We start from the raw sequence: 72,089 nt of genomic DNA, 5'->3' as shown, positions 1-72,089 counted from the left end.
TGGCCTTTCATCGTTTCTTACTTTCCGGTCCAGAATTCCAGCTGCCGGCATTCTCCCTTTTTGTGTAATCATTGTAAAATAAGGGGGAAAAGGTATAAGTATTGTGCCATAATGTGTAATAACAACCCATAATGCAATAAATATCAATATAAAAGCATGATGCAAAATGGACGTATCAACTCCCCCAAGCTTAGACCTCGCTTGTCCTCAAGCGAAAGCCGAAATCGAAAAATATGTCCACATGTTTAGAGATAGAGGTGTCATTAAAATAAAATACGGACATGAGGGCATCATGATCATCTTTAGAACAGTATCATATATTGCCATATAATTTCTCATGCTAAAGAAACAATTCATTCACAAGGTAAAGTATAAATCAAAAACTTCACTGAAAACTAACCAACTATGATCTGAGTCATTGAAGCAATTGCAATTTATCATAACATCGGAAAGAGTCAATTTAAGAGCTTTTGTATAGCAAGTTCACATACTCAACCATCTTTTAGTCTTTCACAATTGCTAACACTCCCGCGATACTTATGGGTTCAAAGCCTCAGTCAGACACAGAGAATGATAGGGGCTTATAGTTTCGCCTCCCAACCTTTTACCTCAAGGGTAATGCCAATAATAATACTTTATGATAACCTACATCCGAGTGGATATATATATCTGGATCTTTCTCCAACACATAGTGCTTGCCAAAAAGAAAACGTGTAAAAAGGAAAGGTGAATATCACCATGACTCTTGTATAAGGGTAGAAGATAAAAGTAAAAGATAGGCCCTTCGCGGAGGGAAGCAGAGGTTTTCATGCACTTTTATGGTTGCATGCACAAAATCTTAATGCAAAAGAACGTCACTTTATATTGCCTCTTGTGATAAAGAACTTTATTATGTAGTCCGTCGCTTTTATTTCTTCCATATCACAAGTTCGTACAAAGCTTATTTTCTCCACACTAAAAGATCATACATATTTAGAGAGCAATTTTTATTGCTTGAACTAATGAAAACTTGCTTGAAGGATCTTACTCAATCCATAGGTAGGTATGGTGGACTCTCATGGAAAAACGGGTTTAAGGGATATTTGGATGCAAAGTAGTATTTCTACTTGGTGCAAAGGATTTGGCTAGCATAAGAGGGAAAAGTAAGCTCAACATGTTGGAGGATCCATGACAATATAACTTCTATTCGGATATAAGAAAACATAACCCATTATGTTGTCTTCCTTGTCCAACAGCAACTTTTTTGGCATTTCATATTTTAATGAGTGCTCACAATTACAAAAGATGTCCAAGATAGTACATTTATATGTGAAACCTCTCTTTGTTTATTACTTCCTATTGATTGCAACAATGACCAAAACTATGTTTGTCAATTCTCAACAACTTTTATTCATCATACTCTTTATATGTGAAGTCATCACTCTCCATAAGATCATTATATGATCTTTTTATTTGTTTTTATTCTTCTCTTATTTTATTCCCTCAAGATCATAGCAAGAAAGCAAAGCCCTCAACTCAAAACTACTCTTTATTATATATAACTCACGGGCTCGATTACATAGATAGATCTCAAAACAAAACCCAAAGCTAGATCATACTAAAATTTTATTTTACTAGATCAAGATATAACCAAAAGGATCAAACTAAGAAAAACGATAAAAGTAAAGGTGTGATGGTGATACGATACCGGGGCATCTCCCCCAAGCTTGGCAGTTGCCAAGGGGAGTGCCCATACCCATGTAATTAGGTCTCTTTCTTTGGAGGTGGTGATGATGGAGTTGATGATGTATCCATCAGCTTATTTAAGGCACCTTTCAGGACTTGCAGTTCTTGGAGCACACGTTGGAGCATATTCGCATTCTTCTGGATCTCCTCCAAAATATGCTTATTTTCAGGCCACCAAGAACCTTTTCCTGCATTGCTTTCACTTGGACGGGATATGTCCCAATTGGAGGGTATATGCGTACGAGGGGTGTTCTCCACTCCGTAATTATGAAACAAACTATGAAAGTTGTTCCGATGTAACCTGTGTAAGGGCCTCCTAGGGGGGAGCCCTTCTCGCACCTCTTGGCCTTCATGGTTGTTTGTAGTTTGTAGTGCTTGATGGGGATTTGGGATAGCGGAGATGCCTGCCAGAGTACCTCTCTCCGAAGCCGGAGGCTGTTCCTGAAGCGAATCTCCTTCATCCTCCTCCATCGTGGCCCCCTCGACATCCTCCCTTCTAAGTTCCATCTGCATCAACCAAGAATCGCCTTCTGCGTTGTTGGAGGAGGACGACGACATGATGCCTGGCCTTGAAAACTCTGACAGAAAACAACTCAAAACAAAAACATGGGATATTGCCGTGGTACTGTGGTCAAAACCGTCGGGAGATTATATAATGATTTTTTACCGACCAAAAGAAGTATTGTGCAAGAAAACAGAGTCCGGAGGGCACACGAGGTGGCCAAAAGGCACAAGGGCACGCCCCCTGCCTTGCCGCTTCCTCGTGCACTCTTCGGACTACTTTTAATTTTCCTACTTTTCTAAATATTCCAAAATGGAGAAAAATTGCCGTTAGAACAGTTTTGGAGTCGGTTTACTTACCGTACCACATACCTATTCCTTTTCGGAGTCTGAGATGTTCTGGAAAGTATCCCTTATGTACTCCTCTGGTGTTATGGTATTAATAATATTTGTCTCAACATTATGGGAGTACCTGAAATATAATGTTTGATTCTTTGATCGTTTACCACCTTCGGGTTAGTGCCTTCGGTGTTGTTGATCTTGATGGCACCGGAACGATAAAACACCTCGATAATGTAAGGACCTTCCCATTTAGAGAGAAGCTTTCCTACAAAAAATCTTAAACGAGAGTTGTATAGCAAGACATGATCACCTACATTAAACTCACGCTTTTGTATCCTTTTGTCATGCCATCTTTTAACTTTTTCTTTAAACAACTTGGCATTCTCATAGGCTTGGGTTCTCCATTCATGAAGCGAGCTTATGTCAAATAACTTCTTCTCACCGGCAAGTTTGAATCATAGTTGAGCTCTTTGATTGCCCAATAAGCATTATGTTCTAGTTCAAGAGGTAAATGACATGCTTTTCCACAAACTATTTTATATGGAGACATACCCATAGGGTTTTTATAAGCCGTTCTATAAGCCCATAATGCATCATCAAGTTGCTTAGACCAATTCTTTTTAGATCTATTAACAGTATTTTGCAAAATCAATTTAATCTCTCTATTGCTCAGTTCTACTTGACCACTAGACTGAGGGTGATATGGAGATGCAATTCTATGTTTGACATCATATTTAGCAAGCAATTTACGGAAAGCACCATGAATAAAGTATGAACCGCCATCAGTCATTAAATATCTAGGGACTCCAAACCTCGGAAAAATAACTTCTTTAATCACAAGACAAGACAAACTTACGAGCATCCTTGAAGAGAGTAGGGCAATAAAAAGTAGATTTTAATACCTTGTGTGCACTTCTATCTCCAGCATGGTGTCCTCAGTAGGTGTCGGATTCCGGGCTCCATAGACCCAAGAAAAGGTTCGAACTCTGGGGCGTGTGCGAAGAACTCAACCTCTCTAGCCAACCAATTTGTCACCCCCACAGCCTAGCTCGATGAACAAACAAGAAGATGGACACGACAGTTTACCCAGGTTCGGGCCACCTTGCGGTGTAAGACCCTACTCCAGCTTTGCGGTGGATTTTCCTCATGAGGGGCTGAGGATGAACTAGTTCAAGGGAAGCACAACCTCGCGAGGTTTGCTCTAGTGTGGATGTGAGCTGAAGGGATTCGACTGTTCGACCGACCCCTTGCTATGGTGGTGGCTAGCCTATATTTATAGTGGCCATGGTCCTCTTCCCCCAAAGCGTAGGCAGGAAGGGATCCCACAGTGGCCAATTCGAGCGGGGACAAGTAGTACATCTTATCCTGACAAAAGGTGGTCTTCTCCTACAAAGCTCCTGGTCGTGACGCTGCGGTGGGCTCGGCGATGACATACGTCCTGCGGTCCTGGCGGTCTTGGTCTTGTTGCACGGGAATGGAAACCTTTGGGCCATTCCTCGGGACCCCATGCGTGTGCTTGCCTCCTTAGCACCAAAGAGGAAACCTGCTGCTCTGCGCCCGTTGGCGCCCACCTGGCCTTGGTCATCATGGCTTGCATCATTGCAACCTCATGAGCTTGAGCACCTGCATAGAAATCTCCGCTCCTCAGGAGGTCTTGATGTCGCCCGCCTCGCGAGGCTTGGCCCCTCGCGAGGGTCTTGTCTTGTTGGTGCTGTAGATGGGCCGTACTAGGCCGTTGATGGAGCCACGCCGTGGCCCGAGGCAGGCATGTCTGGGTACCCTGGTTCCCAGAACACCGACAGTAGCCCCGGGCTCAAGGCGCGCTCGGACTTGGCTTCGAGGCGAAGCCAAAGGGCAAGGGCGAAACGCCGTGGGTCCCAATAGCCTGCGGACCGGGTCAACGCGTGGCGCTTGATGGGACGTGGGCGTCTCCACTTCCCCACGCTGCCTCCACAACTGCCCCAGTCTGGCAAAAGACTGGCGCCCGCCTCCGAGCCTTCATTGCCTTCTCCTCGCCTTGCCCCAGATCCCCTTTTCCTCCTGCCAAGAGCACCTCCAGATCTGCCGATTTTCTCCTTCCAAGTTCTTTGCTGATGGCATCCGGGAAGGCGAAGTAGGCCGCGCAGGCCGCGAGCACCTCCTCCTCTCCTGCGCTGGCCGTCGGTGCATCCTCCATCACCAAGAGGAAGCACTTCACCCCCGCACTCTCGCTGACGGCAAGCAACGACAACGAGGGGAGGGAGACGGTGCTCCTGGCCGGCTCCACCGACCCTTGGACCTTGGCGGGGACGTTCTATCCCTTCTTCCTCCACAGTGTCTTTGCGGGGCTCGCCCGCCTTTCTCCAAGTTCTTTACTGCCATCCTCGACCACTACCAGGTTCATGCTCTGCATCTCCATCCCAAATCCATCCTTCTCCTGTCGACTTCACCTTCCACTGCGAGGCGTTCATGGGCGTGATGCCCTCCGTTGCGCTACTCCGCCACTTCTTCATCCTCCAGATGCATGACCCGACTCAGCGCTCTGGTTGTGTCTCCTTCGTCGCGGCCCACAGCGGAAATGCGCTCATGAGGGTCGGGAAGAACGTGGAGAATTACCAGTGCAAGTGGGTCTTCATGGACGCCAGGGTCCTCCACGCGCGGTTGGAGCCGCCGACCGAGCTGCCGAAGAAGCTTGACCGGTGGGGTCATGAGAAGCTCACCAACCCCCGGGCGATGCCGGTCCTGAAGAAGATGACGGCGGACATGGAGTCCGGGGCGCTGACGGGGGCCATGCTTGTTAAGGAGTTCCTGACGCAGCGCCTGGCCACGCTCCAGGCACACTCGCGCCCCATGTGGGACTTCAAGGGCGCGAAGGACGACATCTGGCTGTGCCCAGGGAGCTTGATAGGAGAAGAGTTGGGCTTGGCCGTGCTCACCCTACTTGAGAAGGATCTGGGCAGCCTCCTGGCGCCCTACATCCCATTGTACCATCGTGGCGATGGGGGGGAGCTGGTCGCCGCCATGCCCGTCTTCAACGAGTTGGGACTCGTGCCGTCTGCGCTCCCCAACTCCCCGGTGGTAGTGTCTTCTGGCGATGACGCCGAGGAGAAAGGGGAGGAGGACTCGGAGGCGACCGTGGACGACGCGGCGACCTCTCTTCCATCACAGCGCGAGATTCTCAGCGACCTCTCCGATGGCGACAATGCCGCTGAGCCCCCGGTCGAGGAGTCTCCGCGCTCCACCGGGGTTGTCACGAGGTCCGGGGCCACCCCCTCGCGGAGGTCAAACCTACGAACCCGAAGAAGGGCGAGGCGGCACTCCTTCCTCGAGGTGACGCCTCCGCCTCGCCGTCCGTCACGGCTGCGCCGAGGCCAGCCGCCGTGCACCTCGCCGATCCTCAAGGCGCGACGAAGCCTGCGCTCAGGAAGTTTGGTGGCGCCGCAGCCCTGGCCAGAAAAAGGGCGTACATCACCGCTGACGAGTAAGTATCTTACCTTGTTTTCGTTTGCTGTCCTTGATGCCGTGCCGACAATGCTCGGGGACGATGTCGCACCGAGGAGGTGGAGGAGGCGTGCCGTGGGCCACCTAGCCCACCTGGGACGGGTGAGGCAGCGAGCGGGGCGGTGCAGGGGCCTCTCCAGCAGCGCTGACGAGCTCGGCGATGTGGTCGAGCCAATCTTTGTAGAGGTCATCGGTCGGGCGATAGCACAGAAGCTCGCACGTCATGAGCTGCGCAGCCTGCACATTCGCCGGCCCGCGACAAGCATGAGAAGACGACGCAGTGGCTGGGGTAAGCGACAGAGTTGCGGTGCGACCATCACGCTGCACGGAAGGTGGCATCGACGAGTCCTGCTGCTCGTGGGCCGCGGGACTGGTGGCGGCATTGGCCGCAGGAGAAGGGGAGTGGCAAGGGGCGTCGTTGCCTGGGGGCACCGTTTGAGTGACACGAGCGGCGAGAGCTATCCGGCGCTAGGCATGAACACGGCGCGCACCAGCCATCGGAACGATGGACCGGGAGCGGGGCGAATGGTGCAGAAGAGGCATCGACATGCCCCTACCTCGCGCGCCAAATGTCAGATTCCGGGCTCCGCAGACCCAAGAAAAGGTTCGAACTCTAGGGCGTGTGCAAAGAACTCAACCTCTCCAGCCAACCAATTCCGCACCCCCATGGCCTAGCTCGACGAACAAACAAGAAGATGGACATGGCAGTTTACCCAGGTTCAGGCCACCTTGCGGTATAAGACCCTACTCCCACTTTGTGGTGGATTTGCCTCACGAGGGGCTGAGGATGAACTAGTACAAGGGAAGAACAATCTCGCGAGGTTTACTCTAGTGTGGATGTGAGCTGAAGGGATTCGACTGTTCAACTGACCCCTTTCTATGGTGGTGGCTAGCCTATATTTATAGCGGCCTTGGTCCTCTTCCCCCAAAACGTAGGCGGGAAGGGATCCCACAGTGGCCAATTCGAACGGGGACAAGTAGTACATCTTATCCTGACAAAAGGTGGTCTTCTCCTGCAAAGCTACTGGTCGTGACGCTGCGGTGGGCTAGGCGATGACATCCATCCTGCTATCCTGGCGGTCTTGGTCTTGTTGCACGGGAATGGAAACCTTTAGGCGATTCCTCGGGACCCCGCGCCTGCGCTTGCCTCCTTAGCACCAAAGAGGAAACCTGCTGCTCTGCGCCCGCAGGCGCCCGCCTGGCCTTGGTCGTCATGGCTTGCATCACCACAACCTCATGAGGTTGAGCACTTGCAAAGAATCTCCGCTCCTCTGGAGGCAGCCTGGGGAGGCCGCTCCCTCCGGAGGTCTTGATGCCGCCTACGTTGCGAGGCTAGGCCCCTCGCGAGGGTCTTGTATTGTTGGTGCTGTAGATGGGCCGTGCCAGGATGTTGATGGAGCCATGACGTGGGCCCCAGGCACGCAAGTCAGGGTACCCTGTGAGGGAGTCCTGGACTAAGGGGTCCTCAGGCGTTCGATCTCTTCGATATGGGCCGGACTAATGGGCTGTCAAGATACAAGGAAGAAGACCACTTGTCGTGTCCGGTTGGGACTCCCGTATAAGTGAACTGCAAGTTTAGGTGTCCGGGTATATTATTTCCTTTCTGTGTAACCGACTTTGTACAACCCTAGGCCCCTCCGGTATCTATATAAACCGGAGGGTTTATACCGAAGGCAAGATCATAACATTGACAGGCTAGCCAAGTTAGGGTTTAGCCACTACGATCTCGAGGTAGATCAACTCTTATAACCCCTATACTCATTGAATATAATCAAGCAGGAGTAGGGTTTTACCTCCATTAAGAGGGCCCGAACCTGGGTAAATACTGTGTCCCTTCGATTATCATTATCATCAATCCGCAGACATACAGCTTGGGCCCCCCTACCCGAGATCTGCCGGTTTTGACAGCGACATTGGTGCTTTCATTAAGAGCTCCGATGTGTTGTCAATAGAAGGATCGATGGCTCGCCTCTTCATCAACGATGATGCTGTATCTAGGGAAACTTTTCTCCCAGGACAGGTCTTTGTGTTTGGTGGCTTCGTGCTTCGTGCCAACTCGACCGGCCACCTTGAGAAGGTCGACAGTTATGCCCCCGGCCACCAGATCAGGTTTGGAAATCTGAACTATGTCGCCAATATCCGAGGAGGTCTAATCTTCGAGGGGTTCGCAACCTCGAGTGACGCCCCCTACCATCACGAAGGAAGCTCTTCGGATCCGCTCTTAGATCCCCTCCAGGGGCCGACACTCGCGCCCGCCTTGGCCTTAGATCCGGAGCATGTCGTATCGTCCGAAGACGGGAGGATCAGCCCCACGGGACTCTTTTCTATCATGGAACTTCCGACCGGAGACCCATACGCGATCTTGGAATCGCCTCTGGACGACGCCTCCGAACTATCGACGTCTACGTCGATTGGGCCTGACCAGGTGTCTATCACCAAACTCAGCTCTACAGATTCACAGACTCCTACCAAGCTATCCCCCTTGGACGAAGCATTCGGCTTAATGTGGTGTCTCGCCATCACGGAAGCTTTACCTCCGAACTACGCCTAGCATGAGCTGGGGGCTGAGAGCGGGGAATTTTATGACCCGCCCACCACCCACTTAATAGCCACCGTCGAGGATTTAACCGACATGCTAGACTACGCGTTCGAAGACATCGACGGCATGGACGACGATGCCGACGCGGAATCAAGCCAAGTCCCACCTATCACAGGGCGTTGGACAGCCACTTATACCTATAACGTATACGTGGTGGACACTCCTGATGAAAAGGACGACGAGGATAATCAGAACCCCAATAAGGACAAGCCCGTCGACGAACCACCAAAGCGCCGGTGCCAGCGGCGCCGCTCACGATCACGTCGGGTAAGGGACAGCAACACCGGCACTGGAGACAATGAGACTCCGGATAATGCCGAGGACCTCGAACACCCCGTTGAGCCCACGTCCGAACAGGATGAGAGGGAGGAGGGCCAGTATAGCCCCGAACATGCTGATCATGAAGATTCGGAAGACAACAACTATATGCCAGCCTCCGAAGAAGATGTTAGCCTTGGTGACGAAGATTTTATCGTCCCAGAGGAACCTCTTGAACAAGAACGCTTCAAGCAACAGCTAATCACCACTGCGTGGAGCCTGAAAAAGAAGCAGCAGTAGCTCAAAGCTGAACAGGATACGCTCAATGAAAGGTGGACCAAGGTCCTCGCCTCCGAGGAGTACGACCCCGAGCGACCTGTAAAAAGTTACCCCAAGCGCAAGCTGCTGCCAGAATTCGACGATGAAGCCCTTGAGCCAATACCGTCAAAATACAATCAGGCAGATCAACCAGACCGACCACCACGTGGACGGGATAAAGCGGCACATCAAGCCGAACACCAGCCCGCACCCCCTCGCCGAAGAGGCAAGGAAACAGCAGCTGCGAGCTATCCATATGACTTGCATCAGGACCTGGCCAATAAAGCCGGTCAGACAAGATCGATCTATGGATCAAGAGGCCATGCCCTGGCACGAGATTGATACGTCTCCAACGTATCTACAATTTTTGATTGTTCCATGCTATTATATTATCCATCTTGGATGTTTTATATGCATTTATATGCTGTTTTATATGATTTTTGGGACTAAACTATTAACATAGAGCCCAGTGCCAGTTTTTGTTTTTTCCTTGTTTTTGAGTTTTACAGAAAAGGAATACCGAACGGAGTGCAATTGACGTGCCAATTTTTGATGATTTTTTATGGACCAAAAGAAGCCCCCGGAGTAAAAGAGTTGAGCCAGAAGAGTCCCGAGCCATCCACGAGGGTGGAGGGTGTGCCCTACCCCCTGGGCGCGCCCCCTATCTCGTGGATGACTCGGAGACCCCCTGACGTGAGACCGACGCAAAAAATTCCTATAAATACAGAAACCCCCAAAAGAAACCTAGATTGGGAGTTCCGCTGCCGCAAGCCTCTGTAGCCACCAAAAACCAATCGGGACCCTGTTCCGGCACCCTGCCGGAGGGGGGAATCATCACCGGTGGCCATCTTCGTCATCCCAGCGCTCTCCGTGACGAGGAGGGAGTAGTTCACCCTCGGGGCTGAGGTTATGTACCAGTAGCTATGTGTTTGATCTCTCTTTCTCGTGTTCTTCATGTGGCACAATCTTGATGTACCGCGAGCTTTGCAATTATAGTTGGATCATATGATGTTTCTCCCCCTCTACCTTCTTGTAATGGATTGAGTTTTCCCTTTGAAGTTATCTTATCGAATTGAGTCTTTAAGGATTTCAGAACACTTAATGTATGTCTTGCATGTGCTTATCTGTGGTGACAGTGGGATATTCACGTGATCCACTTGACGTATGTTTTGGTGATCAACTTGCGGGTTCCGTGACCTTGGGAATCTATGCATGGGGGTTGGCACACGTTTTCGTCTTGAATCTCCGGTAGAAACTTTGGGGCACTCTTTGAAGTTCTTTGTGTTGGTTGAATAGATGAATCTGAGATTGTGTGATGCATATCGTATAATCATACCCACGGATACTTTTGGTGACACTGGAGTATCTAGGTGACATTAGGGTTTTGGTTGATTTGTGTCTTAAGGTGTTATTTTAGTATGAACTCTAGGGCTGTTTGTGACACTTATAGGAATAGCCCAATGGATTGATCGGAAAGAATAACTTTGAGGAGGTTTCGTACCCTACAATAATCTCTTCATTTGTTCTCCGCTATTAGTTACTTTGGAGTGACTCTTTGTTGCATGTTGAGGGATTGTTATATGATCTAATTATGTTATCATTGTTGAGAGAACTTGCACTAGTGGTATGAACCCTAGGCCTTGTTTCGAAGCATTGCAATACCGTTTCTGCTCACTTTTATCGCTTGCTACCTTGCAGTTTTTATATTTTCAGATTACAAATACCCATATCTACCATCCATATTGCACTTGTATCACCATCTCTTCGCCGAACTAGTGCACCTATACAATTTACCATTGTATTGGGTGTGTTGGGGACACAAGAGACTCTTTGTTATTTGGTTGCAGGGTTCCTTGAGAGAGACCATCTTCATCCTACACCTCCCATGGATTGATAAACCTTAGGTCATCCACTTGAGGGAAATTTTCTACTGTCCTACAAACCTCTGCACTTGGAGGCCCAACAACGTCTACAAGAAGAAGGTTGTGTAGTGGACATCAGAGATCACGGCTATGAAGCCCGGCGTGATGAACATTACAATATTCGGGATCAGCACCGAACTCAGATGTCATCCGATCTCCACCGTGATGTCGCACGGTATAGGGGTGCCGCACACCCCATGTGCTTCACCGATGAGGTAATGCAACACCAGTTTTCGGAAGGGTTCAAACCCGTAAACATCGAGCAGTACGATGGTACGACGGATCCGGCCGTCTAGATTGAGGATTTTCTTCTCCACATTCATATGGCTCGTGGAGATGATCTTCACACCATTAAATATCTTCCTCTAAAGCTGAAAGGACCAACACGACACTGGCTGAACAGCCTCCTAGAGAACTCCATTGGAAGCTGGGAAGATTTAGAGGACGCTTTTTGGGCCAACTTCTAGGGCACTTATGTCCAGCCACCGGATGCTGATGACCTCAGTCACATAATCCAGCAACCTGGCGAATTAGCTCGCAAGCTTTGGAATCGATTCCTAACTAAAAAGAACCAAATCGTGGACTATCCGGACGCCGAAGCCTTAGCGGCCTTCAAACATAGCATCCGTGACGAATGGCTTGCCCGACACATTGGGCAGGAAAAGCCGAAGACCATGGCAGCTTTAACTACACTCATGAACCGTTTCTGTGCGGGTGAAGATAGCTGGTTGGCTCGTAGAAGCAATAGCTCTAGCGACCCTGGCACTTCTGAGGCCAGGGACGGCAATGGTAAACCACGCCGCAATAAAAACAAATGTCAAAGCAATAACGACGATGCAGATGACACGGCAGTCAATGCCGGATTCAGTGGTTCTAAACCTAGTCAACGGGAGAAACCTTTTAAAGGCAACAGGGACGGTCCATCCAACTTGGACAAAATCCTTGAGAGGCCCTGTCAGATTCATGGCACACCCGATAAGCCTGCAAACCACACCAACAGAAACTGTTGGGTTTTCAAACAGGCCGATAAGATAAACACCAAACACAAGGGAAAGGGACCTCCAAGTGAGGACGATGATGAGCCCCGACAGCCAAACACCGGGGGCCAAAAGCAGTTTCCCCCCGAAGTGAAAACAGTGAACATGATCTATGTCACTCACATTCCCAAAAGGGAGCGCAAGCGCGCACTAAGGGACGTCTACACCGTAGAGCCTGTCGCCCCAAAATTCAATCCATGGGCAGCCTGTCCGATCACCTTTGACCGCAGGGACCACCCAACCAGTATCCGTCACGGGAGTTTGGCCGCCCTGGTACTCGATCCAATCATCGACAGATACCATCTCACTAGAGTCCTTATGGACGGCGGCAGCAGTCTGAACTTGATTTATCAAGACACTGTCTGCAAGATGGGCATCGACCCATCAAGAATCAAGCCTAGTAACACCACCTTTAAAGGAGTAATACCCGGCGTGGAGCCCGTTGTACGGGCTCATTAACACTGGAGGTAGTATTCGGCTCCCCAGACAATTTTCAAAGTGAAGAACTGATCTTCGACTTCGTCCCCTTTCGCAGTGGTTATCACGAACTACTCGGGCGAACTGCTTTCGCTCGCTTTAATGCAGTCCCGCACTATGCTTATTTGAAGCATAAAATGCCCGGACCTCGTGGCGTGATCACAGTCAATGGAAACATGGAGCGCTCCCTTCGTACTGAAGAGCACACCGCGGCCCTTGCAGCCGAGGTGTACGGTGGCCTTATCACACTACAAAAAAATACACTTTCGTGATGATACGTGTTTGTCACAGTAGGTCACATTTTCTGTCATGCATGTACATCCATGACAAATTTATGACAGAATCAAGATAGTCATACCTGTGCTGTCCTAGAAGTGTTCCATGACATTACCAAAATTATGATCACGGAAGTGTCCACTTCCATGACGATAAATCGCGCGTCACAGGAGTGCTTTCGTCAAGGGTGACCGACACGTGGCATCCACCGTAACGGAACACCGTTAAGCTATCGGGTCCGATTTTGGATCCGATAACCCGTTAACAGCCCGGACCAATGGGGATTTTCCACGTGTAAAACTCTGATTGGCTGACGGAAACACGTGTCAGCTCCGCGTTGGCACATGTGTCACTCATCCAATGGGCGAGATGCGCCTATGATATGTTGACACGTGGACCGGCCCAAAAGTGGCCCATAAAGTTTAAATGGGCCGGCCCAACTAAAGGCCCACAAGATTTTGCGGTCCATAATGGGCCGGCCCAGCAAAAGGCCCACGAGATTTTGTGTATCATAATGGGCCGGCCCAGCTAAAGGCCCATGAGATTTTGCGGGCCATAATGGGCCGACCCAGCTAAAGGCCCGCGAGATTTTGCGGACCATAATGGGCCGGCCCAGCTAAAGGCCCACGATATTTCACCGACCATAATGGGCCGGCCCAGCAGAAGGCCCAAAAGATTTTGATGACATTAGTAGGCCGACCCATTAACAGGCTGCCATGTTTTGGGCCAAATGCCGACCCATTTTTGATCCGGTCCATTAACAGGCTACCACGTTCCGGGCCTAATAAAGGCCCGTATGTGATCCGGCCCGTTAAAAGCCTACCATGTTGTGGGCCAAATTACGGCCCAGATTAGGTCTGGCGCTTTGAGAGGCTTTGGGCTAAATTATGGCCCATATCAGATTCGGCCCGTCAACTGGACGCTATCCTTTTGGGCCCACTTGATAAAGGCCCATTTAGTAATTCGGCCTGATGTTAGTTTCGGCCTGTTAAAGGTCCGTTTAACATTTCGGCCCTATATATATTTCGGCCTGTTAAAAGCCCGTCATATAGTTGCGCCTAACTACGGCCCCGTTTGCATCCGACCTGCTCACAGACGATAATCTGATTGGGCCAAACAAGGACCGAGACAATTTTGGCCTGTTATAAGCCCATGATTTGATTGGCACTATCATGGGCCGGGGTCTATTTCGGCCTGCTGCCGGCCCGTGAGCTGTTCGGCACGTTTCAGGCCCAACCTACTTTTCAGCCTCCTAAAAGCCCATTGAGTTTTCTTGGGAAAATAGGGCCGGCAGTTTACTCGGCCTATTAAAGGCCCGAATCTACTAGTAGGCCAGTTTACATTTAGGCCTGTTAACGGACCAAGATGACATGGCCCATGATGCGGATCATACATGGTGATTTGCATGACGGACCGATTATGTACCGTAATTTTACGGTTTGGCCGGTTTACTGCGAAGACAGGATATATATACAGTAAAATAACTGCAGCATCGTGAATAAAAAAATAACCTAGACTATACAATAAAGAAATTACGTCATATTACATCCAATAGGAATCAAAGTTCGCCACTATGATAATAAAGCACAAGCAGAAAGCAGATTACATACACTGGGCATCAAAGATCGCCACCAGTGCAATTAAACATGCCGAAAAAATAATCTACAAAACCGACAGCACTTCAATAGAGTTCAAGAAAGGTTAGCCCTACTCGGGAGCTGCAGCACAAGCAGCTGAGCAAGCTGGTGAGACTGCACTTGTTTGACACTTATATCCTCCTCACTCTGAAAGATAAACAAGCAGACAGATGACAGGTTTTGCACATTTAAGTATCAGTGCTGACAATTCATCACATTTCTTACTGACGAATAAAGTGACACAGTTTAAAATAGCATTAACACAATATGGTATTGTTCAGGTCAAGACATGGCAGGAAATGACATTGTGAAGGAGTTGGCAGCTTCACGACACCACTGGATTACAGATCAAGAACTCATAAGTATCAATGGTTAGTGTGCTGTCAATTTATCCCATTTCAGATTGGCGAAATAAGATCACTTGCTCTGTATAGTTTAATTTACATGGTATGAAGAAGGAACTTGCTTGTACAACTGAAAACTTAAATTGAGAAGGACAAACTTTTGTTTATGAACTTCTCCCTCCGTCCCATAATATAAGAACATTTTTACACTACATTAATGTCAAAAACCTTCTTATATTATGGGACAGAGGGAGTACATAATAAACTTTAAACATGCAATTTGATGCAAACACCAAAAATAAACAGCTGTTGCAGTCATGCCTAACCAAATATACACAACAAAGTTTGAAGGCTTGAGAAGGACAAACTTACATTATTGGTTAAGGCAGGCTCTATAAAGCCCTTGTCCATGCAGATGGGGGGGGGGGCAATTCAAGAAGTTTACCATAGAATCTTCTTCATAAGCATTGCCTTTATTCTACATTGTTAAGAGTAAATATAGATGTGACAATATAAGAAAAAATGGAGAATATTTAAGATAAGATGAAGAGTGATGCTACATAACCAAGTAGCTATAAATGTAGGTACAACGATATAGGCAAAAGGTATAGCCAAGAGCAATGCAGAGCTAAACTTCTTCTGTACCATCGGTGTTATCCAACCTTATGATAAGAGTAAATATAGATCTTATGTGTAGAAAATGGAGGGCAAAGGAAAATAAGCTGCAGAGTGATGGTACATGAACAACTACCTGTCAATATAAGTACACTGATAAAGGACAACATGTACTTACAAGAACAATGCAGAGCTAAAAAAATTCATTGGCACTGGATATATTCTACACTAATGTAACCATTCATACAGATCAGATAATTTGGAGCGAACAATTGATAAGCAAACTATCATGCATACTACTGTCACATAATAAACCAGGTATGTATGCAAGTACAGTGATACAGGACAACAGGTACTAACAAGAGCAAAGCAGCGGGCAGCATATTTGCGATATCCTGTCATTCTTTTCAAACCGGAATTCTTTTTCGAGCAGATTTCCTGCAAAGAAGATCCGTAAGGCACATGTGGAAAAGTAGAAGTTCAAATTGTCATGCGATATCATAGACAGTACCTCATCCTCGGAACAAGACCAGTGCATAACAAGGTTTTTCCATTCAATGTCTTCTAAATTTAGCACATGAGACTTCACCAGAAATTCGTTTATAGACTTGCCATCAAAGTGTGATTTCCTCAGGTAACACCAATACTGCTGCAATGCTTCCTTGAAAAGCGCAAGCAAGCTTTGCTCGTCATGACTATCCAGATTGACCCTCGCCTACTTACAACAATGTAATGTAAATCATTGATGTGTTTTATCAGCAGAAAACAGGAAAATAATCACCATGAATAATAGCACTTACACGTAAGTGGGACAGGAAGATGTGAAAATGGTGTTTGTCTTCACTATAATCTTCCCATGATGGGAATATATGCACATAGTCCCTAACAACATTGAAAGCATTGTCTTTTAAACTGGGAATAACTGGAATGGGGTTCCAATCTGTAGGAATTGGCCGTCTCTGCAGTTGGGATAGGTCTTCGGCCGGTGGACTTGCTGTACTTTTTGCTGGAGTGGGATTTTTCTGTGGTACGGCTGGTGCTATGGCAACTAAAATCGGCATACCTTTTGCTGGAGTGCAGGTCCTGTGTGGTGCAGCTAGTGGAGTGGCCAGTGAAGTATGGGTACATTCTGCTGGAGTTGGTCCTACATTTTGTGTCACTGGTTGTACAGCCAATATAAGTGGGCTGCTGTCTGATTTCTCCGGCACAACCACGTTTTTCAAGGACTTTGCTGGTGCTCCTTCAGGTTCGGCAATCACCCTCTTCCTTTCTGATGTCTGATGCACAAGAACAACATTTGAGTGAAAAAATATGGTATGATGACAGATGGAATATGTATTGATAATGGATGGGCATGGCATCTCGACATATATGATGAGTAAACTAAGCAGATGGCGGTGCAACAAAGTAGAAGAAATGCAAGACAACATATGCAAGATACGCGCAATCAATAAATCCTTGCCAAATTAGAACATGCACCTTGATGGGTGAACAGGACAGGCCATCTGCCTTTGACTCCTCGAGGTTAGAATAGTCATTAGGATCATATTCTGAACAAGAATCAACAAGTGGGGAGCGTATGAGTTTCATTGCATCCAGAATGGCACTAAATGCCTTGGTGCCAATTTTGTAAGTCATTGCGGTGTTTAGCTTCAAGAGTGGACTGCTGCTAGTGCGACACAAAGTAGCTACACAGATCATAGTGTAGATATAACGGGAAAACCGTAAGTATCAAAGTAAATTCAGCAAAGTTGAACTTGCTGGAATATATGTGCTAGTATTGCCGGTACTGCTAGAAAGGCTTCGGATACCAGCTCTCTTCAACTGAAGGTGCGGTACTGTTAATATCAGTGTAACTCTCAAAGGCGACACAGCTCCCCGCATTTCCTTGCTATTCTTATAGGATTCAAGTGGGCAGACCACTACAAATCCTATTCCCATGTTTACAAAATCCTACGAATCAAAGAGGCCCGAAGAGTTCAAAGTGTCCATACCAACTGACCGTATAGACCTCTACACTGCAAATGTCCATGCTCATCTTCACTACAAGGAAGATACTGTACTACTATCATACTTCCTCCGTTCCAAAATATAAGTCTTGGTAGAGATTTCCACTATGGATCACATACAGATGTATCCAGATACATTTTAGAGTGTAGATTCACTCATTTTGCTCCATATGTAGTCCATGGTGGAATCTATACAAATACTTGTATTTAGGAATGGAGAGAGTACTTATTAAAGAAGAACGGAAGAGGAACATGCTAAAGAAGAGCAAGTAGATTTTGGATAATAAAATATTCGTTGCGCAGTGCCCACACATGATGAACCAGAGCGCATTAAGAAAGCAACTCCCTGCTGTCTCTCTATATGTGGTGCACATGCTTTTTCGAAAGTAAAGTAGGAACATTAGCTGACCAATTAAATGTTATCTGTTTTAGTAATATCAGCATCATATCAGATTCGTACTTGAGCAACAAGTTTGGAATTATGAGTGGCACGTTGTTTAGCTTGATGGATTCAGGAGCAGTGCTAAGCAGGTACGATGATGGTACTGAATATAAAGGCATGTCTGCATGCAAGTCGCGTGACTTTTGTCATTTGGGTCAGTCGACCATTTCAGGCGGTTGGATGAAGATCCTACATCTCCTAACCCTTCTTCTTCCTCGACTCTGATTCTTCCCATACAGAACACCGCACGGGCCGCCGGCCGGACCACCGGCCCCCACCGCCTGTGTTCCTCCGCCACCCCCACCCCCACCCTCGCCCCCACCCGCGTCGAGTTTTCTTCGTTCGGCGAGGCCCCACCGCTGCCCCCACAACCAAAGTCCCCACCCGAGCCCCTTCGTTCGCACCGGCGAACTCCAGCGAGCTCTAAAAAATCGACTGACCCAATTTTGAAATTTACTCTACTGTGATTTAACTAGTGTGGAATATAAAAGGCGAAAACCATAAGCATTGGGAGCATAGTGTTGAGCATGCCATGGCGGATCTGAAGGTGCAAACCGGACAAAGGCAACTTCGCAACCAATGTTTGCTTTCAGCTAGCAAGTAAGTGATGGACAAGAAATCAGAGTAAAGTAGTGGCGATCTATTTTCTTGTTGCGATAAATAAGTTGAGCAGATACAAAAGAGTACCGCCTCTGGTGCAGCGCCGTGTATGCATCTGCTGAGAATTTGACGGTGCTGCGGTAGCGATGGCTGTCGGCGGCGTGGAAGCAGATCTAGGAGGGTAGACGATGGTGGCGGGGCGCGGTGGACGAGACGGTCGTAGGTGCGGCGCCGGCAAGGTGGACGACGGCGGGGATGAAGCGAGAGGACGGGATGCAAGGATCCCGGTCCAAAGCCGTGGATGAGAGAGGTCGATCTCTTGTAATGGACGGCGGCGTCGGGGTATCAGCTCCGGCATGGTGGAGGAGGACAGCGGTGGATGGGGTGGCGGACGGAGGAGGCTAGGGTGGAGAGGGTGTTTTGGCGCCCACAGAGTACGAATGGGGAAATGGAGGTGGAGAGGAAGGGGGGAACCCTGTCTTCAGGGCGCGCTTGTCTCAAATGCGAGGAAATTTACAAACTTAGCCCCCGTTTCAAATTTCCTGCATCACAACAATATTAATCGGTTGGGGATAGGACGGTAATCTCGCATACACCGAATATTTGCCGAGGAGAGTTTGTTTTTGGCGCCCGCCATGTATGAATCGGGGAGGGAGTCGATTTCGGCCGAGGACACACTGTGTTTTGGCGCCCACCGTGTATGAATTCGGGTGAGAGGCGGTTATGTCACGTTTGAGTGAAATTACAAACCTACCCCTATCGAAACCTATAGAAATTGAGCAGATAGGCTTTGCGTGACAGGGATAGGCAGTAGTAATTTCCATCTCGCAGATTTTCGTTTTGGGCGGTTACTGCGACTTTCCCCGCTTCGTTCAAATTTTGCAGAGTGCATGTTTACCGTGCCAACTCAATTCGAATCCCGTTTGTATTCTATTTTTTCGGGCGGGATCCATTTTTGATTGGAATAAAATTCTATATACATCATTTTTTTATATACTTTCAAAAGCACAACACCCTTTATACATAAATATGGTTTACAAATGGCATGATCTCATATTCATAAGGTTGTATCCATCAATTTGGATTTTCAAATATTTGAAACCACTTTATGTTGAAATCCAATGTATGCATTCCTCGCTAACTGTCTCCAATTAATGTGTGTTTCATGCGGGTTTTTTTACTTCTCAAACATGTATAATGTGTTTCACACACGCAACATATAGTGTAATCCCGTTTAGACATTAATTGCATATAAACCATGCATTGTTTCTAATTAAAGAATCTATGGATCACCAATATTGATAAACTATATAACATTACACGTGTCCCCAAATTCAAATGAATATGCATGTTTGATACACCAATTTGCGTTATGATATTATCGATGTCGTGACTCCAGTTTAAATATTTGAATCCCATTTAATCCAGATATTCATCTCATATAACTATCACTCACGCTTATATAGGACCATCTCTCTAGACCTATACGCGTTTATCGTCTCTCGGGTATCTCTCGTGCTACCTGTATGTCGACAATGATCTTTTATCTTCGTAACACACTGACGGTACTCTCTCCCTCGACCTTCATCACTCTATCTCTCTCTAAGTATATCTCGCTCCCTGTTATGTGTCTCTAACTATGATTCTCCAGGTGGAATCTCTTTCTCTCACACAAACACAAAACTTTGTCTCCTGGGGTCTCATTTCTCTCTACTATTCCCCTGTGTGCCACTCGCACACCCCTCATACAGAGATGTCTTTCGCTCCTTAGGTATTAGAACCTACGACTCTTCCTCTTAAATATCTCTTTATCACACAGAAACACAAACTCTGTCTCCCAGGGTCTCATATTTCTCCACTGTTCTCTTGTATGTCGCTCACACACACTCTCTCTCCCTAGAGATATCTTGCGTTCCCTCATATGTTTCTCTAGCTATCACTCTCGTTTTGAAATATCTTTCTCTCTCGCAGACACAAAACTCCGTCTCTCGGGATCTCATTTCTCTCCAATATTTGTTTGTATGTGAGTTACATGCACCCTTTCTTCATCTCTCTCACACCCACACCCATAACTCAGCCTTCTGATCCACTCGACTCCTATCTCTAACGCACACTAGCTTGCATCTTTATCTTTCTATTTATCTGTTTCTCCATCAACCTTCTTTCATTTATAGGTTGATCTCTTTTGCACAATCGTTGTGCCTCACTCCCTCTGCTCGCCATAGATGCATGCTCCAGCCCACGCCACTATCTCTTAAAGACAAAAACACATGCTCAATTGTCGGGCCTTCTTCCCTGCATTCTCGCATGCATGCATATTGTCATACCGATCCGTCTCTCCCATGTCGTTGATCTTAGCTTATGACTTATGTCTTCTTTCTTTTATCTCGATCATGCGCGCGCACACACACACATCCCACGTATACATGTATACCTCTCACACATGCATGTTGAAGGTCTCTATGTTTCCATACGTAGTTAATTACCCTCAACCCTAACGCCACATCGAATCGTTCTCTTCTTGTGTGCACATAACTTCTGCCTGGATGGGTAAAACACACACTCACACTTAACAATCTCCTTCTAGCTACCCCCCTCTCACTCTTCCCCTATATCCCCGAAACTAATAAGACCATCCCTTCGTTTAATTCCCATCTACATGCACCATCGATATATAGTAGTCTTCCTCGGTGTCTCTTGAACAAACACGTTCTCTCGATGTCGACTACTCTCACGCGCACACACCTTCTCTTCCCTCTCTACAGGCATTTTCTCTCTCGCACCCCATCGTTGGTGGCCTCTGCCATACACATCACCTCTCTATGATGAAGCCATGCACACTTAAATTACATCCGCCACCGAGGACCCCGCGACACACACACACACACCCACACACACAAACAAACAAACGCACACACACACACGCATGCACCCACCCACCCACCCACACACACACACAAACACACACACACACAGAGACTCCATCACACACACACGCACACGCACACACACTAAGACTCCATCTCTCTCTCCCTCCCCCCCACACACACCCACCCACCCACACACCCACACACACACACTGAGACTCCATCTCACACACACATGCTCTAGGCGGAGCATTTGTTCCTACCACCCTTACCCGTATGATAAACAATCACCTTAATTTACTTGTATAACATGGACAAATTCCACTTTACTTTAGTAGTTAGCAAACTTATCATATGTACCCTTATAAAAAACTGAGTTGGCGATGATGGTGTGCCTGCCATCTTGTAATATAGACCGTCTGATCTATATCTGACGGATAGAAAGCAAACTATGATAATTTTACAAAAGATAGCCGCACCTCTCTCCACATCCTTATCTCCCACAACCTCATTGCTAAGCAATTAAAAAAGGAAGTCTCTGGAACAATCTAGCATGGTGGCCGCTGCCGCCTGCCGGTGCCGTCCATCCCCATGCCTCCGCCCATTCCGACCACCAGTCACCACCACGCTCCACTCCTCCTCACCTTATCTCTCATCTTTCATTTTTTCGATGACATTCTCGAGATACCAGTTTTCTGATAAAATTCTCGAAATATCATTAGTTTTTACACATGGGATTACTCCTGCATGGGTAAATCACAACAGGTGTTTTGTAAAAAAAATGCATATTGATGTTCCGTGCAATGCACGAGCATCTTGCTTGTAATTATATAACGCAAATCACGAGCAGGAAGTGACATTTTTTTACACAACCACGTTAACATGGCCACGTAAATCACTAGCTAAAGTAAATACCATTATACTTATATCCCGATGCAAAAGGTTGAGTACATGTCCGAAGAGTAGAGTCGCACACACGCACTCTGTCTCTCAGAATCACACACACACACACACACACACACACACACACACACACCAGTTACGTGACGCCCACTTAAGCAGACACGTATGTAACAATTTGTGCACCCGCGGGTACACGTGATGTTGCGCATTTATTTAAGCCGGACGGCGAACCCAAACAATAGCTGCATTCATTCCCCTCCCGCCGCCTCTTCTCTGGTCGCCCTCGCCCGGTAGGATGAGGATCCCCTGACGTGAACAATCCTACCATTCTATCACTGACATGTGGGACCCCCAAACATGGGTCCCACCAATCAGCAAAGGAAAGGCAGGGTAAGGCAGTGATAGCCACGTCAGAGGATCCATGTCCCGCCCGGTAGCCATGGCCCGGCCGAAGGTAACAACATACGCCATACTCCCGCCGGAGCGGCTCTTTAATCTGGAAATTTTAGTGGTCATGCATGCATCTTGTTGTGCTAGCACTCCTATATAAGGGTTGATCGGTCGCTTCCCGTAGACGTGTGCGGGCGGTGGAAGAGGAAGGAGAAGGGAAGCGGGCTATGGAGTAACGTTTTTACCACAATTTCTTAGGAAACTGAGTGCAATAATTGAGTAATTTTGCAAACTACTAGTACTACACCTGAAACGGTTCAAAACCTATACTCCCTTGCCAGCGCGCGCTTCCCGCGTGAAACGGTCAGCGTCGCCCTGGAGCGTCAGTGCTGCATTAATGCCCGGCCAGAGCGGAGGCGACCTCTCACTGGCGCCGGCTTTGAAGCGGCACGACGGCAGAGAGAGCGCCGCTTCCCGGTGCACCGACTGCTCTGCATCGAGGCTGGCCATAGGCCCTGTTTGGATCCATGGGTTAGAGTTAGTTTGAGCTAGTTGGGGCTCAAATAGCCCTAGTATCCAAGCATGAGGGTTTAAATTGGAGCAAGTTGCACCGAACCCACCAAAAAAAATATCCCACCCAAGAGGTGCTAACTGTAGATAGTTCTCATTGGGACCACTGAAAAATCACTTCTCTCTCTCCATCAAGTGCATTTATTGTCAATCTAACCCTGTCACCCAAACACCTCTTTGGCTACAGTTAGTTCAGGGTTAGTCATGAGTTAGTCTAACCTCTAGCGAAGTTAGAGTATCCAAACAGGAGCAGTATAGGAAAAGCAAGTTGCTCAAAGCATACAGTCAAATTCCTACGTGAAAGGATTTTTTCTTTTTGAAAATGGAATGTGAAACGAATTTTTTTTAGAATGCTCTTGGCATGTTGCTAACATGTGATGAGTTAACCGACCTCAATAGACGGCAAAAACGCCAGTCCACCGCACTTGGAGAGAGACGAGGAGGGAGAAGCGATACGGGCTGCTAGATTACTAGAGATAGGTGTCGCACGGAAGCTAAGAAATATGGTGATAGCGTGGGTTAGCCATGTACGAGTATGATGTAACTACACTGGGCTGCCGTGTTTCATACTCTTCCAGTCCACTATGGAGATGATTGGTTGATTTTATATCGCTGAATAATATAAAATATTATGAGTGCATATGCTCCACCCCGAGGCTCCTTGCTCCTTCTCGGTCATCGGGAATCTATGTTCTTCCACTCTATTTTTTTACGTGAGCTTTGTTCATCCTTTTGCCAACACGCGACACATCTAGCATCAAGGTGCACGTGTCATGCAAGGATCGTTCCATCTATATGAAGAACACGTGGGACTGGAACTATGAGACGGACATGTACCCAGGAGTGGACGTGCGAACCTGTGTAATGTAGCGCAGTAAGTGAAGTAGAAAGGCACAAATAGTATGAACATGTGTGGCATATAGGCATTTGTCTCTTACTACCACTAAATGTTGTACGTGCAATGCCCGGTGATGTTATGGAGTACGTGACTAAGTACTCTACTACTACTATATTAATTGGAGGCACATATTAGGTTTTATATTTGTTTATGTGTATGCCCCGAGACCTTCCAACTAGACGTGTATTTCTCTCTGGGTCGCACATTGTATCGTTCATACCACTAGTACAGTAGTACTACTACGTGTGGTCTCCGACCCAGAAGTGGAGACGCTTTACCACGCTGTTCATGTCCCACTCCTTTCGCTGACATGTGCGACATCCAGCACGTGCCGTGTGTTTGGCACTCCTTCGTCGTAAGAGTTGAAACGCTAGCATTCATTAGAAATAAAAAATAAATATAAATCACCAGTGATACTATACCACGCGGTTTCCTTGCTCCTCGATATCGGAAAGAATACTTCCGCTCGTCGACATGTGGGACGTCGACCATCCTGGTCCACTTGCCATGCCCGCAGAACTCCAAGGGAGAGTCACCCCGGTCGTCGCGCCGCAGTAATTACTAATGAGCCGTCAAATCACAGGCCCAACCTTTTACCCTCTGTGAAGTTGCTCGGACGAAGGAACTATCATGACTTCGTCGAATTCCGCTTCTTGAAGAAAACTACTGTACCAGCAGTACTGCTAGCTACAGTAGTTACTCCAGCAGAGGCCTCCTTTGGTTCATAGGATGGGAATTTTATAGGAATATGAAAATCATAGGAAGTGAGATGACATGCATCTCAATTCCTATAGAGAAAGAGATGCCATTTGATGCATAGGATAGGAATTTTTCCATTGAGTCTAGGCTAATGTACTATTAATTTGCTCTAAAAACTACAATAGTAACTAGTAGTAATGTTACATGCTCGTAATTAATTAAACAAACATACGGGCGACACAGACAGACACACTAACTACTAGTACTACTACTTCTCACATGCTGGCCAGACGCCGTCGTTCTCCTTCCCGGCTTTGTCGGCGACACCCCACTATGCTTGGATCTCCGCCGACCTCTCCGCAGCAGTGCGTGCGTCCTCTTCTTTCTTGCGGAGGCGGGCCTCTCTTTTCTTGAGTGCTTTCTGACTTTTCCGCTCCCTCTGTGCGGCTTTGGCCTCCTCTTGCTCTACCGCCCATTCGGCCTTGGCAACTTCAAATTCCGCCCACATAGGTGTGAGGTCGCGAGCAGCGATGAACTCGGCACGACGGGATGCCACCGCTTGCCTACCATTCTGTGTGTGGTCGTGGGCGGCGAGGAACTCGGCGCGGCGGGATGCCATCGCATCCGTACCGGTTAGTGTGCGGCGCGGTGGCATGAACGACGCTTGGTGATAGCTCTGGGGTGGAGTGGCCGGACAACCGTAAAGTGCATTGGTTTGTCAAGAGCTTAAGGACAGAAGACGAAGGAAATTTGGATTCCCCTTCAATCCTGGTCATTTATTACTGAGTAAAATCCATTGGCGGTCATTGAACTTGTCTTGATAGCTCACTTTGATCATTGTATACGAGATATGGTGATTATACAGTCAGTGGCTCAGCGTATAGCTCCGTATTTGTTTGGTTGACCAGTCAAACAGTCCGCATGAACCTCATCAGCTCGTGTTCTTTATCTATCTATCTATGCGGGCCTACCTGTCAGTGGAGAAAGAAATAAAAACCAAAATTATGCGTATGTGACATTACTGTTTAGACGTTTGCTGGAGGCCTCCGCGAACACCGAGCATGTATTCACCTGGCTCAACACCAACGGTCATACTCGTGACTCGGTGCCTTGCTCATGTATATCGCCCATCACAACGACAATCTATAAAACAGCCTAGCTAGAGAGGGTACTATGGTGCGGAGTATGTACTATCGTGAGCAACCGATCATAGTGCCACTGCACATGAGTGTGTGTCTGATCGATTCATCCATTATCATAAGTTATGTATGGTTGTGTGGTGTCTAATGGTGGTTGTCGAATGCTAGCTGGCGACAAGAGCGGTTGCATGGACGCCTGGTTGTCAATACATGCCGCATACGCTTCAAAGGCTCATCATCCATGAGTTCACATTTTACCACCACGTCGGCGTCTGACCACCCTGGCCTACCGAAACCCCTTCCAGCGCTAGCGCGCGCTTCCCGCCTGAAACGATCAACGTCTCTCCAGAACGTCAATGCCGCATTCACCAGCCTTAACTGCAGGTGCAGTTGGTGTGTCACTGACATGCGGGCCTGATGCCCGTTGGGCCCACATGTCAGTGAGACAATGCACCTGCGCTTAAGTCACTGAAGCAGCGTCTGCATTCATGCCCGACGCGACCTCTCACTGGCGCCGGCATTGCAGCAGCGCGACGGCCGAGAGAGCGCCACTTGCGCGGCATCCCGGTGCAAGCGACTGCTCCACGTTAATGACACCATGGCTGCCGACGAACCTACTCCGGTGCCAGCCGTCCATCCATCTGCCGCGGCTCATTGCCATTCGCCCGCTATATTAACTTGAGCCCCAGCTCCCAGCCATAGCCAAAGACCCACACTCATTCTCCTCCAGTCCCTTCCTTCTGTTGGCACCGCTCCAACCATGGCCTCCGGGCACTCCAAAGCTCTCTTGGACGTACTGTCGCAGGAGCAGACGAAGGACATCGGTGGCTCAGCCCCGGGCGCGCTCCAAAGCTCTCTTGGACGTACTCTCGCAGGAGCAGACGAAGGAGATCGCCGGCTCCCCCCGGCCGCCCTCCGCCGCCACGACCACGAAGCCGGCGCATGTGTGCGGGCGCAGCCGACAGCGAGGAAGAGTAGTACACGGTAGGTCACCACCGCTCTGGTCCCAGGAAGGCCACCGCTTCTCCACTCAGTCGACGCCAAGCTTGGTGGGATAAAAATCAGCGGCCGATTAGCCGCTTGACGGCGACGTGGAGGTGGAAATCTTCATAACCTTGTGCTCCAGAGGAGGAGGTTATCGAGGCGGATAAGGAGGAGGCAAAGGCAATGGCTGGCTTTCTCGGGTTCATGGCCGGACATGGTGGTCGGGGCCCGACGATCGTTTAGATTAGGTTTACAGTAGGTTTTAGTACTGTTTGTGCGAAATATGTAATGAATTTCGTCCAGTTTATAGGAAAAGTTCTCAAAATGTAATGAATTTCATCCGGTCAATTTGAAATTTGCTTTGTTTGCAAGAATTTCGTCCAGTTAGTTCATATGGTTGTCGAAAGGTATGCGGGCAGCATTGGATGGCATCCATCAGTGTCCTCTGACAGATGCCGGTGTAAATTTGAGGGTCAGCGCTGGAGATTCCCTAACTATCATGCTATAATCGCTAACAGTGCTCCATTATTTCGTAGGGAATAGTTATCCCTCGATCAAAATCAGATCCGCCGTGTTTCGCACTCCTCCCACGTAAGAGTGTAGACTCTTGCTTACATAAAAAGGGAGCAAGTGGACGGCACTGTAGCACGTCATATCACTCAAACTAGCCCGCCTAACGCGCGGGAAAGCACCGCCCTCATCATTTTGTTCTGGATTTCTATCAATCGATCGCACGAAAATGTTACGCTTTGCAAGTTCAAAAGGAAAAGGCGGCACACTTACAACTCGTACGCGTCGCGTTCACATCGCACCCCCGACAGTCCGGCTCGCACGCCGCTCACCAGAGGGGACATGCGTTGTCTTGCATTTTCACTCAGATGTGGGACTGCAATTGAATAAACTGTCGATAGCCGAAATCTAATCGCTCGGCGGGCGTCGGCTGAGAGGAGAGAGACGGGGGAGGGAGAAGAGATCGCCCGCCCGCCGTGCACGGACTCCAAGAAATATGTGGTGATAATGTGAGGTGGTCCATGCGGGAGTCCGCACCGCTTCCAAGCCCGCTTCTTACCGCCCTGGCCCACCAGAACCCCTCCCCCACCCCACCACCTCCCCGCGCGTGCTCCCCCCTCAGAGGCCAACTGCCCGCATTCATAGGAAGTACCATGGCCTGCACTGGTAAAATTCTGGGCAATAAAGGGCATGTACAATGGTTGATAAGATAATCTTATCATAAGTCTTGCATGTAATTTAGAGATGACAAAAAAACATGTGTACAATGGATCATCTCTTAGCCTTATCTTCAATAACTAGTTATTCCTAAAAACATGGTGAAACATATTGTGCTAAGAGATCATCTCTTGTCTTCTCGACAAGCCCGCTTATGTGGAGGAGAGAGAGGCATTGGTAAAGTCAAGGAGTGGGATCTGCAGGAGCCCGTCTCTACACGTGCTCCTAGGTATAAAAAACTAATTCTAAAAAAGAGGCATAAAAACAATTGTGTCTAAAAAAAGAAAGGTAAAAACATTTGAGAGGAAATAGATAGAGAGAAAGTGAGAAAAAGTTGTAACCTTATAGTCAACACTATGGTAGTATTACATGAGGAAGGAGGGAGTGGTGCACATGCCAAGTTCACTGGGCTGCCGTGTTTCACACTCCTCCGTCGTAACAGTGGAGACAATAGGTTTCATCAAAAATAAACAATGAATACTTGTTGCTCGTCCACTATATCGGAAAGAATACTTTCATTCGCCGACATGTGGGACGTCGACCATCCTAGTCCACCTGCCATGCACAAAATTATCCTGGTCCACCTGCCATGCACAAAGTTAGTCGGACGAAGGAACCATCATGACTTCGTTGAATTCCGCTTCTTCATGAAAACTTACTCTACCTGTAGTACTGCTACCACACGCGAAGACTGGACGGCACTGTACCACGTCATATCAGTAAAACCCACTAGGCCAAACTAGCCCGCCTAGGATTTGTACTCCCTCCGTTTCAAAGTTAGTAGTACAAAGTTGACTCATCTATTTGGGAACGGAGGGAGGTCTCTGTACTGCTATGATTTTGTGTTGTACGTCTCTGTACTTTTGCTACGATTTTCCTACCCTATGAGCCAAATGAGGCCTGAATGTATCTGTGTCGACTATTGTCTGATCGATCGCTAAGCCTACAATTTTAGGAGCTTGGGCTATTGGCCGATCGACGACGGATCAGTATAAGCGTACCACGAGCTCATCAGCCCCAACATTTCTCTTCGGTGAGTGTTTTGCAAGTTCTATAGCTCGCACAGTATCTAGCCTTCTAACACCAAGAATCATCAAAAAAACCCTGCTGATATGATAAACAGATCAAACTTACATCTAAGCATGCCATATATTACATCAAAAGCTGGTGAGGATACATCTGTCTCCATAACTCGGAGAGGGTTCGCATGATTCACTATCAAACAAAAGTAGCAAGTACCACCCGCACAAGACAGTGCACTAGCCCTAAGATGGTTTGATAACACGCATCGTTCTAGTAATTAAACACAGGGCAATGCAAACTACCCTGAAGGATTAGCGCGACCAACTATTTCTTGTCATCGATCTCTCGGGCAATGACCACAACACGGACAACTGCATGGGAATCGATCTCTGGGGCGATGTCCATAGGACTGACTGTGACATCATAATTGATCTCTGGGGCGATGTCCACAGGATGGACAGCGGCATCGGAATCGATCTCCAGGGCGATGCCAACAGGACGGACCGCGACATCAAAAACGATCTCTGGGGCGTTGTCCACAGGACAGGCCGCGACATTGGAATCATCAAGGACGTCCACCGGCACTTGCACAACCCTAACATATTAGCAAGCACATTGCAAATAATCAAAAACCAAAACTTTCAGTAATAAGCCATTATTTTTACCTTGTGCAGCTCACCGGGGGATCCCATCCCTCCAGGGGCCATCTCCTCGTCCTCGATGGGGGCCATCACCTTGCTAGGGGAATACTGCTTCTCAACGGCGACTATCTCCTCAAACTCGGCCTTGAGCCTCGCATAGGTGGCCATCAGAGTTTCTGGGGTATGCACGGTTGGGCCCTCACTGTTCTTCCAACTTTCTTTGAGGGGTTCGTCCGCCAACGTCGTCAACTCTTTGGCCAGTGCTTGTTTCTTGGAGTTCTTCGTCTCCATGGGTTGGCCCGCCAACATGGTCAACTCGTTGGTCGGTGCTCGCTTCCTGGAGATCGCTGTCTCCAGTGGGTTGTCCGCCGGCAACTCTTTGCCTAGTGCTCCAGGATCCATCAATGAACTGACAAACAAAAAGCAATCGAAAGGAAACCACAATCGCAATGAAAACGGGAAAAGAATAGGCTGTGAGAATCGGTCAGTGCTTTGCAAAAAGAAGATTCTTGGAATGAAAATATAGCAGCATCACTGATTCGCCCACCTTTCGTTCGTCGGTACAGAAGAAAAACGACAGAAGTGAGTAGCCTGGAGTGAGGTTTTCTTCAAGAAAGGGGAGAAAGGGCTTCAACGAGCGTTCCAGTGAAATGATGGTTGCTTCGTCCAGTCCAACTTCGAGGCCACTTTACCACTGCTGGTAAAGGTGTGGGTTTTGTGATATGACGGGTCATAACGGCCACACCGGGGTGACCGGTGAGTTTCGACTGTAGCGCCTCGCTGTGATTTGGTGGATGGCACGCGGGCCCGGATGCTTTGATGTCTCGCATGTAGATAGAGCGGCTAGTCATATAGGAGTGCTCAATATTGTGCACCGCGGCCAAGTGTCGGGTGGTAGGTGCGACATATGCCAACGGGTGGCTTATCATTGTGGGAGCCAGTAAGACGTCGCCGGTGCCTGGAAACGGGATGAGGCGAAGACATGCTTGCCGGTGAATCTTACCCAGGTTCGGGGCTCTCCGTGGAGATAACACCCCTAGTCCTGCTCTGCGGGGTCTCCGCATGATCACTAGATCAGAAAGAGTAGCTACAAGTGCTCCTTGAGCTGTCGGGTTCAAGGGAGAAGAAGAGCAAGTCTAGCTCTTGCTTCCCTCTCTATATGTGTGTGTGTAACTCTAAGAAGCCAACCCTTTGCATGGGTGCCCCGGGGGGTTTATATAGGCCTACCCCCCGGGGGTACAATTGTAATCCGGCTGGGCGCGGGTCCCAGCCGTCAGTGTCTGTGCTCGCCGGCTTCTCCGCCGGCCATTGGGGCCCGCTGACTGGTGGGTCCTGCCGGCTGCCGGCCTCATGGCCGACAGGCCGGCCCCATAGCCTGGGGGTCTTGTCGGCGGCTGTTTACTGTAGCCTCGCCCCTGATGACGAGAGCTTTGTCGAGGTAAGCGTCGCTACAGTGTGCCGCCTCGAGGGCTCTCACTGTAGCCTTACCTCATCTTGTCTCTTTAATGTGGCACATGTTTCAAGGGAGGGGGGTAGCCGGCTTCTGGGGGCCGGTTACGCCCCTGGCCGACTGGGGGAGGCCGGGCCGCCTTCGTGCCTCTCTCTGGCTGAAGGGGCCCACCGCCCGCGGGCCATACTGGCGTCTGTTGCGGATGATGTCGAGGCCAGCATGGCTACAGGGCCGAGCCGGACGGGAGATGGCTGACCCGTACGACGTCCTGTGGCCATGCCTGCCTCGGGATTCGGGGGTAGTGGGCCGCACTGTTGCCACACCCTATCTTGTCACCGTTATGTGGGCGTAGTTTTGGTGGGTGCGGTCTTGGTCGGCTTCTTGGAGTCGGCGTTCTCCATGACCGGCTCTTGGGAGTCGGCGTTCTCCATGGCCGGCTTCCTGGAGTCGGCCATCTCGTAGTTATCTTGGGGGTGGTTTCTGAGGCTGGGTCGCCTTCTGAGGGTCGGCTCCTGGGGTAGCCGGCCGGGGGAAGGCGGCCTAATACCTTGAATGCTTGAAGGCTCAAATGGCCTGACAATTTCTGAAGAACCAGGGGCAGTCGGTTAGGCTACCCGTGGCCATTTACTCCGACAGTAGTCCCCGAAGCTGATTGAGCTTCGAGGTTGGGTGGGAGTCGAGAAGCTCGGTCAGCTTCCTATCTTGACGAGCCGGCAACTGGGAGCCGGCTTCGGTTGGGTACGCCGTCTCGGTGAATTTTTTTGGAGTCGGAGGGCGGGAGCCTGCCAGCGCGCGCACCGGGCCGTGGGCCGGCCATTTGCCGCCTGCGAACCACGTGGCATCCCTTGGCTAAAAAGCCTGCCAGCCCACGCACGCGACGGGACGTCGCTGCAGGTCGGGGGCCCGCCACGCCTACGCCCGGGCCCAGGCGCGGATTCTCTGCGGCCCGAAGCCGCCCGCACGTCTTCCTGCGGCAGTTTCGGCACGCCTTTAGGGCGTAATAATCGCGAGGCGTGGGGGGAGTGGGTGCAGTTAATCCCATGTCTCACCCCACGCCCTGCCTCCCCGGCTTCACCGTGCGAAGCTATAAGTAGGGGGAGGGGCAGAGCGGCAGGCGCTCGCACGCCCCTCCCCTCTCCGCCATCTTCTTCCTTGCGCTCCTTCTTGCGACAGTGCCTCGTCGCCGCACCGCTCTACCACTCGACCCTCCGCCGCCGCGCTCATTCTCGCCAGCCCTACGCCACGATGCAGTTCCGCGGGGATTGGGACGGCTCCAACGTCCATGAGGATCACGTCGAGTTCCTCCGCAAGACGCGGCGACTGCCCGGCGCGGACAAGGTGGAGGTCCGTCTTGCGCCGGCGAAGGAGATTACGCCGGAGCCGGAGGAAGGCGAGCGGGTAGTCTTCCGCTCACATTTCTTGCGCGGCATCGGCTTGCCCGTGAGCGCCTTCTTCCGCTCCTTTCTCGAGTTCTACCAGCTCCAGCCGCACCACCTCACCCCGAACACGGTGGTGCTCCTGTCCGCCTTCGTCACCTTGTGCGAAGGCTACCTCGGCGTCCTCCCCACCCTCGAGCTCTGGGGGGAGTTTTTCCAGTCCAAGCTGGGCACGCGCATGCAGGGCGTGCCAGCTCAGACTGGCGCCTTCGTCGCGATGCGGAGGGTGGCTGCCGACAACCCCTTCCCCGTCATCACGCTGATCCAGTCGGTGAAGCTATGGCAGAAGTCATACTTCTACGTGAAGAACGTCGCCCCGCAGGGCGACTACGTCAATCTGCCAGTTTACGTAGCCGGCCCACCGATAGGCAGGCGGCCCCAGTGGTCCTATCGGGCCGTGACGCTGACGTCGGCTGGAACCGCAGCTATCGCCCGAGTGCGGGCGATGATCCAGTCGGAGGGCTTGTCGGGACCCGACCTGCTGGCCGCCTTCGTCATGCGCCGGGTGCTCCCGCTCCAGAGCCGCCCTCATCTGATCTGTCAGATGAGCGGCCAGCTCGATCCGAGTCGGATGTGCACCAAAGACATGCCGCACGACGAGGTGGCCTATATGGTGAACTACCTTGCAAACTGAAAGCTCTCCGCAGAGTGGCAGTTCGGCATGGAGCCATATTGCCGAGCCCATCCGCCGCCCACGGTATGTTCTCTTTTTCTTTTTCTCTTCTCTCAGTTTTTTCGCCGAGTTCCTTTTGGCCGACTCTGACTAGTCGGCTTGTCTCGACAGAGCCCTCTTCTTCGGCCTGCAGGCGGGTCGGACGCGGAGCGCCGATTCGTCCCCGACCGGACGGAGCACGATCTGGAGGACCCCGACTTGGGGGCGGCCGCTATGGACAACAACACCGAGGCGGGCGGTGGCCAAAAAGGCGGCGAGGCAGGCGGCTCCGGGCTTGGAGTCAGCTTCGACGACTGGCCGGACGATGACGAGGCTGAAGTCGTCCCACGCCGCCAGCCGGCGCCTGGCCACGGCGCGGGCTCCTCCGCCGCGCCGCCTGCTCGGGGCGGCGGGCAAAAGTGTCGTGCCGCGTCGGGCTTGTTCGGCAGTCGGCCGAAGAAGCCCAGAGGCGGGGCAGCGGCGACCAGGCGGGAGGAGGCGGCCGCGAAGGCGGCCCGCTTCCGCAAGGCAGTGAAGCAGCCGCAGACAGTGTCGGCGTAAGTACATGTTCCTTCGTGTATTCTTTTTCTTTTCTCTGGTAGCTCCTGAGTCCTTGACTTTTCTCCAAAAAACCAGGGCTCCATTGTCGCTTGAGCGGGCTGCTGCCGCCTCCGTCGTTTGGTCGCCGGGACCCCCGTGCCGATCTTCAGGTGGCGACGGAGCGGAACGCGCGGGAGGCGCGGGAGGCGGAAGCATTGAGGGCGGCCGCAGCCAAGGCGGCGCAGGAGAAGGAGGAGGCGGCGAAGGCGCGCGCTGACGCCGCAGCCAAGGCCCAAGCGGAGGCTGCGGCTGCGGCGATGGCGGAGGGGGCCTTGCTGGTCACCCCACTGCGCGTCGCGGCGCCTGGGACCCCGGAGCCCCCGCCAGAAGAAGCCGGTGGTGATCAGCCGGGGCTGGAGAGGGATGACGACATCGTCATCCTGGAGAGGGTGGCGGCGCCGGCCCCGCCGACTGGGGCGGCTCAAGGCGGCCGGCCTGATCTGCCGCGTGCGCAGTCGGCCGGAGGCGAGCCGGCCGCGAGGACTGGTCTGGCGGTCCGGACGCCGTCGCGCCAGCGCACGGGGAAGGCCGTATCTGAGCCGCAGAAGGCTGCATCGGAGCCGCAGCCAGCCGCGGGCTCCAGCTCGTCAGTCCAGGATATGGAGGCGGCTAGTGCCACTTCGGGGTGGACGCCGGGCGGAGGGACGGCCGTGATGAATGTGGCCGCGCAGGACATCCGGACCGGGCTCCAAGCCCAGGCTACGGCGCTGAGGAAATACAACGACGAGTTCCTTGCGACGCGGGCGGCCATCCGGGTTAGTCTTCTTATCTTGCTCTTTTGATCTTGGTTTCTTCCGTGGGGGCGCGTCAGCGCACCCACTGGGTGTAGTCCCCGAGTTCCGAGTCGGCTGCTGAGCAGGCGGCTTGGAACTTCTTAGCGGATCTTGTTTTGCTATTCTTGCTCTTACTTCGCTCTTCTGCCTGTCTTGCAGGACTACCACAATCTTCGCGCGGCTGCCTTCAACTCCCAAGCTCGGGAGCTGACCCAGAAGACCGCCGACCTAACTGAGAGCCGGGGTAAGTGCCTTGTCCTTTATCTCACGTGGGGGCGCGCCAGCGCACCCACTGGGTGTAGTCCCCAAGATTCGGGCCGACTGCTGAGCAGTCGGGTCGGATCTTCCTTGACGACTTCTTCTTATTGCTTCTTCTTCTCTGTCGTCCCTGCAGTGGCCAACGCCAGTCTAAGGGCGCAGCTGGGTGGGTCTCAGGCCGCCCTTCGTGCCAAGGAGGCCGAGTTTGCCGCCTTGGTGCAGGAACGTGACCGCCTGGCCAAGAGGTTGGCCGACCAGGAGGAGAGCCACAAGGCGGCTCTGAAGGCGGTGTAGGACAGCGAAGCCGCCCTCCAGGCCGAGTATGAGACAGAGGCGGCTGGCTGGGCCGAAGCAAGGCAGACGCTGATCAACGGCTATGGCCAGATCGAAGATTTGGTTGACGGTAAGCCGCCTTCTTCTTCGTCCTTTCTTGCCGTCTGCCGCTTTTGGCTCGTTTTCTGACTTGGTGTTTTCTCTTCTTTCTCTTTCTTTCTTGCGCAGAGTACTTGCCTGGCTACTCCACCGCCACCAACCAGATCATCGAGGCCCGCCGCGAGGCGCGGAGGCAGGCTGGCGCCGAGATTGCACCGAACGCTAGTCGGTCGCTGGAGGAGCAGCTCTTGGCGATCCAAGCCCGCCTGCAGCCGGCTCATCGACTGCTCCGCCGGCTTCAACGTACCGGGGCGCAGATGTTGGCCGCCCTCTGGCCTGGCGAAGTGGTTCCCCGCACCCCCAGTGGGACTGCCGACTGGCTGGAGGTGGCGGTCGGCCGCTTCGAAGCTTGGAAGGCTTCGGCGGCTCGGTCCGGCGCCAGGCGGGCGCTGGAGTTTGTCAAGGCCTGGTATCCCGGCCTGAGTCTGGACCAGCTGGCTACCTGGCGGCAGCAGGCCGACACGGAGCTGGAGCCGGCGCGGCCGGCTATCATCCGGCGGGCTTCGGCGATCGCCGACTACACCGACACTAGCGCCTTCGCCCTTGAGGTAGATGACAATGGTGTTGCCCAGCCAGAGGAATGGTTCGGGCTGAACCCGGCAGACGGCGAAGACTCGGCAGAGGAGATTGACTCCAGCAACGAGGGCAAAGAAGAGGAGGAGGAGGGTGAAGACGCCGGGCCGGATGGTGGGGCGGCCGGCCAGCCTCAGCTTGACCGTGCCTCCAGCAACACGTCACGCGCGGGTGCATCGCCTGCCACTGGCGGTGGTCAAGCCGAGACCCGCCAGCCGGCCACCCCTTCAGCTGGTGATGCCGTCTCAACCGACCAACCCGGCTCGCACACCGGGCCTTTAGTCTAGTCTGCTATCTTTTATTTTCCTGTCTTATCACTTTTGGAACAATATTTTGTTAAGTTTGCACAATTCCACCCACTGGGGGTGTATTCGAACTATGTCGATTGCCGGCCTTTTGGGGGCTTTATATGTATATATGACTATGCAAGTGTTTGGCTTTTCCTTGCTCTTTGCTTTTCATCCTTGTGCTGTTTCCTTTGCCGCCCTCCCTTGGTTGCCGCCTCCCCAGTCAGGCAATTGCTCTGCAATCTGTGGCTGGAGAAGTGCTTGGCCAATTGGGAGGGCAAGTACTCTAGCTTTGTTGGATTATAGCGAAGTGTTTGGGAAGCCGGCCAGCCGGCTGTTCTGACAGCCGGCAAGCGTGGTTGGAGGCCGTCCTTTCGCTATACAAGTTCATTGGTCCTTAGCCGTTTTTCGTGTGGGCATCCTTTCTGCCTTGGCTCTTGCTAGTCGGACAGTCGGTTCCTCGAGCTGCGACTTTCAGCAAGAGAGGACTCGGGAGTCGGCACACTACTTGTCTGACTTCAGGTAGAACTTTAATATAGCTTAAGGCGGCCAGTCCCCGGGCCGACTAGTCGAACCCGGTGCCAGACAGGAAATCAAATGTAGTAATACATTCATGGATATGACACTCGTCACTCATAGATAAAAGAAGGCAGTCCCCGAGTGCTCCTCGGGGGCCCTGTTGTTTCGTACTTAATACAAAAGGGTAGCATGATACATACTGCTTTCAACTGTAAAATCTTCTCAGGAAGTTCGCGTTTCATGGTCGTTCCGACTCCTTGCCGGAGTCATCCCTCTTGCGTGCTCTTGGTTTTTGGGCGTCGATCAAGTAGTAGGAGTCGTTGCCTAGTGCCTTGCTGATGATGAAAGGGCCTTCCCAGGGGGCCGAGAGCTTGTGCTGGCCGGCTGTTCGCTGGATCAGCCGAAGCACAAGGTCGCCCTCCTAAAAAGATCTTGGCTTGACCTTGCGGTTGTGGTAACTGCGCAAACCCTGCTGGTAGATGGCGGACCGGCTGAGTGCTAACAACCGGCCTTCTTCCAGTAGGTCGACACTGTCTTCTCTTGCTTCCTTGGCCTCCGCCTCCATGTACATGGTGATCCGAGGCGAGTCGAACTTGATGTCGGTTGGGATGACAGACTCGGCACCATATATAAGGAACAATGGAGTGAAGCCGGTTGACTTGTTAGGGGTAGTACGCAGACTCCAGAGGACAGCCGGCAGCTCATCGAGCCAGCAGCCGGCCGATCGCTCCAGTGGTACAACCAGTCGGGGCTTGATGCCAGAGAGGATGAGCCCATTTGCTCGCTCGACCTGGCCGTTTGACTGCGGGTGGGCAACGGACGCTAAGTCCAGTCGGATACCCTGCGTTGCGCAGAAACGTGCCAGTGCTCCTTTGGCAAAGTTTGTGCCGTTGTCGGTGATGATGCTGTGCGGTACGCCGTACCGAGTAGTGATGTCGGTGATGAACGTCACGGCAGTCGGCCCGTTGAGCTTCTTGATCGGCTTGGATTCGATCCACTTGGTGAACTTGTCCACGGCGACAAGCAGATGTGTCAAGCCGCCGCGGGCTGTCTTGAAAGGGCCCACCATATCCAGTCCCCAGACGGCAAAGGGCCAGGTGAGAGGAATGGTCTTGAGTGCAGAGGCCGGCAGGTGTTGCTTAGAGCTGAAAACTTGGCATCCTCTGCAGCTCTTGACTATCTCTTTGGCATCTTCCAAAGCAGTCGGCCAAAAGAAGCCGTGGCGGAAAGCTTTGGCCACAAGTGATCTTAAGGCTGCGTGGTGGCCGCATTCGCCTTGATGGCTATCCTTGAGGATTGCCACTCCTTTTTCTGGCTCGACACAGCGCTGGAAGACTCCAGTGACGCTGCGCTTGACAAGCTCTCTGTTGATTATTGCATATGCTCCGGCTCGTCGTTGCACTAGTCTTGCTGAGATCTCATCAGCCGGCAGCTCTCTGTTGACTAGGAATTTGAGGATGGGCTGGGCCCATGATGGAGCTGTGACTTCTTATTCTGTTAGTACTGCCACCATGACTCGGGTGGGTGGGTCGGGTGGCGTGGAATTGGAGTCGGCCGGCGCTTCTTGTGTTGCTGCAGTCCCCGGGCCGACTGCTGCAGTCCCCGGGCCGTGTTCTGAAGTCCCCGGGCCGGGTGCGACTACGGCAGTCGGTGGGCCAGTTGTCGAAGTCCCTGTGCCGCCTGCGGGGTTCCTCCAGTCGGATCCGGCTGCATCTGGCACAGGCGGTACGAAGATAGAGTCCGACTCTGGAGACGGCTTGATGGACGGCTTGAGGAGGCGCTGGAGGGAGACGCCGGTCGGTATAGCCTGTCGGGTGGAGCCGATCCGTGCCAGGGCATCTGCTTGGTCGTTGTCGGCCCTTGGCACGTGAAGGAACTCGCACCCTTCAAAGTACCCGCTGATCTATTGGACGAGGAATCGATAGCTCGCCATGTTTGCATCCTTGGCGTCCCAGTCGCCAGACGACTGCTGGACCACCAAGTCTGAGTCGCCATAACACAGGATCCGGCGTATGTCGAGTTCTTTGGCTAGCCGGAGCCCATATATGAGCGCCTCGTACTCGGTCACGTTGTTGGAGGCGGCGAAGTGGATTTGCAGCGTGTATCTGAGCTTGTCGCCTTTGGGAGAGGTGAGGACGATGCCGGCTCCCAAGCCGGTGTGCATCTTGGACCCGTCGAAGTGCATCCGCCAATGGGTAGAGTCGGGAGCCGGCGGTAGGTACTGGGTCTCGGCCCAGTCGACGAGGAAGTCGGCCAATGCTTGGGACTTGATGGCGGTGCGGGGTTGGTAGAAGATTGTGTATGGCGCCAATGCAATGGCCCATTTAGCCACCCGGCCGGATGCATCCCGGCTGCCTATGATCTCGGCAAGCGGGGCGGTGCACACGACCGTGATGGGATGCTCTTGGAAGTAGGGCTTCAGCTTCTTGGCGGCGAAGTACACCCCATAGCACATCTTCTGGTAGTGCGGGTAGTTTTGCTTTGAGCTGGATAGTACTTCGCTTAGGTAATACACCGGCCTTTGAACTAGTTGGGCTCGGCCTTCTTCGGGGCGCTGGACCACGACAACTGTACTGACCACTCGGCTAGTCACGGCAATGTAGAGGAGCATGGGCTCCTTCTCAGTCGGCGCCGCCAGGACAGGTGGAGTGGTCAGCATCTTCTTCAGCTCATGGAAGGCTTGGTCGGCTTGGTCATTCCACTCGAAGTGAGCGGACTTCTTCATGAGTTGGTATAGGGGGAGAGCCTTCTCCCCTAGCCGGCTGATAAAGCGGTTTAGGGAGGCCAGGCACCCGGTGAACTTCTGCACATCTCGCAATTTGGTGGGAATCTCCATCCTCTCGATGGCCTTGATCTTCACAGGGTTGCACTCGATGCCGCGTTCGGAGACCAGAATGCCTAACAGCTGGCCGGCTGGTTCTCCGAACACGCATTTCTCGGGGTTGAGCTTGATTTGGAATCGGCGCAAGTTGGCGAATGTTTCTTTGAGGTCCTCCAGCAGGGTGCCGCGCTTCTCTGTCTTCACCACAATGTCGCCTACGTAGACGTGGGCATTTCGCCGAGTTGCTTGAGGAGGCATTTCTGCATGCAACGCTGAAAAGTGGCACCGGCATTCCTCAGGCGGAATGTCATAGTCAGGTAACATAAAGCTCCGAATGGTGTGATGAAGGCAGTCTTCAGTCGGTCTGCTGGGTCCAACTTGATTTGATGGTACCCTGAGTAGGCATCCAAAAAACTCAACAGCTCGCATCCGGCTGCGGAGTCTATCACTTGGTCAATCCGTGGCAAAGCAAATGGATCCTTGGGGCAGGCCTTGTTGAGGCTGGTGTAGTCTATGCACATACACCACTTGTTATTCTTTTTCAAAACCAAGACTGGGTTGGCCAGCCACTCTGGAAAAAATATTTCCATAATAAAGCCAGCGGCGAGGAGCCTGGCTATCTCTTCTCCTACGATTCTTCGCTTCTCTTCTGACAGTCGGCGGAGTGGCTGCTTGACCGGCTTCGCGTCGGCTCGGACGTGCAATTTGTGCTCGGCGAAATCCTTTGGGACACTCGGCATGTCCTTTGGGGACCATGCGAAGATGTCTCAATTCTCACGGAGGAAGTCGACGAGCTCGCCTTCCTATTTACTGTCCAGGTTTGCCCCAATGACAACAAACCTTCCCGGGTTCTCCGGGTCCAGGGGTACCTTCTTCGTCTCCTTGGCCGGCTGGAAGGAGCCCTGCGCATCACAATCTTTGGGGTTGGGGGACAAAGCCGGCTGCTTGCCGGCCATGGCCACAACCCGTTCCAGCATCTTCTTCTCTTCGGCCACTACTAGGGACTCGGCCAGCCGACTGCTGGCCATGGCGCATTCGATGGACTTCTTGTAGTCACCGGCTACGGTGATGATCCCCTTCGAGCTCGGCATCTTCATCTTTAGGTAGGCGTAGTGGGGCAGAGCCATGAACTTGGCCAGAGCAGGTCGGCCAAGCAAAGCATGGTAGGGGCTCTCCAGATCCACTACCTCAAACCAGATCGCTTCTCGGCGAAAATGATCCTTGTCTCCGAAGAGAACATCCATCTTGATCTTGCCGATCGGGGAACAAGACAAGCCGGGCACAATGCCATGGAACACGGTCCGGCTTGGCATGAGCTGCTTCGCCTTGATGTTCAACTTCTCCATGGTATCGCGGTACAGTATATTGATACTGCTTCCGCCATCAATCAGGACGCGGGAGAATCGGGCAGCTCGCCTCTCAGTCGCGAGGGTGACATCCAAGACTAGTGCATAGGAGCCCGGGGATGGCATCACCTCTGGGTGGTCGGCCTGGCTCCAATTGATGGGCTTCTCGGACCAGTGCATGAACTTGGGAGCGCTAGAGGCGACTGCGTTGACCTCTTGAAGCTGACGGTGCCGACTACGCTTGTCTTCAGCTTGGCTTGTGAAGATGACGTAGGCGGCGTGCTCTTCAGGGAACTCATCTTGAATGGCTCTGACTGCCGGCCGAGCCGCCGGCTGCTGGGGGGCTGGAGGCGGCGGGCCGGGAGGCGGAGGCGGCACCAGCCCCTTACCCTTGGAGATTCGCGCGAGCCAGTGGCACTTTCGGGTCGTGTGGTTGGACGGCTTTGCGCCGCTGTGGAACTTGCAGGGGGCGTCGAGAGTCTGCTTGTAGGAGAAAGCCGGCTACCAAGCCGGCCTGCCACCCTTCTTCTTGGGAGCGGGCCGCTCTTCGGGTTGCTCATCTTCAACGGTGGCCACCTGCCGACTGGTGGAAGGCGGCATAGGGGCCTTGCGCTTGTGGTCGTTCTGGTAGGGGCGCCGATTGGACTCGCTAGCCGGCGTCTTGGGAGCCGGAGCAAGAAACTTCCCAGAGGCGTCCACTCGGAGTTCGGTCTTCATCGAGGAGTCGGCCGTGGCGTACTTATCCGCGATGATCAGCAGCTCGTCGAGGGTAGCCGGCTCGTCGCAGAGGAGCCGGTGCTTGAGGAGGGTGCCCTCTCGGCACCCGGCGGTGAAGTACTCGATGGCCTGAACTTCGTGCACCCCCTCGCAGGAGTTGCGGAGCTCGGCCCACCGCGTGAGGTAGTCGCGGGTCGACTCGTTGGGCCCTTGGACGCATAGGGAGAGCTGGCGAGGCTTGGGAGGCCGCTTGTACGTGCTGGTGAAGTTGCGGACGAAGACTTCCGTGAAGTCCAGCCAGCTGTTGACGCTGTAGGGCTTGAGGCTGTTGAGCCAGGTGCGCGCCGTGCCTTGCAGCATGAGGGGGACGTATTTCACGGCGACGCGTCTGTTGCCGTTGGCTATGCTAACCGCAGTAGAATAGTCGATGAGCCAATCTTCCGGCTTCACAGAGCCGTTGTACTTAGGCGTGTCTCTGGGGAGCGAGAACCCTTTGGGGAAGGGCTCGTCGCGGATGCGGGGGCCAAAGCATGGCGGGCCGACATCGTCTTGTTCTTCCAACGCCAGGGATCGAGCTAGGCGGTCGATCCGGTGGCGGGCGTCGTTCTCGCCGACTCCTTCACGGCGGCCTAGTCGGCCACCAAGAGTCGGATGCGTGACGGGCGGCGGGGTGGGATGTCTCTCCCCTCGAGGCGGCCTTCCGCGTCGCGCTCGATGGTGATACGAGTCGGGCTGCGGCTAGCAGCCGGCTCCTTGTCTCTCCTCCCGCGGGCGCCGCTCGCAGTCGGCAATCGGGACATTGCGGTGTGCTCCCGGCGCGGGGGATGACTATCAGCGCGGGCACCAGCTTCGTGCCGTTCTGCGGCCGCGTCGATCGGCTGCTGGATCCGCCTTGTCATGTAGGGGAGCTCATCAGCTCCCATCCCATTTAGCTCTTCAGCGGCCTCCTGAGCGGCTCGTAGATTCTCGAGCGGGGTGGCGTAGACGGGGCGATCTGCCCCCAGCATGCTGGCGATAGCCGCGCCGCGCTTCTGGACAAGGCCGGCTCGGCTCGGCCCGCTACGCGGCGGCGTACCGAAGGCGGCGCGGTCGACTTCGCGCTGGTGGGCCTCGGTGAGGCGTCTCATGGAGGCTATCTTCTGGCCTTCCGCGATGAGGGCGAGGCGGCGTGCCTCCAAAGTCTCGGCGTCGGCGTCGGCCGGAATGGGGACGGATAAGTCGTGCATCGCTGCTTGCAGGGCATCGTGGGCGTTCTCGCCCGAGTTGGCGACGTGGCTGATGACCAACACTTCGGTGACAGCGCTGCTGCCGCTGTCAGCTTGAGGGAGAGGGTTGTCGAAGACCACCATGTCGGAGGGGTAGGCGTCGAGCGATGCCGTGTCGGAATCGACAAGCATCGGGTCGGTGGAGCCGACCGACTCCAAGTCTGCAGCAGGCTCGCTGGAAACGTGAAGTTGGTCGAGGAGGCTGACGAGGCGGCTCTCGGGGTAGTCCGTTCCCGCGTCCGACGCGGGCTCGTCGGAGATGCGAGCCTCGCCGAGCAGATCGGCGAGGTAGCTCGCCGCGCAGGCGTCGTCGACGCCTTGCAGCGCGTCGGGGCAAACGCCATCGGGCGCAGCAGGCTGGCTGCGCTCGCGGGGGAGAAAAAGGGGTCCCGTCCAGAACAGGTCTCCGGACGACGGTGCACCTGGCCCCACGGTGGGCGCCAAATGTCGGGTGGTAGGTGCGACATATGCCAACGGGTGGCTTATCATTGTGGGAGCCAGTAAGACGTCGCCGGTGCCTGGAAACGGGATGGGGCGAAGACATGCTCGCCGGCGAATCTTACCCAGGTTCGGGGCTCTCCGTGGAGATAACACCCCTAGTCCTGCTCTGCGGGGTCTCCGCATGATCACTAGATCAGAAAAGAGTAGCTACAAGTGCTCCTTGAGCTGTCGGGTTCAAGGGAGAAGAAGAGCAAGTCTAGCTCTTGCTTCCCTCTCTATATGTGTGTGTAACTCTAAGAAGCCAACCCTTTGCATGGGTGCCCCGGGGGGTTTATATAGGCCTACCCCCGGGGGTACAATTATAATCCGGCTGGGCGCGGGTCCCAGCCGTCAATGTCTGTGCTCGCCGGCTTCTCCGCCGGCCATTGGGGCCCGCCGACTGGTGGGTCCCGCCGGTTGCCGGCCTCTTGGCCGATAGGCCAGCCCCACCGCCTGGGGGTCTTGTCGGCGGCTGTTTACTGTAGCCTCGCCCCTGATGACGAGAGCTTTGTCGAGGTAAGCGTGGCTACAGTGTGCCGCCTCGAGGGCTCTCACTGTAGCCTTACCTCGTCTTGTCTCCTTAATGTGGCACATGTTTCAAGGGAGGGGGTAGCCGGCTTCTGGGGGCCGGCTACGCCCCTGGCCGACTGGGGGAGGCCGGGCCGCCTTCGTGCCTCTCTCTGGCTGAAGGGGCCCACCGCCCGCGGGCCATACTGGCGTCTGTTGCGGATGATGTCGAGGCCAGCATGGCTACAGGGCCGAGCCGGACGGGAGATGGCTGACCCGTACGGCGTCCTGTGGCCATGCCTGCCTCGGGATTCGGGGGTAGTGGGCCGCACTGTTGCCACACCCTGTCTTGTCACCGTTATGTGGGCGTAGTTTTGGTGGGTGCGGTCTTGGTCGGCTTCTTGGAGTCGGCGTTCTCCATGACCGGCTCTTGGGAGTCGGCGTTCTCCATGGCCGGCTTCCTGGAGTCGGCCATCTCGTAGTTATCTTGGGGGAGGTTTCTAAGGCTGGGTCGCCTTCTGAGGGTCGGCTCCTGGGGTAGCCGGCCGGGGTAAGGCGGCCTAATGCCTTGAATGCTTGAAGGCTCAAATGGCCTGACAATTTCTGAAGAACCAGGGGCAGCCGGTTAGGCTACCCGTGGCCATTTACTCCGACACCAAGGCGGAGAGGAAAACGAGAGAACTACGTAATTAATGCATGAGTTTAATTAGGGTAGTTTTGTAAAGTACGAGATACATTCCTCCAATCGCAAAATGCCTTGGTTGATGAGATTTGAGATTTGAGCCCTATAAACCGGAAGGGAGATTTGAGATTTGAGATACTGCCCTAGAAAGACTTATACCGCATGATTCTTTGCTCCTTCTTACTACTACGTACTACTTCGCCGACATGTGGGACAGCCAGCAGCATCCGGGTCGACGTAATACGTGTCATGCACCAGATTAGAGTGCGGAACGGAAGGGGGGCATCACCCCGGTCGTACCGCCTGGCCCTGTTTGGATACTCTAACTCAGTTAAAGGTTAGAGTTGGATTCTAATCCTGAACTAACCCTGAAGTAACTCTAGCGAAAGAGGTGTTTGGATGACAGGGTTAGATGGAGCGCGGATACGGCGAGGTGCCTTCATGGGCGGCGCGAGAGGGAGGGAGGGAGAGGAGGAGAAGCTTCGAGGAAGTGGGGAGGGATCTGCTGCGGGGAGAGCGAGAGAAAAATGTGTTTTAGTGTCCCGAGAAGAACTAACCCAAATAAGCACCTCTTGGGTGGGTTAGATTTTTTTGGGGTTAGTTGAGTTCAAACTAAGCCAAACTAACTCTAACACATGGATCCAAACAATAACCCAAACTAACCCTCCTGTTTGGATATTTTTGGGTTAGTTGAGTTCAAACTAACCCAAACTAACTCTAACACATGGATCCAAACAGTAATGCGCCGTCAAATCGCACAGCCCGACCTTTCCAGCAGTAAGTAAGTTGAATCCGCTACTCCCTCACCCTCCTCGCCTCTCTGTCAAACCTCCCACCCGAAAACTGCCGCGCGTACTGCCCGGGAAAAGCCCCGCCCTCAACTTTTTACTACGCGAAAATAGTTCGAGCTTGTTCGTTCCATATAAATACCAGTACTGTATGTTTATTCACCCGTGGGGTTGTTCAATGAATGGAGGGCCGGGGAGCACAAGTGAACAATACTACTACTAGTAGTAGTAAGTAGGAGTCGTACAGGTAGTCACCTTAAATAGAGAGTTTCTTTTCTTTAATGCCACGTACACAAATTGAAACGCTTGTTGTGGAGAGAAAAAGATAATCACTCCACTATATATGTACGTAGGGGCCTAAGAGCTTGCTTTACTAGGGTTGCTCTCTTCATTCTCTCATCCTCTCCAGATATAAACAAGATAGCGGTAGCGACATTTTCTCTCTGCTCACCGCTGGTCATAGATCCCGCCGGATCCCTTCGGCTTGTGTGTCTAGAGGACTAGGTGCATCGTTCACGCGGTCATCGCTGGCGAGGGAGGAAACCCACAGCTGCCGGAGGGGCCCGATCCTCTGCCCGTGCCGTTCTCTCCGACACAGCGCCGGCTCGGGAGGTCCTCCGACCCTTCTTCCTCCCTGCTGTATTGTCCGCAGATCCGACCTGCCGCTGCCGACATCCCGACGACCCTCAGGTATAAGTTCTTCGAAAGCGTCCTTGCTCTACTGCCCCAGCTCTCCACGTGTCTGCATGTGCATCTTTTTCTACTCCCATCAGCTCTTCCAAAGCCACCTAAATTTTTAGTATTATTAGAGGTAAAGCTACTTCATGCATTCGAATCTAGGGCTTTGTTCAAACAATGAAGAAAGGGGGGAAAGTTGTAGCATGAATCTAGGACTTGATTCAAAGAGGAAATAATATGGTGAAAGTAGTAGAGACCGGATACCCAACCGGTCTCTTGGTTGAAAAGGGAAATAATGGGAAAACGCAGTACAAACTGGATAAGGAATAGATCTATTATTGGTTGAAAAAAGGATAGAAAGTGGCGGCTGGTGGACAAGTCAACAGAGTATGTCCAGGATTAGATTTGTTGCCCTCACATAGTAAAAGGTCTCCAGGATTAGAATTGCTGCCCTCACATAGTTAAAGGTCTTAGGATTAGATTTGCTGCCCTCACATAGTAAAAGGTCTCCAGGATTAGATTTGCTGCCCTCAGATAGTACAAGGTCTCCAGGATTAGGTTTGCTGCCCTCACATAGTAAAAGGTCTCCAGGATTAGATTTGCTGCCCTCACATAGCATGAACAAACTCGGCATCACCACTTTATGCCTCTTTGTAGGTACATTGTGCTGATGCGTCCACTTTCGCATGTCCTTATACCAACCTTTTGTTGTTGTTAATGTAAGGGCGCATGTAAAATGAAGCGATCACACTGTTACCTTAGGGACATGTCTAACCAGTGTTATTGTTAATCTAATGCCTCCAGTGATAAGATGCAATTAAACTGTGTTACAAATGGCACTCCTGCTGTTTTCCCCAGTATGATAAGTTGCTACTTTACGCTGCTGAGTGTCCTGGTGTCCCTACGGTCCCATGCCCTTAAACCAACTCTTTAGCTGCTGTTGATTTACTGTATCTGGTAAACAAGCTATGCCACCATTAAAGTAATCCCATATTTGAGGAATCTCATTGTTGATCGTAATGCTTCTGGTAACATGAAGCATTGCTGACATTTTAAAATTTCTACTGTCCTTGCGTGATTGCCATGAATATAATTAAGATGCTTCTTTTTATTTCGTATATGTTTCGTATATTCTTATTGACCAGCAACTGTTTACTTTCTATGTTTTTTGTGCAGATAGGGATATCCATTTCACCTTGTTGCTATTGTGACCTTTTGGTGAACTGCACAAAACACTTTTTTTGGAATGAGTGTCTTGTGCAGTTCAACTAAAATGTCACAGGGGCAACATCTCGCAATTTTGGTGGAATTGCACAAACACTACTAGGAAAAGGCCTACTAATGGCGCACCTAATTTGGCCATTAATGGCGCATTAGTGGTGCGCCATTAGTATATTTTACTAATGGCGCACCACTGGTGCGCCATTAGTATCTGGTATACTAATGGCGCAGCCCAGATGCGCCATTAGTATATACAACAGTGCGCCATTAGTATGCCTCCTAGGGGGCCATGTATACCCAGGTGCTTTGGCATACTAATGGCGCACAACAACAGGATGCGCCATTAGTAACTTCGGCATACTAATGGCGCACTGTTTAGTGATGCGCCATTAGTATCCTTTGGCATACTAATGGCGCACTATGATGTGATGCGCCAATAGTATGAATATTAGGTTTTTTTTATTTTTTTATTTTCTATTTTTTGCACAGGTTACAAAATGTATAATTGGACAAAATATAGACAGCACACATCAACAACAGATTCATCGAATACAATAGAAGATTAGTCTCTGAATACAATTCATCATTTTAGTCTCCGAATACAATTCATCATATTAGTCTCCGAATTGAAAAGACCGAACAAATATAGAACATTATATTACAAGTCTCGAGACCACGAGTTTGTCTTCACATTACAAGTCGATATCGATCATCTAAACTACCATCACATAGAAGAGAGCTGCGGTCATCACGATGAGCATCATCACGATGAAACTCGTCTTCATCCGGTTCCTCCAACGCTCCCTCCCCTCTCCCGCTAGATAGCGGGCGTACCCTTTGTAACTGTCACCGCTGAATCGGTGAACCTGTCTCTGACACTCCTCCCAGTCGTCGTAGACTCCGGGAACCTTACCCTTGTACACGACATACCACGGCATCGCTATGCAGTAGCCAAACGAAACATTAGTACCAATTCACAGACAATACATAAGCAATATATAAGTATGCAACAGAACGATCGGAAGAGAAAAGCAAGACATTAATAGCATCGATTACATCTAAGTTGAAGGACTCTCGAAACCAAAGAGACATACTACAAGTTCATTAAAGTTTAATTACAACATGAGCCAATCGATGTTTCAGAACTAGACACAGCATCACTGCTTTCGACTCGACTCAAGGGACCGGAGCGTGGATGAAGCCGCCGTCTATCGTGGGAGTCATGAAACAACGGGCGTTGTCGGCCTGCATTTGTAGGATTGTGTCGATGTCACTGTTGGACGGTTGATTTCTGAGGTAGAACTGCCCCGAGGTACGAAGGACATCTTGATGGATGATTTCCGCAAACTCCGACTGGATGCGAAAGAATTCTTGTCTGATGTCCGCGTCCTGGATTGCCGACACGCTCGCGGCCCAATCTTTGAGTCTACTAGGTAGCAGAAGTTGATGATGGTCCCGTACGATCGCCCACATGTGATGGATGGCGTAGTAGGCACCCTTCTGACCGCCAGGCGGCTGCTTGACGCGGCAGAACGTCGTATTGTGGGAGAACACGTGCTTGCCGTACTTACGAATAGGCCTGGTGAAGGTGCCTCCAGATTTGACATAGCCGGGGAGAACATCATCAAGAACCTTCTTGACATTTGTGTAGTCTATGTTCGACTGACGGTCCGGGTCGAAATACGTGGCCATGGAATATTTGGGGCTTAGGAGGATGAGCGTGCAATGTGTGTCACTGCAGAAAACACGGAATGTTAAAAGAAAAATGATCGAAATCTAAGAATTCATATGTTACGGGGCGGTTGAGGGGAGGACTTACTCGGGAAAGTAAGGCACGAGGAAGTAATCCTTATCTTGGTTTGCCAGAATGACGCCTTCGAGGTAAGAACTCGCGACTTGCCGGTCCCCAGCGCTGCCCAAGATCTTGGCACGCATGTAGAAGGGGTCGACTATCACGATGTCCGGGGTCTTGTCGCGAATGATCCGCATCTCCATACTCAGCGAAAATAGCCGAACGAAGGTGTAGTGCAGCGGATGAAGGTTCAACATAGCGTGGATGTCATCAAACCACAGGACGATCGTACCCCCGATGGAGTTATCCACAAAGCCCTTGCCCTCTGGCACCTTGGCCGCGAAAACCGGGTATGCAACATCCTTCTCTCTGAGACGCCGCTTCTCCAAAGAAAGAACACTGTCATGCAGACTCCGCATAGCACCGGTTGCAGCATCGAGCATATTTCTCGGTAGCATCGGCCTACCCGCCACATGCACCCTCCTCGAGATATCCGCAGTTGAAGGTGGCCCGTCCTGAGCACGGATCGTACTCGGTGCCGGCTGGCCCGCACCCTTGTTAGTCTTTCTTTTGCATGCCTTCTTCTTCTCCTGTAATGGGACCGAGTTCTGCTCACAGACCGCCTTCCTGAGTGTGTTGGGGCTGATCATATTTCGCACCTCGCCTATCCGAGGCTCGGTGAAGTCGGCAGCTGGAGGCGTCTGCTGAGAGATGAACTGCAGACGACGCCTGTTGTAACTTGGCTTCTCCGAGGTACCAGCTAGATCGCACACGTCTTTTGTTGGGTTGGGTTCTTGAGAAGGAGGCCCCATGAAGTCGCCACCGTCCCCATGATCGGCAAAGTACTGATCGACGTTCGCAAATGTATCGTCGTCGTCGTCGTTCTGATCCTGTGCCATATGCATGTTTGGATCCAGTGGCATAGGGATGTCCGGCACCGTTGCGGCGGTCTTGCCATGGGGCCGACTTGGCGCCGGCACGACTGGCGGTGTTGTCTTTGGGGTGGTGTCCCCCGCCCCCAAACGAATCTGGCTCTTCGGCCAAAGCAGGGGCCAGCTCAGGCAGGCGCTGAGGGTCATCACGTCATCATCTTCGGCCCCGATGGGTCGAATTGGAGGTAACAACTCGTCGCAGCCTGGCAGCACCCGAACCAGTTGAACCCTAAACAAGTTGGGTGGCATCTAGGTACCGTGGAACAAGGGGATGCCCGGTTGAACGATTTTGCCCTTGGCGACATCGACCAACTCGTTGTTCACGAAGTGCAGGAGAGTGCACGGAACGTCGGCGGCGCCTTGCGAAAACATGTAGGGCGTTAGGGATGCCCAGTCAAAGGCAAGGAGATGAAGTCCTCGGCCGAGAGAGGCTTAATTAGTTACCGTGATGATGGCGTCGAGCTCGGCTAATGTCGAGGCACCGCCAACGGCGGGCGTGCAGTTGACGGAGGGGCCGCTTGCTGCAGAGGTGCCGGCCGGCGTACACCCGGGTGCATTAAGCTCCTGTGCCGGCGTCGGAGACACCAATGCCGCCTCCGCCGGAGACACCAATGGCCCCGCCATCGCGTTCTGCGAGTTGCTGGCCGTGAAGCTAGGAATCGGGGGCGGCCCCTGTTGGCCGCCCGCAATCCACGCACTAATCCCCTGGATCAAGGTAGGCACAATGGCGGTGATCGTCGCTCCAAGTTGTTGTTGCACTTGCTCTTGGACAATCTCTGGAATCCGCGCCACCTGTGCCCTGAGTTCTTGAACCTCGCGCGCCTGGCTTTCCGAGCTGGTCTTTTTCTCCTTTCGCCCAGCAGTGTTATAGTATGACGACCATTTTGTCGACAAGCCTTTGCCGGCCACACGACCAGCTGACGTCGGCTTACTGAGCTTATCCTTGTTCTTCATTACATTCAACGCCCTATTTAGAGTGGTGTCCCAAGGGTTGCTCTTAGTCGACCCCGCGCTACTGCTTTGAGTCGCCTGCGGAAGGAATGTGAACCATTTAGAAATTTGGCTTCATTAATTAGAATGCAACCATATGGAGCTAATTACGCGGGGGTGTATTCCTTACCAGAACAAGCTCAAGCGCCCTGGTCTTCGGATCCGTGGTAAGCTCCTTTGTTTTCGGGTCCTTCTTGTACCGGGCCCTGACAAAGTTCCTGGTCTACTTGTCACCGTATTTATCGAAGAGGGGCGGTAGGCCTTGCTCGGCACGGTCCGCCTCCTCCTTGTCCCATATAGGCTCCGCCACTCTGTAACCGCCGGGACCGAGTGTGTGTTCCCCTAAGTTCAGCTCCCGCATTTCTTTCCCCCACTTACTTGATTCGGAGTTTGCGGTGCTCGAGCAATTGATCTTGAAGTCGTTGTAGTCATCTTCGGTGATCGAAGGATTTTTCTCCTTGATCTTCTCATAACTCTCACCTTTATCGATCATTCTCTTCACATTGCTTTTCCAAGTAGACAGGGCCTTGCTCATCTTCGTGAGGGCAGCATTGTTCACTTTATTCCCTTTGAGGCTTGTGTTTTCAAATTCAGCGGGGAACTTGTATCGTTCGTGCAGCTTCGTGAAGAGGAGGTTGCGCAAATTCCCTCGGTCAGGATGCCTCAGGTTCTCGGTGTTGATCGAGACGGTGCTCCGGAGAATGCACCCGAGCTGAAGCGAGTACCCCTTGACTATTCGTTCGGGCGCCGTTGGATTCCCGTCGGAGTCCACTTCAGTAACTTCCTCCTTGAGGGTGCGGAGCACGGTCGGGCGCCGGTCCTTCCGTTGCCTCTTCGGTTGGCTGCCATCTGTGCGTGCGCCGCCATCATCAGTGGTGGCATCCTCGGCGGCACCATCAGTGGTGGCATCAGTGGGGTCATCCTCGGCGGTACCATCAGTGGTCTCAGGATCGGTGGGGAAGGCGGCGTCCTCATACAAGTGAGGTTGTTCCTCCATCTCCTGGGACAGCTTCCAGAATGGCTTGTCGACGCCCGAACCCCCGGCCTCATCGTTGTTGGCCATGTTTCTATCTAAATAGGAACAAAGTTTGGTCAAAAAGTTGGTTATTGTCAAGGAACAAGATCATGGTCTCATCATTTAGGGTTTGTCGACACCGAGGCATCCTAAAAGCTAAGCTTTTATCATTGAGGGTTTTTCGACGCCGAGGCACCCTAAAAGCCTAAGCTTTCATCATTTCGGTTTTTATCGACACCGAGGCACCCTAAAAGCCATGCATTAGTCACAAGTACGCCGGGGCACTTGATCCTACTTAATTAACTACTAAGATACCCCGGCCCATGCATTAGTCACAAGTACCCCATATGTCCTATTTTTAGCAAAGTCATGCTAAAATTCACGGAAAATTTCAGCATGACCTTTGCTGAAAATAGGACATGTGGAGTACCCGAATTTGCCGGAACGGAAGTTAATCGACATTCCGGCAAACTCAAGGGCCTCTCGGGTGGACAAGGCAAAAAAGGCCTCCATCACAACATGGAAAATACATTGGCATGTGAAGAGGTGAAACAATATATGCATCTCCAAGCAGTATCATCTCCAAGCAGTATCATCTCCAAGCAGTATCATATTTGTAATGACTAAAAATATTTACTTCAGGAAGTATTTACTACTGTAGTTTCTGTTACAAACAAAAAAAAGACTGAAGTTTGTCCTAGCTATATTTCAGGATGATTTTTCAGTTGCTCATGCTTTTTACAAATTGTAGCTACTGTTTTTTATACCTAAACAAAATTGCCCTAGCTATATTTTCTACTGTTTTTATACCTAATTTTTTGCTACTGTTTTTTTTAATTTGCTACTGGTTTTTTTTATTTGCTACTGTTTTTATACCTAAACAAAATTTCCCTAGCTATATTTGCTACTCTTTTTTTATTTGCTATTGTTTTTATACCTAATTTTTTTGCTACAGTTTTTAAAATTGCTACTATTCTTTTAAAATTGCTACTGTTTTTTATACCTAAACAAAATTACCCTAGCTATATTTGCTAATATTTTTTATTTGCTACTATTTTTATACCTAAATTTTTTGGTACTGTTTTTTTAAATTGCTACTGTTTTTGCTACTACCCTAATTTCCTAAAAGATTTCTAACTTTGCTAACTGTGCTAGATTTGCCCTAAAATCTATGCACAAAAACACAGAGAAGGCATTAGGCATTACACAAAAACACAGAGAACTGCTATAATTTACAACAGGCTTTTGGTTTCTGGAACCATTTCATGCCCAAGTGATCTGATCCTTGTACTTTTGCTACAATGATACAGTGATACAACTAGAATATGAAGGCATTAGGCATTACAACAAAAGGAACAGAGCTGCTATATTTACAACATGCTTTGTATTATTTTATATGGGAAAATTTTGTTTTTGCCACTAGATTTTGTCAAATTTTCTTATGCCACTCTAGATTTTGACATCTCGCTTTTGCCACTCTTAGTTTGTGACAATTATCACAATTGCCATTCTGTTAGGTTAATGGATGTTTTGACCAAACGGAGCAGGGAAAAGACCATATTGCCCTATGTTATTTGTTTTGCTTTTGACACTCCAGTTTTCGCCAAATATTGCTTTTGCCACTAGAGTAACATCTAATGTTACACAGTATTTTAGCATGACCTATTTGAAAATCTGACATCACACATCTTATGTTAAAAAGTTTGGCATGACCTATTTGGAAATATGTCATAGATAATTACACAATATTTTCACACAAGTCTTGACAGTTAATGGCATAATTACCAGCAACATAGTTCATAATATCAGGAAATTAGTTCATAGGAGTACACATCCATCATCTAAACTTAACAGCAAGGTTCACATGTAGTTGCATCAACTACGCAACAAGGTTCATATGTAGTTGCATCAACTACACTGCAAGGTTCACATATGCATACTGACCACCCAAAAGCAACATGTAGCTGCATCAACTAAACAACAAGGTTCACATATGCATATGGACTACCCAAAAGCAAGGCCTTTACAAGTCTACATAGTACAATGCAATAGCAAAACAACAGGGTTCACATATATGCATTGTACTCTAGAAAGTAGCAATTCATCTCACATTTTTGGCACATGAGTGCAATCAAGCTTCTTTTTCTCTTAGTAGTATGCAACTTTGGACAAAGTGCAAGAAATGGCTACTATATTCAGCACGCAAATTCCCTTGGGTTCTGTTATTATTGTTATAATTGCTATGAACAATATGTATAATGTCATAACATGTGTAGCTAGTTCAGAAAATAAATACAGAATAGTGGCAGGTTTGCATTGTTTGAGTAAGCCAACCACCATAGTATCTACAAGCGGCTCAATCAAACAAGACTATCGCAGTCCACTGCTGCCCTAACCCTAAAATTTGCAAACCCTACACCCTAAAATTTACAAAGGGGAAGGAGGAGGCCGGAGGGGGAGGGAGAGGTGGGGGCAGTACCTGAGGAGGCGGAGGAGGTCGGAGCGGCGCGGCGGTGGCGCGGACGAGGAGGAGGGCGAGGACGAGGACGACGGGGCGGCGGCGTCGGGAGAGGAGAGGGGAAGGGGATCGAGGGCGACGTCGAGGGGCGAGGAGGAGGTCGGGGCAGCGGCGTCGGGAGAGGAGAGGGGAAGGGGCAGCGGCGTCGGGGCGTCGGGGCGGAGACGAGGACGACGGGGCGGCGTCGAGGCGGCGGGGCAGCGGCGTCGGGAGAGGAGAGGGGAAGGGGATCGAGGGCGAGGGCGAGGGAGAGAGAGGGGATAGGTTATCTTCCAACAGGTACATCCATACTAATGGCGCACCTCACCCTGGTGCGCCATAAGTACATCCATACTAATGGCGCACCTCACCCTGGTGCGCCATTAGTATTTTTTTTGATTTCTGCTCGAGCCAACAGGTTATCTTCCACCTGACCTGATCCACACCAAGTTCCCTCTACTAGCTCGACTGGTCAGCAGCCAGTTCTCACACCAGGAGGTCCTGGGTTCGATTCCCAGGCTCCACAATTTTTTATGCATTTAAAATGTTGTTTGATATTTATTTGTGTTTAAATATGTTCAAACTTGTTTAAATCATAACAGTAATATTTTTTAATAAGACAGTAATAATTTTTTTAAAAATATCATCAAACAGTAATGCCGGTGGAGCGGGGGAGGGTGCGCGGGGCCGGTGGACCGGGGGGTGCTCGGCGACAAGGGGGACCGGATCTGGCGAGGTGGGATAGCGATCGAGATGGAGGGGGATCGAGATCGAGTGTCCATGAAATTTAAAAATATTCATGATAGTTCAAAAAGTGCCCATGAAATACAATCGAGAAATGAAGGCTACGATTTAAATACAATCGATCTTAGCTAGCTATCTGTTCACAATCTTCTTGCCCTTCTTTTTCGCAAATGGAGTTCTTCTGTGGAACGGACGTCCTTTAGGTAGGGTGGTCCTGCTTCTTCTTGTGGTGTATGCTGTTACTTCATCATCGTCGTCATGTTCGATTCTCGGGTCGCCGTACTTGTCGAAGTCTTGCTCATTGGCTACTACATCCATTCCGATGATCTTCCTTTTGCCTCTCCTCACGACAACATGACTGGGCTTTGACGTGTCGGTAATGAAGAAGCATTGGTCCACTTGGGAAGCCAGTACCCATGGCTCATTTTTCGCGGTGACGTTTGCGCCTGCGGTCTTGGATTTGGCTTCGGGTATAACCATGGTGGTGAAATACCGGTCTTCTTTTAGGACGCTCTTGGCCCATCTGACACGGAACATTGGGACCTTCTCTCCAGCGTAGCTCAGCTCCCAGATCTCCTTGATCCTTCCGTAGTATCTGTCCTTGTCGTTACCGGTGTAGGATTCCATCGTTACCCCGGAGTTCTGATAACCATCGCTCTTCATGTCCTTGGCCTCGGTGTAGAATGTGTAGCCGTTGATATCGTACGCCTCATAGGTCATCAGGTTGTGCTCGGCGCCCTGTGACAAGGCGAATATGAGTTGTTCTTCCGCGGAAGAATCCTCATGTAAAGGGTACGACAGAAGCTTCTGCTTGAACCAACGCGTGGAACATGAGTTGTGCTCTTTGAGTATATCTCCGTCCGTCCTCCGTTGGCCTCGGTCATTGTACGTCTTCTTAATAAAGGTTTTGTGCTCTACCACCCAAGGATCGACCACGTCTATGTGTTGTAGCGCGACTAGGTTTGCTCTTTCAAAGTCGGCGAGTCGACCCTCGAAGTCGACATGCATTTCGCGGCGACCCTCACGGTGACCCCATCCAGCGAGCCTGCCGAGGTGCCTGTTGACGGGCAGACCAACGGGGTTCTCGATGCCTAGATAATTCGTGCAGTAGGAGATGCACTCTTCGGTCAGAAAGCCCCTGGCTATGCTTCCCTCTGGACGTGACATGTTGCGAACGTATCCTTTGATGACACCATTCATCCTTTCGAACGGCATCATGCTATGCAGGAACGTTGGCCCGAGTTGGAAGATATCGTCCACGATATGGACCAGCAGATGCACCATAACGCCGAAGAATGCGGGCGAGAAGTACATCTCAAGCTCGCATAGTATCACCATGATCTCTTCCTGTAGCCTTCTGAGTTGCCTCATGCCAACAGACTTCCGAGAGATGACGTCGAAAAAGTTGCATAGGCCAAATAGCGTTTCACGGACGTGCGCGTCCATGATCCCATGGATTGCAACTGGAAGTATCTGCATCATCAGCACGTGACAGTCGTGAGACTTCATCCCGCTGAACTTCAGCTTCGCTAGGTCTAGGTATCTGCTTATCTTCCCCGCGTAACCGTAAGGAAGTTTTACTCCTACGAGGCAGGTGAAAAACTGCTCGATCTCCTCCTGACTTAGAGTGAAGCACGCGGGAGGGTAGTCATTTCCGGTCTTCTTGGCCTTTTTGCCTTTGCGACGACTTTCCGTGTCCTGCTTCGCCTCATCATCATCATCATCATCATCATCATATATATCGTGAAGCTCCCGCCTGATGCCCATTGATTTCAAGTCTGCCCTTGCTTTCGGCCCATCTTTGGTCCTCTCTGGCATGTTGAGCAGGGTACCAAGCAGACTCTCGCACACGTTCTTCGTGATATGCATGACATCAAGGCTGTGAGGCACACGGTGGATCTTCCAGTACGGCAAGTCCCAGAAAACAGACCTCGTTTTCCATGCCTTCAGCAGCGGCTCTGGCGCCTTTCGCTTCTTTCCCGGCTCTGGCGCCTTTTGCTTCTTTCCCGGCAGTGGGCAGTCTTTCCAATTTTTCAACAGCTCGTCTATTTCCTCGCCGCTCCTCGTACGCGGGCGTCCTCGGGGTTCGGTTTCACCATCGAATAGATCCTTGCGTTTTCTCCATGGGTCATCGTCGCGAAGCCACCTTCGATGTCCCATGAACACGGTTTTCGAAGACCCGGGATCTCTATCTAGCTGGCGATACGTTGTGTCATCCATGCACCTGACGCATCCAGAAAATCCGTGGACCACCTTCCCCGCGACATATCCGTAACCGAGATAGTCATGCACCGTCGTGAGCAGCGCGGCTCTCATAGGGAAATATTCTTTCTCTGCGGCGTCCCACGTATTGGCTGGCGTTTTCCACAGCGTGTCAAGCTCCTCTTTCAGCAGCCCCAGATACAGATTGATGTCGTTCCCTGGTTGTTTCGGTCCTTCAATTAGCATACTCATGTGAATGTACTTCCTCTTCATGCACAACCAGGGGGGAAGGTTGTACATCCACACAAACACAGGCCAGGTGCTATGTGTGCTTCTCTGGCTGCCAAACAGATTGACTCCATCGGTGCTCTCGCCCAGCACGATGTTCCTTGGATCGTTCCCAAATTCTAGGTCTTCGAAGTTCAACGCTTGCCACTGGCTCGCATCCTTAGGGTGACTCAGCATCTTGTCTTTTTTATCTATCTCCGGATCATTTGCGTCATCTTCTCGCTTCTTCTCCTCCCTATCCGCGTGCCAACGCAGGAGCTTTGCTACCTTAGGGTCCGCGAAATACCGCTGCAGACGAGGAGTGATCGGAAAGTACCACACCACTTTTCGAGGAGCTTTCTTCCTCTTCTTGTATTGAGTGACGCCGCACACCGGACATATGGTAGACTCCGCGTGCTCGTCCCGATAAATGATGCAATTGTTCATGCACACATGGTATTTCACGTGCAGTAAATCCAGAGGACACACGATTTTCTTCGCCTCCTCCAAACTGGTCGGGCACTTGTTCCCCTTGGGAAGACGTTCGTGCCAGAATGACATGTTCTCGTCGAAGCATGCGTCGGTCATTTTGTGTTTTACCTTCATCTCCAGAGCCATGAGCGTTACTTTCAGGCGGGTATCCTCGGGCCTGCATCCTTCATACAATGGAGTAACCGCGTCTAACTCAAGTTGATCCATCTTGGCTTTCTCTCGGGCGGCAGCTCTTGCGTTATCCGTCTGCTTGAGAAGCAGCTCTTGAATATGAGGGTCCTGCACCCAGCCCATCGATGGTCCAGCGTCGTATGCTCCGCCGGCATCATCATCTTCATGATCATGCCCGTCGTCTGCTCCGGCATCTTCCTCATCATCATGTCCTGCATCTTCTACATGATGACTGTGTACAGCATCACCGTCGTGATCATCTCCTGGGGATTCTTCGTCTTCTCGCCCGCCCGAGCCGCGGTGGTTGTCTTGCTGCCCTTCCTCATTTCTTGCCCGGCCCCCATGGACGACTTCGTAGTCATCTTCATCACCTTGCCACCGATAGCCATCCATGAAACCACGCAAGAGCAGGTGGTCCCGCACCTACCCGGATTCCGGGTCCGCAATAAGGCTCTTCAGCTTGCATCTTCGACACGGACATCTTATCTCCGTCTCGTTCTTTTGAAGCATCTCGGCCTTCGTGGACCTCAAAAACCTATTCACGATGCCTTCGGTCATCATGCGGACCATGGTCGCCTGCGGGGTAGAGCAAAACGATATTTTAGAACCAAGAAAAAATTTGGCATGACTTTCCCTAAAAATAGGACCAAAAAGAATGCTTAATGCCAAAATTCTCGCCGAAACGGAAATGAATCAACATTCCGGCAAAATATTGGCAACTATCGCATTTCAAATACCGGTACACCTCCAAACACAAACACATATGCAACACCACAAACATATGCAACACCACGAACATACATAGATCTAGCTAGGCCATAAAAAGTGCATGTGCACATTGTTGTAGGGAGAACAACATAAATATAGCTCCCCCCCTTACTTACCTATCAAAACAAGGTAATTTAACCACTTAAATTGAATGAATCTATGGTGGAAATGAGGTGAAAAAGAGGAGGCACCCGAGACAAGGAGGAGGTGGAGAGAATGAAGTGGGGAGAAAGTGAGTGTGGGTAGGAGAGGCTGTCCAAAATATCTTGTTGCTGTCCACTTACTAATGGCGCACCAACTCTAAATGCGCCATTAGTAATCCAGGTTACTAATGGCGCACCTTCTGGTGGTGCGCCATTAGTAGTTTTGCAAAAAAAAACATACTAATGGCGCAGTGCGCCATTACTAGTTTAAACTAGTAATGGCGCACGGTGGAAAAGTGCGCCATTAGTAGTTTTGCAAAAAAGGGAATAAAAAATATAATAGAAAAAACAACATTAGTGGCGCACTTTCCGGCAGGTGCGCCATTACTAGTTACAACTAGTAATGGCGCACTGTGTCTGGATGCGCCATTAGTATGTTTGGACAGGCGCACTAGTTAAAAAAAATTTGATACTAATGGCGCACCCTGGGCCAATTGCACCATTACTAGTTACAACTAGTAATGGCGCACTGTGTCTGGATGCGCCATTAGTATGTTTGGACAGGCGCACTACTTAAAAAAATAAAATTCATACTAATGGCGCACCCTGGGCCAGGTGCGCCATTAGTAGTTTCAACTCTAATGGCGTATCAGAAGGTGGTGCGCCATTAGTATATACTAATGGCGCACCTCTTGTCTGGTGCGCCATTAGTGTCAATCCCATCTATAGCCCTTTTTCTAGTAGTGAAAATGGTGATTGGAGTTTCCAAAATCTCCGTCAAGTTCTGCTGGTAATCTCGTGCAACATTTTATTAGCCTTTGCAAGATGAGCTGTCACTGTCACCACAATGGCACTTTATTTTAGTGGAACTGCACAAAAGGATAAGAAAATTATAGTTGCACCTTACATGAGCCGGACAGCCAACCTTAATGTTCCTGAATTTTAGTGCAACTACTAAAGAAGAACCTGCCAGCTCACGAGAGCAAGTACTTCTTGCTAGCTGAATGATGCAATCTTTGCTTCATTTCAGATGAACTGTAGAAAAAGGCGCATGAATTGAATCATGGAACTCCAGGCGGGCCTCATCCGAGTGGAGCTGCAGGTTGAGTTCAAGGAGGCCACTATTAAAGTGAAATCATGCTCTTCTTGTCTGTGCTGTGCAAACAGGAATATTCAACTACAGATGTTGTGACGGTCAAGAGAATTTGCCAAGTTCTTCGATTGTATGACATGGCTAGCCAAGATGGATTTAATCCCGATATTCACTTTATCAACAGGCTCTAATGGGTTGGTCCTGAATCTTGCAAGCTGGGAATCAATGAGATGTGTAGGCATATTTGTTTTACTTATTATTTGAATCTTATTTATTGGTTCTGAATCTTGCAAGCTGGGAATCAATGAGATGTGTAGGCATCTTTGTTGTACTTATTATTTGGATCTTATTTGTTGGTTCTGAATCTTGCAAGCTGGGAATCAATGAGATGTGTAGGCATCTTTGTTGTACTTATTATTTGGATCTTATTTGTTGGTTTTGAATCTTGCAAGCTGGGAAACATGGCATGATGATGCAGAGGATAACAACCATAACAAACAGTTCAAACTTGGTAGTATTATCTTTGTGAAAGTGCGACAAATGTGCTGATCGTGTGCGTCCTGAGAATAATAATTCTAATTGTTGTGCATGTTGATCCTATGGCACTGATAGAACGAGCCAATGCATTGCTTGTTTTAAGTATAAATTTCTATTAAAGCTAATTAAATTTATGTAAAGTGACCACTAACTCCTGTTATTACAGTACCAATACAGACCCGCTCGTGAACCGACGTGTGGCCGGAGTAGGTTTCTTAATGGAGGCGTTTGAATGCGCCGAGGGTGCATCTTCTGCCGGGCGTGCAGCGGACGAGGGAGGGGTAGTAACTATTGTCGCCTGTACACACTCAGTTTACTGTTGAATCCAGTTCCCCAAGAGCTGACAAACGAACTGCCGCCGCCGCCTACACACTCGTTCACTTGAAGAGACTCCAATGGCGATCCGAGGGGTGAGCTTGCTGGATATGGACTTCAGCAAGGAGTTCCCCTTTGAGTTCGCCGTTCAGTCCTATGGCTGCACCAAGTTGAATGTGATGTACACCAACAATCCGGACTCGGTGAAGCTCTGCCTCGCAGAGTTCAAGTAGTACCTACAGGACAAGAAAGCACAAGGTTGCAGGACTAGACCTTGTGCCCATCCATTCGTCTCCTAACAGGGACCAGCAGATCGCCGTCGCCCAGGTATGTGTGCGGGACGAGGTTCTCATCTACTACTTCTGTAGGGCCATCAGAGGTTCTAGAGCATTCGCCTGTTTCATCGGCAGCACTGACTCCAACTTCGCTACGGTGGAGAGAAGGAAGAACGCGACAATTCAGCCATCTGGTGCAACAAGCTTGTCGACATCCAGAAGCAATACAAGATCATCAGCAACGGGCAGGAGAAGGACTCCGTGGTTGACCTCGCCGAGACCATCATCGACCCCTGATACGCCAACATGAAAGAAGACAACGATACCAAGGACCTGAACACGTGGGAGGTACCTCTGAATCTAGCCTACATAACCTACGTGGCCAAGGACGCATACGCATGCTACAACATGTACAGGCAGATCTTGGACATGAGGGCGTGTCTACTTCCCGTAACCGACGAGTACACGGACAGCCGCAGCGTCATGATCAAGCGTGCCAGGAAGGTCTAGATGTTGTACTTTATCTGTTTATAAGCACCTTTATCATCTGAGTGTTTCATGCATTAGCCTATGTGGCATAATTATCTGTTTTGTCCGAAATATTTCTTTAAGAACCCATTAACATGTTTGCTTTTTTAGTGGCTATTTGCTTATGTATGTAACTAGTTCACTTGTCCATTAAAAGAAACTAGTTCACTCGGCTGTCGTGCTTTGAATCTCCTTCCTCCCAACATATTCCCCTCCTCAGGTGGACCCAGCAGGTCTCGTACATAGACATATGGGACCAACCACCTATCCATTTGTATTTCTTTATTTTGTTCAATCTTTCGTCCTCTTCCTATACAGCGGCTGGCCATCATAGCCTATGGCGTTGGCCAGGCCATCCCTCTACTACCACACATTGTCCGGCGGCGGCAGCTCCACCAGCCCACCCTGCACCCGAACAAGTCAACCCTCGTACTCCCCTCTGCCTGCGTCTTCGCCCGCTCCGGCTCGTTCGGTCTGAGGTCTCGACGTCGTCCTCCGCCTTGGCGCTCTAGCCGCGGCGCCGCCATCCGTCGTTCCCAACATGGTCAGCAAAACAAGAGGAATCGGGAGACAACTGTTCGTCGAGAGGCTGTCAGTCCCGGGTCCACCAGGTCCATGGCCTAGGTTTTGTTGTTTAACATGGGCAGCCCACGACATGTTTCAACATTTTTTGGATCCAACAGGTATCAAGAGGCCTCTGGGCCTCCCAACCTAGCTTGTCTATAACATCACCAGCCCAAGTTATGTTTGTTTTTTCAAGACGACGCACAGCTCAGTTCTATTTTTCTATAAGAATGCAAAACTGAACCTGTATTTATATGTTATTTTATTACATATATATATATATATATATATATATTAGAAACAACATAAGTTTCCGTTAAATCTGTCGTTTGTCCAACCATTTTATAGACCTTCCCATTTATTTTTCGTTTTCATTAATCATATATCTGAATTTTCTCCCACTTTCTTTTTCGATGTAAACTGAGTTTTCTCCCAGTACTTTTCCCTGGAACCAACTCAACTGTCCCACGTCTAGCCTAAAAAATAATAATACCCCACGTACTATTAACTCATCAAATTAAAATGATATTTTATTTCGTAAGTTGAAAGTTCTTACAAAATAATAATAATAATTGTTTATATATAACTTGGCAAGTTAACTCCTAGTGATTGCGTACATAAGCTTGCAAAGATTTTACTGACCAATGTAATAGACGTGCAATCATGTGTTTATGTTTTTATAAAATTTCTCCGTCTAGCCCAACGTGATATTTTTCACGCAGCCCAGCAAGTCTGCGGATTTCGAGAAAAAACGCAAATGGGCTTTAAATTCTACCATATATATAAACGGGCTGCATAGATGCTACATCATTGTTTCACCCAGCCCACCAAATGGACTATAAAACAAATGGACTGGCTGACATGTGGGCCAGTAGGTCGAAGCCTAAGAAGGCGTTGGATTTACATCCAACGGCCGGCATTCTTCTTCAATCTCTCGTCTTCTTCCCCCAACGCTGCCGGGACCGCCTGCTCCAGCCTCCGGTGTCCAGCGGTGTTGTTTTGCGCTCCTCAGCGAAACGCTACCCCACCGACGACCAGGCCATCCCTCCACTCCGTACCTCCTGTTATTCTCTGCCGAGTGTAGGCCCACACCGCACCCGAACCAGTCAAGTTTGCCACTCCTCTCTGTCTGCGACTCCACTGTCGCGTCTTCCCCATCTCCGGGTCATTCCAGTTTGGGGCCTCGCCGTCGTCCACTGCCTCGGTGCGCTCGGTGCGGCGTGGTCAACATACGAGAGTCATCGGAAGAGGACTGTACGTGGAGAGCATGACGGCTGGGACCCACGAGGTCCATGGTCGCACGCAAGGAAAGTTCCTCCTTATTACACACTGTACGTGGACTGTACGTGGGAAGGGCTTCTGTATTTCGCGAAAAAAACGTTCCCCCCACTGACAGGTCGGACCAACCAGCTATATCTTCGCACGCAAGGAAGTGCCTCCTTATTACGCACAAAAAAATGAATACCCCCTGCTAGCTGGGACCCACCATAGTGGGTGGCTGACTTGTGGGCCTACTAAGTTGATGGGGATGGAGGGCTTTGTCAACTTAGTCAATATGAACGATTCTAGCTCTAGTGACCGTATGATGTCCATCCAACGGCCATAGTGCTTCTTCAACCTCTGGTCTTCTTGCTCCAGCCGCCCAAAGCAGCGCCGGTCGTGCCACCTGCTCCTGCCTCCCATGGCCCGCTGTGCTGCCGCGGAGGCCACATCGCCCCATACTACTCCCACCGCTGGCCAGGCCATCCCTCCACTCACCCACACCCCCTGTTATTCTGCGATGACGGCAGCCTCACACCGTAGCCGAACCAGTGAACCCTCATACTCCTCTCCGCGTGGGCATCCACTGCCGCGTCTTCCCTGGCTCTGCGTCGTCCCCTTCCTAGGCCTCACCGTCGTCCATCGCCTTGGTGCTCTCGGCGCGGCGTGGTCAATGTGGTCAACGAATGACTTCCATCGGAAGAGTATTGTACGTGGAGAGGCTGACAGCTGGGTCCACGGCCGCAGCTGGGTCCACGACCACAGCCCAGCTTTTTGGTGATTTGCCAAGTAAGTCGCTTTGTCAGGCCTGTTGGACTGCAAATCTTTCAAGACAAGGAGAGCTATGGCCTATCAGTAATGAGAAATGGGCTGTACATTTTTAAAACACATCAAACCGGCAATTAGTTTCAAATTTCTTTTTTTAATTTCGAGATTTTAAATTGCATTGATTTTTATGCGTGGAAAATTTGTTGGATTTTATATTGATATACATTTATTTTTAAAATCAGTTTGAATGTGACTCGAAATTTCGGGATTAAAAACAGTTCGGACCGCACCGAAATATGCAAAATTTCGTACAATTTTTTAACCGTGGCCACAATATGGGTTGTAATGCTAACAAAAACAATATGGGCTCCAAAAAAACCTTAAGAATTAGCAAATGGGCTGTAAATTATTAGAAATAATGGCAGATGGGATGTATGCTGTTTTCCACAGATTTGAGGCTTTCCTAAAAAAAGGTTGACGCACAAGCAGTGACTGTTGGATGCCCATCCAACGGCCGTCGTGCTTCTTCAATCTCTGCTCTTCCTGCTCCAGCCGCTCAAACAAGCGCCGGCGGGACTGCCTGCTCCCACCTCCCCGCAGCCGGCTGTGCTACCGCGTATGCCTCACTGCCCCACCGTACTACCATTGCTGGCCTAGCCATCCCTCTACTCGCCCACACCTGCTGTTATTCTCCGGCGACGGCAGACGAACCAGTAAACCCTCGTATAGTCGTACTCCCCTCCGCATGGGCAACAACTGACGAGTCTTCCCTGGCTCCGTGTCATTCCCTTCCTAGGCCTCGCCGTTGTCCACCGCCCTGGTGCTCTCGGCGCGGCCTGGTGAACGTGGTCAACGACCGACATGCATCTGAAGTGGACTGTATGTGGAGAGGCTGACAGCTGGGTCCACGGCCGCACGCAAGGAAATGACTCCTTATTACACGCAAAATAATGATTCCTCCACCTGAAATCTGGGACCCACCGAAAGGGCCTCTGTATTTCGTGAAAAAACGTCACCGCCGCTGACAGCTCGGACCCACCAGCTATATCTTCGCACGCAAGGAAGTGCCTCCTTATTACGCACAAAAAAATGAATACTCCCCCTGTTAGCTGGGACCCAGTATAGTGGCAGGCTGACTTGTGGGCCTACTAAGTTGACGGGGACGGAGGGCTTTGTCAAATTAGTCAATATGCACGATTCTAGCTCTAGTGACCGTACGGTGTCCATCCAACGGCCGTAGTGCTTCTTCAACCTCTGGTCTTCTTGCTCCAGCCGCCCAAACCAGCGTCGGTCATGCCTCGTGCTCCTGCGTCCCGTGGTCGGCAGTGCTGCCGTGGAGGCCTCACCGCCCCCTACTACTCCCACCGCTGGCCAGGCCATCCCTCCACTCACCCACACCCCTTGTTATTCTGCGGCGACGACAGCCTCACACCGCAGCCAAACCAGTGAACACTCGTACTCCTCTCCGCGCGGGCTTCCACTACCGCGTCTTGTCACGACCGGTTTTCCAATAAAAATATTTTTTGAGAAACCGATCCATTTTACGTACCAGTAGAGAAGAATTCCTTCTCACGGGTAGACAATTTCTTGATCACAGAAGAAAAACCAGGAGTACTGAATATAATACAAGGTTGAGCGGAGACTGCTCAACAATTTATTACAGACACGCCAATGACACATAAAGGCAGATAGGGTGACGTAACTACTAACTCACGATAAAAGCGGTGGTGGAAATATCACAGCGAAGTGGGTGACATGACTCCTGGATCTAACAGCTCTCCGAGCGTCGGAGTGAGGCTCGAGGATACTTATTGTGAGTGGCGGAAGCTTATATAATACAAGTGACCAATATCCAGGATCGCACGGGACTGACTGGGATTCCTCTAGGCGTTGGACTCACTATCAAACTCTTCATCCATGAGATCGCCTTCGTCAACATCTGGCCGAATCAACAAGCCAGGTGAGTACTATGAAAGTACTCGCAAGACAGTTCGAACATAAGATATAACAAATGTAAACATGATGCATATGAACAGATTTAATAGGACGTACTCAAACAACGAGATGGTAATGCATGGGCAAACAAAAGGGAAGTCGGGCGGTAGTCCTCCCGAAATCCCAAGGTAATACTGAGGGCCAATCGAGTGTCTGAATGACTCCTCGAAAGGATACAAATGAAATAACAATGCCGCAGTCGGGCGTCCAGGCGACACCACATAAAGGGCTTATAATGGAAAATAAATGATAGTGCGTGCCACAGTCGGACGTCTGAGCGACATCACATAAAGGGCTTATATTGAAAGTAAATGACAAGAGTGCCACAGTCGGATGTCTGAGCGACATCACATAAAGGGCTTATATCGAAAGTAAATGACAAGAGTGCCACAGTCGGACGTCTGAGCGACATCACATAAAGGGCTTATATTTCACAACTTAATATTTCAGTAGCTCATGAATTTAATTCATTTCAAGGGTACATTCAAGTACGAGACAAAAGGTTAGTCCATCCACAGGAACAACAATTCAAACAGGTATACCACTCAAGCATGATCATCGGGGATTTACCACGAGGACTGACATAGATATGGATATGCTGGCCATGGTCCTTGACCATAGACACGATGACTCGGAAGGTTTTGACTCTGCAGAGTTTGTACTTTAACCACAGCCAACAGATTTCAGTAGTCACAGGGACTAGTTCCGTTTACGGTGTTTTGGAAGAAACACATCTAACCAGTACACACCCATTCAACATTCCGATGCCAGGAATCACCCTCGGCAACGTTCAAGAAAATCCTTGAGACGGGGAGGCTACAACCTCGCGTAGCATGGGATCAAATTTATATACGCGCGCTCTAAGGGGTGCCCCCCTCTCGGTCCCAACCGGAAACACCCATGCCCCCTGACCGGATGACTGGCTTTAATCCAGGGCCATGGAACCCTCATCCCGGCCCCTCTATTTGGTGTCTACACGGAAAGAGGTTAACAACTTACTAAACCGTATCCTTTGCAGAAGACATGTGGCAGCACGAAAGGGGAAGGACGGTAACGTGGCTCAGTCCACGTTAACGTCGGAGTTTATCAGATGACGTAAGACTGGCATGCTACAACAATACTGTCTTGCTACCTTTCATGTCACCACATGATCAGGTCATCTCTCAACAAAGATCATGATAACTTTGAAACACACGGTCAGTTGCCTTGCATGCAACGAAATACTCACCGATGCTCCTATGCCATGCACAAACCATTCAAGCAAACATGCAAAACACCCTCCATATCAAAGGTTCAAACATGCTTGCCTGGTTCGGAGAAGTCGGAGTCTAGCTCGGCGAAGTTCGCGGCTCCGTCACCTTTTCCGGAACCTACGATATAACGAAACCGTATACTAACGTGAACATCGACGCGTGCATAAAAATTGTTCCAATTTTTTTCCAAATAAATACTATAAAAAACTAGACAAAAATACAAGACTGACAGAAAAAGAATCAATCAAAAATCATCTTTTATTAAAAAGTTATAAGGGTTTTAGTCCAGGGACTGATCTGTGATGAAATAGAAAAGAACCAGGGACTTGTTTGAGAAAATAGAAAACGGTTCGGAGTAAAAAGCGCCAGCCCAAAGAGAAAACGCATTTGCCCGAAGGCGCCAACAGAAAACGGTTCGAGGGGGAAAAGAAGAGAGGCTGACGGGGGGGTCCACCCGTCAGGTTTAAACTCCAATGGAACTCGCCGGCGCCCGAAGGCTGCGGTGGTCGCCGGCGTCGAACCACGGCGAGGCAGAGAGATCGGAGGGTACCAAGAGTTTTAGGGTGTTCTTCCGCGTCGGTGGGTGGTGGACTTGGTCGTCGGAGAGCACCACGTCGACGGCGACACTTTCTCCGGCGGACGGTGGTTCGGGCGATGGTGGAGTACTCCGGTGGGCGCTGCAAACTCCAAATTGAAGCGCGGGTCAGGAGAGTGGATGCATTAGGAAGCTACTGGCAAGAGTTGAGAGTTAGAGGTGCATGCACGGGGGTGAATCGAGCTGGACCCCGTGGCGGGTCGAGGCGGCCGGAGTTGGGGAAGAAGGCTCCCTCGGGGCTCTTCCAGTGGCTTGGCGTGGTATTGGTGGAGTGCAGAAGTGGTGTGGGTTCGAGTTCGAGCTCGGGGCCTCTATTTATAGGCGATCCAAGGGGGTGGCCATGAACGGGGTAGCTCCGGCGAGCGATTACGGCGAGGCAGGGGTTGGGAAGGGGATTTGGGAGGCTAGGCACCATCAGGGTGGTTCACTGGTGTCGTTCCCCTGCTAAACCTTGGTCGAGCTTGGCGTAATGCGCCGATCCTCGACGGGGCGGCCGTACGGGCACGGCGGCGGCAGAGAGCGCGCTCCGCGCCTAGCAGTTCACGACAAAGGATGGCAGCGTGCACGGGTGAGTGGATGGCCACGCGGCGGCCTCCGGTGGCTTGGGCGGCACTGGACGGCGCCGTCCACGCTGCGCCTCTCTCTGGCAGCCGCAAAGCCGCTGCTGCCATCGCTCACGGGGTGGCGCACCTCCTCCTGCTCGTCACCGACGCCCGCAAACCTCCAGGCGATCGTGCGGCGCAGGGATAAGGAGGGGACAGGGAGCAAGGCGCCACCGCGGTACTGGCGAGATCGACATCGGGCTCTGAAGAAAACGACAGCAGTTTACTGAAACTGTTTAACTGAACTCTGAACATTGACAGCAACGGTGTCCATCAGGTGTTCGACGAAATGATTTGGCATGAAGAATTTTTTTTCTGGAGCTGGGACTTGGTGAGGTGACCTCTCAATGCATCCAGAGGCTGCCTGAATTTTCTCAGATTTTTAGGAGGAGAAAACAATTGAATTTCATCAAATTTGGCAAATAAGGTCCAAACTTGCAGCAAGTACAATTTGAAATATTTGAACTGGAGATCAGTGGATCTTCATGGATCTTGGTTGAGGGCTCTAAGGACTAGCTAGGGAAATTGGTTTGGAGGCAAAACTCAAAGTAGAAAGGGTAGCTCCTTTGTAAATCTCCAATAGCCAAAGTAGAGGGCAGAAATATTTTTGATAAGAAATAAATGGAAGAGAAATTTATGGGGAGGTTCAAACTGCTGGATTTGAAGTATATCATGATCCAAAGATGGGGAAAGGCTTATGGGAGGGGATTTCCACTTAGGTCATGGCAAGAGGGATTTTTGAAAGGGGAAAAGATCACTCCAAATGCCATAGGCTATTTTAAAGATTTTTCAAAGGAAATTTCCCAAATGAAAAGCATTTGGTTTTTGAGTCCAAATAACAAGGGAAAACCTCCAAGACCAAAAATCAAGTCTTGGGTGAATCCAAACAAAACATTTGTCATAAAAGGAAATTTTTTTGAGAGGGAAAGTTCTTTTGGAAGAAAATTTAAATACCCTCCTCAAATCAAATAAAAGATTTTGTTAAAACCAAAATAAAAATTTTGGGTGTCACAGCACCTACCCCCTTAGGAAAAATCTCGTCCTCGAGATTTCAGCTGATCCTCAAATAGATGTGGGTACTCTGCCAGGAGAAAATCTTCTCTTTCCCATGTAGCTTCATCCTCAGTGTGATTGCTCCACTGAACCTTGAAAATTTTTATCGTTTTCTGACGGGTCCTCCTTTCAGACTCTTCCAATATCTTTACTGGTCGCTCTCTGTAGGTGAGGTCTGGTTGCACATCAATGCTTTCATGAGATACCTGCTTCTCCGGGCTGTTCACACATTTCCTCAACTGTGAGACGTGGAACACGTTGTGGACGTCTGACAGTTCCTTGGGTAGGTCTAGCTGGTAGGCTACTGTGCCTCTTCGTGCAACTATACAGAAGGGTCCAATAAATCTCGGGGCTAGCTTCCCCTTAATTTTGAACCGTTGCAGGCCCCTCATAGGAGACACTCGGAGGTATACGTAATCACCGGGTTCAAAGCTGACCTCACGATGTTTTCGATCGTAATAGCTCTTTTGTCGGCTTTGAGCTGTCTTGAGTCTGTCCCTGATCTGTTTAACCTTCTCCTCGGCTTCCTTGAGCATGTCTCGGCCGAAGATACGACTGTCACCTGTTTCTGACCAATTTAGTGGGGTACGACACCTCCGTCCGTACAGTGCTTCAAAAGGTGCCATTTGCAGGCTGGCTTGGTAACTGTTGTTGTAAGCAAACTCGGCATACAGAAAACTTTCTTCCCAACTGGATCCATAGGTGAGCACACAGGCTCTCAGCATGTCCTCTAGGATTTGGTTCACGCGTTCCGTCTGTCCATCAGTCTGAGGGTGGTACGCTGTACTGAAAGCTAGTTGCGTGCCCAGAGCTTGTTGCAGGTGATCCCAAAATTTAGAGACAAATTGAGTGCCTCGGTCGGATATTATAGTCTTTGGGACTCCATGCAGACAAACTATACGGGAGAGATAAAGCTTGGCTAGCCTTTGAGTGGAGTAGGTCGTCTTCACGGGAATGAAATGTGCTACCCTGGTTAGCCTATCTGTGATGACCCATATGGCATCATTTCCGCGTTGCGATCGAGGTAGTCCGACGATGAAGTCCATTCCAATTTCATCCCATTTCCACTTAGGTATCCTGTTTGGCTGGAGTAGCCCTACTGGCTTTTGATGCTCGGCTTTAATGCACTGACATGAATCGCAACAAGCAATAAATGCGGCTATATCCCTTTTCATACCGTGCCACCAAAATCTTTCCCGAATGTCTTTGTACATTTTGGTTCCTCCAGGGTGGATCGAGTATGGAGCGGTGTGGCTTTCGGTTAGGATTTGTTGCTTGAGTTCCTCAATGTTAGGTACGCAAAGTCTGTCCCCGTATCATAATACTCCTTCATTGTCTGTGACGAACTCTGAAGCCTTGCCAAGGCTCATCTTCCTCTTTATACCTCTGATGCTGGGATGTCCATGCTGAGCCTTCTTAATTTGTTCCATTAGGGTGGGATGTATCTCCAGATTTGATACGTTGCCCTTAGAGACTAACACCATGTTGAGTCTAGCGAACTCCTGCTGAAACTCCGGCCTCAAGTTTTGTGGACCGTCGTTGCCCGGGCTGGGGTTCTGACTAAGAGCATCTGCCACTACATTTGCTTTCCCTGGATGGTAGTGAATGCCGAGATCATAGTCCTTGACCAATTCCAACCAGCGTCGTTGGCGTAAATTTAGCTCTGGTTGGGTGAAAATATATTTAAGGCTCTTATGGTCTGTATATATTTCACAACGATTTCCCAACAGAAAGTGCCTCCACTCCTTGAGTGCATGGATGACCGCTGCTAGCTCCAAGTCATGAGTTGGATAATTTTCCTCATGCTTCCGTAGTTGCCTAGAAGCATAC

This window comes from Aegilops tauschii, chromosome 7 (genome assembly GCF_002575655.3).
Source record: "Aegilops tauschii subsp. strangulata cultivar AL8/78 chromosome 7, Aet v6.0, whole genome shotgun sequence".
Lineage (NCBI taxonomy): Eukaryota > Viridiplantae > Streptophyta > Magnoliopsida > Poales > Poaceae > Aegilops > Aegilops tauschii.
The sequence above is the reverse complement of the archived record's forward strand: the minus strand, read 5'-3'. Positions refer to the sequence as shown.